Source organism: Eriocheir sinensis, chromosome 70 (assembly GCF_024679095.1).
Source record: "Eriocheir sinensis breed Jianghai 21 chromosome 70, ASM2467909v1, whole genome shotgun sequence".
Taxonomy (NCBI): Eukaryota; Metazoa; Arthropoda; class Malacostraca; order Decapoda; family Varunidae; genus Eriocheir; species Eriocheir sinensis.
This window is the reverse complement of record NC_066578.1, coordinates 5,546,594-5,618,682: the sequence shown is the minus strand read 5'-3', so window position 1 is coordinate 5,618,682 and position 72,089 is coordinate 5,546,594.

Below are 72,089 nucleotides of genomic sequence, written 5' to 3'. Positions count from 1 at the left end.
TAAAAACAATGCCGTTCACTGTCATAATACCAACATTAGTATAAAAAATTAGGTTGCCTCTTTCACCCCTAAAAAAAAATACACTGGTTGGTTATTACTATAAATCTCCTTCATCTGTATTTTCTTCCCATCAAATCAGATAATCGCGATATCAACATGTCTGAAAGTAGTTAACAATGATGAACCACGAGCAAGGAGCCAGAGTGCGGGTGATGGACGGCAGAGTAGGGACCGTAAACACTGGCTACCGTTCTGTTTGGTGGCTCCTCTTGTTATCCTTGTTGTTATCCTTGTTGTTATCCTTGTTGTTATCCTTCTTGTAATTATTTTTGTTATCCTTCTTGTTAAACACTGGCTACCGTTCTGTTTGGTGGCTCCTCTTGTTATCCTTGTTGTTATCCTTGTTGTTATCCTTCTTGTAATTATTTTTGTTATCCTTCGTTAAACACTGGATACCGTTCTGCTTGGTGGTTCCTCTTGTTATCCTTGTTGTTATCCTTTTGTTATACCTCTTGTTATCCTTCTTGTAATTCTTCTTTTTATCCTTCTTGTTAAACACGAGGACGGTTCCGTGTAACATTCACAAAGTAGAGTTTTAGAGGTTTTTCTTTTTTACAACAAAGGAAGCAGCTCAAGGGCAACAAAAAGAAAGAGTAAAAAAAAAAAGCCCACTACCCACTGATCCTATAAAAGACGAAGTAAAGAGTATCCAAAAGAGAGATCAATTTCGGGTGTGTTGCTCGTTCATATCGTACACTATCGCTTTAAGTGTAGGGGAGCCTTGGTGAAATACAATGCTTCGGAAAAAAAGGGGTTCGTTGTATGGGGCAAACGGTATCTTTACGTTTTAAAGACCTCACAGCGGCTTACTCTGTTCCATATATCCACAACCCTATTCCACTAAACCAGGTCTTGCCTATTTTTCTCTTGAACATGAATTCGTCCTACTTAAACCTATTACTGAGAAAATTGTATATATAAACACTGAAGATTATGAAGCAAAAATTGACGAAAAAGTAGAGTCTTCCTTGGTGCTTGATAGATTGATTAAATAGAACAAGAGTGTACATCGAAGAATGGATATACAGCTAGAGTTTTAAACGTCAGGCATATAGTTCTGCTTCATGTTAGAATGGCTGTGATATGCATTGCTTACTTCCCTGATGGTCTTTTTTTCTTGGGTGTTGTGTTCATTTGCTTTAATTAGATCAGTATTAATCGATGTTCTAAAATGTTACCAGTTTCATGTATTCACCAAAGCGTAATCTCATGTGCCTTTGTGTCTGTGTGTAAATTCGATGATTACATAGATTCGGAACGGATACACAAACAGACAGCGATAAGTAAACAAACACACAAACGAGAGATAAAAACACACACACATACAGAAATATAAAAAGACAAAATACAGAGACAGATAACACAAACAAACACACAGACAGAGAAAGAAGAAAACACACACACAAACAGACAGATGAAAAGACAAACACACAAACAGACAGATTAAAAAACAAACTCACAAACAGACAAAGCTAAGAAGACGAACACACACTCACACACACACACACACACACACACACACACACACACACACACACACACACACACACACACACAGATAAGAAAACAAACACACAAACAGACACATATATAAAAAGACGAAACCCTTGTCATCTTACTCAGAGGCAGAGGGCTAAAAAAGTGCATTAAGAGGGTGCCGATGTCCCGTTGCTCTATATATTTTGTTTCCAGGACGAGATAGGAAGAAAAAATCCACTCCATATTGTTTTAGCGCGGAGTAATTTTATTTGCTGTGTGATAGGTTTCGCGTTTTATTTTTTTTTTTTTTTTTATTGAGAGATGCATAAAAGATAGAGAGAGAGAGAGAGAGAGAGAGAGAGAGAGAGAGAGAGAGAGAGAGAGAGAGAGAGAGAGAGAGAGAGAGAGAGAGAGAGAGAGAGAGAGAGAGAGAGAGAGAGAGAGAGAGAGAGAGAGAGAGAGAGAGAGAATGAGTGAGTGAGTAAGTGACTGACTGACTGATAGATAGATAGATAGATAGATAGATAGATAGATACCAGAGAGCGAGAGACAGACATATATACATACATTCATACAGACAGACAGACAGACGGACAGACAGAGAGATAATAGAGGAGGAAGGATATGTCACACTTCTGGATGCGAGGGATGGGCGCCCGTGTACACCCATACAGCCATCCATCACACGCTTCCTGTTTGCTGAAATTGACACTCGTTCACGTGAGTCGTATTGCGCGGTGCCGATGTTATGTAAAATGTAGTGTGCGTGTCGCCATTCTTGTTATTCCTCTTGTTATCCTTGTTGTTATCCTTGTTGTTATCCCTCTTGTTATCTTTGTTATCCTTCTTTTAGTCCTTTTTGTTATCCTTCTTATCCCTCTTGTTATCCTTGTTGTTATCCTTGTTGTTATCCTTGTTGTTATCCCTCTTGTTATCCTTGTTATCCTTCTTTTAGTTCTTCTTGTTATCCTTCCTATCCCTCTTGTTATCCTTGTTGTTATCCTTGTTGTTATCCCTCTTGTTATCTTTGTTATCCTTCTTGTTATCCTTCTTATCCCTCTTGTTATCCTTGTTGTTATCCCTTTTGTTATCTTTGTTATCCTTCTTTTTTGTTATCACTCTTGGCATCCCTTTTGTTATCCTTATTATCCTTCTTGTTATCAATTTAGTTATTCCTCTTATTATCCTTCTTGTTATGCCTCTATTTCCTCTTGTTATCCTTCTCGCTGTCTCTCCCGTTATCCCTCTTGTTATCCTTGTGATCTCTTGTTATTCCTCTCGTTATCCGTTTTGTTATCCTTCTTGGTATTCCTTTGAATGGTTGAAATAGCGACCAATCCAAATGTTAGCCTTAAAATTTGTCATCGAAGAAAAGACTTATATTAATACGAGTTCGATTTAAAAACCGAATCGAGAAAGGTATAATCTTTCAAGAGGAGAGTATCAAGACGCCTCTCCACCCGGAATTAACCTCTCTTTTGTCCTTTCATTCTCTTTTTCTTTTTGCTATTATTATTGTGTTTTGAATTGCCTTCTTTGCCGTAAAAAATAAAAATCTAGTTATCTTAGCAATCCGAGTAGACGGTTCAGAAACTATATTATCGATTTTCTTCTATTCCTTACTTGCGGCAGTGCTTAGAAAGTGCTCACAGTGTTACGTTACTGTACGAAGAGTTCAGTTAATGGTGTGTCGAGGTGTTTGAACTCCTCGCGACCAAGAACGTACGGTGATCAATACATCAGACGGTTACGAGGGACGTCGGTGCGTGGTCACGTTCGGAGGTTCTTCCTTTATTTGATATTCTGGAAGTGTGTTTGTCCATGCCCTTGTCTCCACCCACTTCCTTCTCTTGTCTCCTAATGTATACGATATTCAAGTGAGAGATATATATAGAAAACATCGAACGAGATAGGTGTTTTTCCGCGTCTGTCTGTTGGGTATGTTATGTTCCTTCCAAACGAAAAAGAAAAAGAGAAGTAGTAGAAAGTTTCACAAAACCTAAATTGCATCATACTGAGAGGTACATAGGTAGATAGATAGATAGACAGACAGATAGATAGATACACAGATAGATAGATAGATAGATAGGGATATACAGATAGATAGATAGATAAAAAGAAAGAGATGAATTAATATATATCATTTTTACTGCCCTTTACCTTTATCGTAAATGTCAGATGCAATTTATAAGGAATCTAACAGCCTGAATGCGATGAATCAGCCTTACGTATTTTGACATTTCACAGGAACTTACATACATAATATAAGCAACACTGACAGAAAGTGAGACTCCCGCGGCGCCTGCACTACCCTGATGAAGGATGTCTGCCTCGCCGCCAAGCCCTCCAAGGAAAGACCGTGACGTGGACGAAGCGAGGCTATCCGTCACCTCCGCCGCTTCACTACTCGGCGGCCCTCACCTGCCACTCGCCGATACGTCATCTCACAGTTCAAGTGACAGACCAAGATACTAAATAAATGATAACACCCTGCTTCCTATAAAAGAAGACTGAGTAAGATCCCGAAAAATATGATCAATCTTTGTTCGACTGGCTCATGTATATATTAGATGCATGTATATTTAACCTGGTAGCAGAAACGGGCCAAATTTGTGGCTTTAACGTGAACCAGCGACGGGCCAAATTTTGCCATGATATAAACCCCCAAAAATAGATGATGCATAAACTGATCACAAATGCGTTGATATATATTATGAAATGGTCTGCGTGAGTGATGATTTTTTTCTCATTTTTCTCCCTTAGAGGGGCCTTTAAGAAACATGATCCCCGCAGCTACCGGGTTAACAAGATCATTTCGGGGGTATAGCGAGAACTGAATTTTGCGAAGCTGAAACTACATACAACGTTTGGTGCTCCTTTGTAATGGACTCAATCCTAGGTCTGGGTAGCTTCTTGTAATTTATATTAAGCACATAGCCACAGTAGTAAGCAAGTGGTTAGTGTTCCTTCGAATTCCGAACGTCCTCGTCAATGGTCGTTTCAAAGAGAAATTGAGCCAACGTTCCCAGATTGTCTTACTCAGCCTCTTATATTTACCGACTTCCGACCCAAAAACTGTCTCGTGGACCCCAATAAGGAGATTCACTTATAATTATCGTTAAAATAGTTAATTCCTGATGTTTCTTGGCAATAGTTAGGCGTTAGAAACCGGTAAATACTATACTCTGAGTACGACAATCTGGCAACGGTGAATTGAGCAATGCCCCCCAAAACATTACTAGGGTCTCTTTTGTTATGTGCTGTCCATAGCGCCGGTAAGCCCTCTTGATTGGCTTCGTGGACGGCCCCAGCCCGTAGTAGCGCAGGCGAATTTGATTTATAGTGGCTGTCGAGATATATGACTCTTGATTGGTCCATGCTGCCCCCAGGTGCTCCACTTGGACGAAGTTGCTGAAGTTAAGATTGTTTGAAGATCTGGGCAGCATGCGAGTGATCTTCAGCCACTCGACGATGGTTTGAGTACTCAGCGTGTTTCGGTGGGACTGGAACCTAGCTCTACGGGCTCACCACGCCGGCACGGTGACCACTCAGAGACAATGGTCCAGTTTGGGGTGGTTCAGCTGTCCACGCAAGAATTTTATCCAAGGTGCAGGATTAGTAGGATTGTGAGCCTTGACACAGGGTAGGCGGTGGCTGAGTGGTAGCGTGCGGGCTCCACATTCACCGCGTGATGGACGACGCGGGTTCGAATCCCCACGCTACCACCTGGGATTTTTCAGCACCGCCGAGTGGCCTAAGACTACCCACATGCTGTCTTGAGAACCACCCATCAACCCGGACTCTAGAGGAAACCGTCCAAGTGAATCAAGGAGTTCCGGGGGGCAGCATGAGCCAAGAAAAGATGGCGCCACTATAAAAACACTTGCCTGCGCCATGATGGGCTGGGGCCGACTACCATCCAGGACCCTCAAGAAAGCCTACCGGCGCTAAAGGCTGAAACGTAAAAATAAAATAAATAAATAAATAAATAAATAAAATAAAATCAACCAAATCGAGAAGCGACATATCACTTCAACATCGCGTCCTTTTTTAGCTAATCAATAAACAAAACTTCAATAGTGTTAACCTTTAATCTGTTACCAGGGAGCCGGGGAAGAGGCAGGCGCGAACCCCACACCACAAACCTTGGGGAAAGTTAGAATTCCTCCCCGTAAGACGGACCGTAACAGTCTCCGTCTCCAACTTTGATAGTTAGAGGAGCGGTGTGGCAGTGTTGCTGAGCCGTCACTCCCGCCCTGGACGCCTGTGCCTTTCCGGAATGTCAGGGGAATCATGTTATTGTTGGCGGGGAAAGTCGTGAATGTTGTACGCGGTTATTCTTCTTGTTGATTGGCGAGAAAGTATGTCTATGTGCCTATCTATTTATGTATCTATGTACTATCTATCTATCTACGTATCTATCTATCTATCAATCTGTCTCTCTATCTCAACTATCTATCTATCTCACTGTCTACATAAATACTAACATTGGGGTGGAAATCTTGTATGTTGAATGTGTTTTTTGTTGTTGTTGATTGGCGAGTGTCTGTCTATCTATCTATCTACCTATCTATATATCTATTTATCTATCTGTATCTATGTTTACACCTATCTATTTCTCATTACCTGCAAAACTACTTACATATATACTAACTTAACCTAACTTACTTAACTAATCTACCTAATTATCTACTATCTATCTGCCATCTATCTATAAAATTCTAAACAATGTTATCTATTTATCTATTCAACAATTTTTCTATATATACTTTTCTATCTTTTCATCACTGTCTATTTTAACCTCCCTCTCTTCTACGCACACACACACACACACACACACACACACACACACACACACACACACACACACACACACACCAAACCCAACCCTTCCTCTTTTTCTTCATCTTTTCTTCTTCATTATATCCTCCTCCTTTTCTATCCCCTCTACTTGTCTCCTTTTCCACCTCCTCTTCCTCTTTCTCTTCCTCTTCATCAAAAAATTTCCTTCACACTCATCCCCGTCCATCTCTTCCTCACCCCACACACAAGTCAAGATTAGCCAGCATCGTCCATCCGCTCTCTCCCCCGCCGCTGTTCCGTCCCTTTGGTTCCCGAGGGCCCCGACGGGAGGGAAGAGTCACTTTAGAGGTCTCGAGAAACTTCAGCGGAACGAGGAGGGGAGGGAGGAAGGAAGTGAGGGAGGAGAAAGAAAAGTGGCCTCCTCCATCTCTACCTACTTCGAGTTTCTCCATTGCATCTTTTTTTCTCTCCTTCTCTGTCTCTGTCTCTCTGTCTCTTCACTTCCTCTCTCTTTCTCTTCCTCCCCTTCCCTCCCTTTCCCTCCTTATCTCTCTTTCCTTTCCTTTTCCTTCCCTTTCCTTTCCTTTTTCCTCCCCTTTCTTCCCTTTCCCTCCTTATCTCCTTTTCGTTTCCTTTTTCTCCCTTTCTCTCCCTTTTCCCTTCCTTTCCTTTCCTTTTCCCTCATTCTGTCTTTCCCTTTCCCTTCCCTTTCCCTCTACTTTTTCCTCCCTCTCCCTCTCCCTCTCTCTCTCTCTCTCTCTCTCTCTCTCTCTCTCTCTCTCTCAGCCCACGTCCACAGCAGCTGCAAACAGAGAGAAAGAGAGAGAGAAAGTTCCTCCTTCCTACTTCTCTCCTCAGCACCGTGACGTTGAAATCGGTCGACGGGGAAATTTCTTCGCGTCAGACAAACCCAATACTTTAAGAGCGACTCGACTTCCCGCTCAGGCCCAGAAGAATGGCGGGTCCGTGACTGGTGTGGGTGTGTTGGTAACGGTGTGTGGGAAGGTGTGTGTTGGAGGGGGGAGAGAAGGTGTGCGTGGGGGTGAGGGAAGGTTTTTTTTTTTTTATATCAAAGGAAACAACACAAGGGCACACACACAAAAAAAAGGAAACAGTTAAAAAAAGCTCGCTACTCACTGTGGAAGGGGAAAGGGTGGGGGAAAGGGGGATTGGAAGGAGAAAGAGAAGGGGGAAGGGAGATGTATGCGAGGGGGGGGAGAGAAGGTGTGTGTGTGTGGGGGGGGAGGTTGTTTCATGATGTGGGTTCCAATGTCACATATATTCAAGAAGAGGATGGATAAAGTCATGGATAGTGAGATTAGGTGGAGTTAGGATTACAGGAGTTCCCTTGTATACGCCAATCGGCCTCTTGCAGACTCCTTACGTTCTTATGTTCTGATGTGTGTGTGTGTGTGTGGCGGGGGGTGGGGGGGTAGATATGAGTGTGTGTCTATATATGTGAGTCTACCGTCATTATTTCTGTTTTTTATCAATTTTAGAGTATCCGTTTTTCTATAATTTGTTTTTCTACGTATTTCTTGGTGTTCTACTTATGTTAATCAAGTTTTTATACCGTTTTCAGCTATTTAAGTCTTCCTGTTGGCGTTATAATCACTGTAGCTTAAACTCTTGATCCAAAACAAAAATAACATGGGTCATATTCTGAAAATTTCCGGCGCACAATTCACATATTTGCCAAGGCTTTCGTGCGAGTTTTGAGGATCTCCACAGGTAGTTTTCTGAGCCTGGTGGTGGTAGTCTGACCCATCCTCTGTACCATGAACCTAAAAACACATTACAATCCGACTAATCTCCTTTTTAGCCTTTGGAAATGGTTGATGTGAGAGGCGAGAGAGTCTGAGAAAACCAACCAAGCAAAAATCGTGTTTGTCTGTATGTATGTCTCCCTGTCTGCCTGTCTGTCTGTCTGTCTATCTGTGTCTCTCTGTCTGTATGTCCGGCTATTTCCACGACACAGGGAGCGGTACGAAGAGAAAGGAATAAAAAAACGCCAGTATAAATGTGACAGGAGTGAAAAGCAAGTACCGGGAGCCTGGTATTGCTTACTTCACTGAATTCATTTAAAAAGGGACGCCATTCAGGACCGATTGATTCCGAGTATAGAGTTGTTGGTATTAATTGCTGTTGTTGTTGTTGTTGTTGTTGTTGTTGTTGTTGTTGTTGTTGTTCTTTTTCTTCTTCTTGTTCTTCTTCTTGTTCTTGTTCTTCTTGTTCCTGTTCTTGGTCTTCTTGTTCTTTTTTTTTTTTCTTCTTCTTCTTCTTCTTCTTCTTTTGCTTCCCTAAATTCGTTATCTCCCTTCTCTTATTCCTCATCATTCTCTCTTCTCTTTTCCTTCTTTTCCTCCTCCTCCTCCTCCTCTTCCTCCTTGTCTCTCCCCTTCTCCTTCTCTTCATTCTCCTCCACAATTTCTTCCTCTCCACCTCCTCCTCCTCCTCCTCCTCCTCTTCTCCCTCCTCTTCTTCCTTCACTTCCTCTTTCATTTCTTCTTATTTTTCTTTCATCCCGTCCTCCTCCTCTTCCTTGTCTACCTTCTTCTCCTCTACTTTTGTTTTCTTGTTGTAGATGTGTGTGAGTATTGCTGTTAGTGTTTTTTGTTGTTGTTGTTGTTCTTCTTCTTCTTTTTCTTCTTCTTTCCCTTCTTCTTTTCCTTCTTCTTCTTCTCTTTTTCTTCTTCTTTATCTTTTGCTTTTTTTCTTCTTCTTTTCCTTCTTCTTCTTCTCTTTTTCTTCTTCTTCTACTCCTTCTTCTTCTTCTTCTTCTTCTTCTTCGTCTTCTTCTTCTGTTGTTATTGTTGTTGTTGTTGTTGTTGCTGCTGCTTTTGTTGTTTTCGATTCTCAGTGTTTTTGTTTGTGTTTTTCGTTGTCCTTTTGGCATCGCATACGTAGGTTGAAATTTGTTTGTTTTTGTTATTTGTTTTGATGCTGTTGTCTTTTTCGATGGTGATATATTTGTTGTTGATTGTCTTGTTTTTCTTCATTCATTCTTTTTCCCCGTCAACGTTTTCATTTCGTACTACATTTTCATTTTCTTCTCTCTCTCTCTCTCTCTCTCTCTCTCTCTCTCTCTCTCTCTCTTCTTTTTTCTTTTTTTTCTAGTTTTCATTTTTCTTTCTCTTTCATTTTTCTTTTCTTTCTTTTTCTCTTTTTTTCTCTTTCATTTTCTACTCTCTCTCTTCTTTTTCTCTCTTCTTTTTCTCTTTATCCTCTCTCTCTCTTCGTTTTCAATCTCTATTTAATTTCCTTCTTTCTCTTCTCTTCTATTCTGCTTCTTTCTCCTCTTCCTTCCTTTCTATTCATTCCACCCTTGTTTAAAATTAGTGTGACCCAAACCTTACATAAGAAGTCGAGATCGATAGATATATAGGTAGAGAGAGAGAGAGAGAGAGAGAGAGAGAGAGAGAGAGAGAGAGAGAGAGAGAGAGAGAGAGAGAGAGAGAGAGAGAGAACATAAAGAAATGAATGAAAAATACATCACCATCCTCCTTGATCTTTCCTCCTCCTCCTCCTCCTCCTCCTCCTCCTCCTCCTCCTCCTCCTCCTCCTCCTCCTCCTCCTCCACCTCCTCCTCCTCTCATGTAACAGGTGGAAATGATATTATCTTGATCCTTCTCCTTTTGATCCTCCTCCTCCTCCTCCTCCTCCTCCTCCTCCTTGTTTACCCATCCGTCTTCTGCTTTTTCTCTTCCAATTCTTTTTCTTCAACATTTTCTCGTTCTCCGTTTTGTGATTTGTCTTCGATTTTTCCTTTTTACTTTATACTATTTCGTTCTCTTCTCTTTCTTCTTTTTTTTCTCCTTTTTTCTTTTGTTTCTCGTTCGTGTTTTCTTTTCTTCTTCTTTTTTTTCTTCTTCTTCTTCTATTTCTTTTTCTTCTTCTTCTTCTTCTTCTTTTTCTTCTTCTTCTTCTTCTTCTTCTTCTTCTTCTTCTTTTTTTTCTTCTTCTTCTTCTTCTTCTTCTTCTTCTCTAAATTCGTTATCTCCCTCCTCTTATTCCTCATCGTTTTCTCCCCTCCTCCTTATTATCCTCCTCCTCCTCCTCCTCCTCCTCCTCCTCCTCCTCCTCCTCCTCCTCCTCCTCCTCCTCCTCCTCCTCCAACTTGTCTTTCCCCTTCTCCTTCTCTTCGTCCTCCTCTTCAATTTCCTACTCCCTTTCAGTCTCGTCTTTTTCCTCCTCCTCTTCGTCCTCCTCTTCCTCCTACACTTACTCATTCTCTTCATCTCCTTTTTCCTTCATGCCATCCTCCTCCTCTCTCTTTTCTGTATCTCCTCTTCCACCGCCTCCTCCTCTTCTTCGTCCTCCTTTTCCTTCTTCTCTTCCTCTCTTCTTTATATTCTGCTTCCTTCTTTCTTTAATGTATCTCTTCTTCCTCATCATCATCATCATCCTCATCCTCATCTTTCTCCGTCTCCACCTCCGACTTTTTCCCTTCCTCCGCGTTCTCCTCCTCCTCCTCGTGGGCCCATCTGCAAGGTCCCACAACGGTGTCTGGCTAAGCATATGAACATTGCCGGTGCCCGGATGACAAACCCTTATTGCTGGCGTCGAGAAGGGATCAGGGAACACTTTTTCCTCTCTCTGTTCATCTGTGTGTGTGTGGGTGTGAGTGTTGGTGTGTGGGGGGATGTGATTCTCCATGGTCTGATTACTCTCTACACTCGCAATCGGAGGAGGGTATATGTGTGTGCGTGTGTGTGTGTGTTTAATCAGTCCTGATGCTGCTACAGACTAAGTAATTGGGAGATCAAGCTGGAATCCCCTTCAGATATATCCCGTCAAGAAAAATAATAATCGAGGTCTTGTGTGATTACGGGGATCTATTGATGTTTAGGTACACCTGGTACGCGAACACAGGGAACGGCTTACCAAATGTACCCAGCGTGAAAACAGTGATTAAGGAGCGGGATGGGATAGGAGTCGTGTGTTTCGGGGTGTGAGGTTGAAGTGTTTGTGTTATAGTTAATTTCCGTGGTCTATAAGGTTTGGTGAGGTGAAGGGAGTTAGGGAGCTAGTGACGGGGTAGGATGGAGAGAGTTCGAGTCTTTGTCTGTATGGAAGGGAAGGCTGTTGTATGTCTTTGGTGAGTCTGAGGAGAGAAATGCGTGCCAGAGCTGGGGTAGGATGGAGAGTGTTCGAGTCTTTGTCTGTATGGAAGGGAAGGCTGTTGTATGTCTTTGGTGAGTCTGAGGAGAGAAATGCGTGCCAGAGCTGGGGTAGGATGGAGAGTGTTTTGTTCTTAGTCTATATGTTTTAATCATGATTCCTCTAGATTGAAGGGAGGATACTGTGTCTTATGGGAGTGTGAGGAGAGGTGGAGGTGTTAGTTCGCTAGAGTTCTGAGTGATGGCCAGTGTTCAAACTCCTCTTCCTCTATATTGAAGGGAAGGGATGGCCACTGTGTGTGTCTTGGGCGGTGAGCAGTGAAGGGAGTGCCAGTACTGTTGAGGGATGGAGTGTTCTAGCTATTCTTCCTCTATATTGAAGGGAAGGGAAGCTACTGTGTGTCTTGGGCGTGCTGGTGGGTGTTTAAACTCCTCTTCCTCTATATTGAAGGCAAGGGCAGGCCACTGTGTGTGTCTTGGGAGAGGGGAGCAGTGAAGGGAATGTTAGTGTTGGTGAAAGATGGAGTGTTCTACCTATCCTTACTCTTTAGTGAAGGCAAGGGAAGGCCACTGTGTGTGTCTTGGGAGAGGGGAGCAGTGAAGGGAATGTTAGTGTTGGTGAAAGATGGAGTGTTCTACCTATCCTTACTCTTTAGTGAAGGCAAGGGAAGGCCACTATATGTCTTGTGCGAGGGGAGCAGCGTCGCGGAGGCCAATCGATGGTCGTCTCTGGGCGGCCGCGACTCGCAGGAAATATAATCCCGTGAAATTGCGCCTCCAGTCGTGTATTGAATTTAAATTGCAGAGTTATATTTCCATAAATGTGAAGTCTGCCTCCTCTCTTTCTCCCCAGCGGCTTGTGCCTGTGTGTCTGTTAGCCCGGCCTTTGTCTGTGTGTGTGTGTGTGTGTGTGTGTGTGTGCGTGTCTGTTTGTGTCTCAGGGTTAAGCGAGGTCTAACTTTCTGTCCGTCTGTGTTTCTTTATCATGTTGTTACACTCGTTTGTCTGTCTGTCTGAGATGCATTGTCTGCTGGCTTTGTTTGTTTGTCCAGAGCAATAAGTGTTGTTGCTGTTTTGTAGAGACACCAATCAGCTGATGTTAACGATTCCCACGAACCCGGTGACGCAGACGATGCCATAATTACTGGACGACATGACAAAATAAAACTATCGAAAATAACCATCCTTCGCCTTCACTCTAACGCGACAACAAGCGTCCAACACAGTCGTGCCTCGCCACCGGTCCAGCCACGACCCGCCCTAATAATGACGCACCTGGAGACCAAATGATTATTCAACGTGATGAAAAAATGGATAAAAAAATTGAGATAAAAGGCTGGCATGAGTTCAAGGTTCTTAAACACAAGTAGAGTTCTTAAAAAAAAAGATCCAACCTGCTGAGGAAATATGTGCTCGATCACCAACTTAAAAGACATTCATGACAGCGATTCACCTTGCGAAAATATCTTTTTTTTTTTAATCTGGGAAAGGGGACTGAGACTAGACAAGCTTCCTCAGCAGGACAAAAATGAGCCCAGTGAAATGCACAGAACAGCGACAATTTGATGGCAGTCACATGTAAAATTTTCCCAAGATTCCAGAATGTGTCTACGATAGGATCTTATATTGAAATTGAAAAATTCTGCAAAATAATTTGGAATGCAATATTTAACTGAAAATTGGACCCTTTCAGCAGCTCCCATGGCCGGAGTCTCAATAAGGAAAACGGAAAACAATACCAGTTTCGTTTCCGAGCAATAAAATGTTATCCACACAAAATAGAGCCCACAAAAGTAAACAATGTGTCTCAAAACGCTGTAAAACGAACACTCACCAGGACAGCCTCTCCGGTGACAGGAACGCTTTGGGCCAGTCGGGAGAACGCTGAGGACCCCGCCTGTTGGACCAGAGATAGAGTTATGATATATGATACACACACACACACACACACACACACACATACACATACACACACACACACACACACACACGAATAACACGCACAGACAGACAGAGAAAGACACACATACTCACGTAACCACACACACACACACACACACACACACACACACACACACGAATAACACACACAGACAGACAGAGAAAGACACACATAATCACATAACCACACACACACACACACACACACACACACACACACACACACACACACACACACACACACACACACACACACACACACACACACACACACACACACACACACAGTTGGACAAATACAGATACGGAGACGGGACCACACAAGCGTAAGCCCAGGCCCTATAAGGCTACAACTAGGTAAATACAACTAGGTAAATACACACACACACACACACACACACACACACACACACACACACACACACACACACACACACACACAAGCACAAGTCCCACCACCCCCCACCAACACAACGCCCATCACTTTTAAAGCAGCATTCAGACGCCAGTGTAAATTCTCAAATATACAAAATATACAAAATAAACACTCAGACGCACAAAGCACACGAAGCGTCAATAATATCCGCAGCTGCTATACGCGAAGCTTTGTGGGAGGCGAGGCGTGAACGGCGTCACTTGATTGTGTAAACAGTGTGACGGACGGTGATCTGGCGGGGTGGACAGAGGAATGGGAAGGAGGAAAAGGAGATGGGAGTAAATTGTCAGTGTGGGTTGATTGGTGGCGTGGAGAGAGGATGGAGAGAGGATAGAGAGAGGGCTGAGAGGGGAAAAGGAGACGGTAGAGAAGTGTCAATGACCTAAATTATCATAACATAACAGCATGACTCAACATAGCATAACTTAACCTTACCTAACCTTACCTAATCTAACCTAGCTGAACTTAACTTACCCTAACCTAACCTAACCTTACCTAACCTAGCCTATCCTAGCCTAACCTAACCTAGCCTCACCTAACCTAGCCTAACCTAATCTAGCCCAATCTAACCTTACCTAACCTTACCTAACCTAACCTAATCTAACCTGACCTAACGTAACTTAACCTAACAATGTAACGACCTGTTGTTTACCTAATCTAACCTAGCTGAACATAACCTACCCTAACCTAACCTTACTTAACCTAGCCTAACCTAACCTAGCCTAACCTAACCTAGCCTTCCCTAACCTAGTCTAGCCTAGCATAACCTAACCTTACCTAGCCTAACCTAACCTAGCCTAGCCTAATCTAACCTTACCTAACCTTACCTAACCTAATTTAACCCGACCTAACGTAACCTAACTTAACCTAACCTAATGGAACCTGACCTGTTGGCCGCCACATACCAGTAGAGAGGTCGAGAATATGCGGCCGAGCAGGGTTGGAGCAGCTGCCGGCCCAGTGATGTACGCGTGAGCACCCCCTCGACACGGCCCGGCCATGGAGGAAGTGCTTGGCCCGGCAACAGGACGCCAAACGCATCGAGATAAGCGGGAATGACAAGATGAGAGACAGACATGGCGAACGGGAGGGAGGAGGGAGGGGGGTGGGCAATGGAGGGGAGGGAAGGGAGGGAGGGGCAGGGAATGGAGGGGATGTGAAGGGTAGAGAGAAAGGGAAGGGGAAGGGAGAGAAAGGGATGAAGGGAGGGAAGGGAAGGGACGAGACGGGAAGAGAAGAGAAGGGAAGGGAAGGGCAGAGAGAAAGGGAAGGTAAAGGGAGGGGAAGGAATGGAGGGAGGAAAGGGAAGGGAAGGGAAGGGAAGGGAAGAGAAGGGAATGGAAGGGAGGGAAAGATAGGGAAAGAGATGAAGATAAAGGGAAAGGACTGAAGGGAGGGAAGGGAGAGGAAGGGAGAGAGGGGAAAGGAGAGAGGGGAAGGGAGTGAGGGAGAGTGGAAGGGAGGGGAAGGAAGGGAGGGAAGGGGAAGGAAGGGGAAGGAAGGGAGGGAAGAGGAAGGAAGGGGAAGGAAGGGAGGGAAGGGGAAGGAAGGGGAAGGAAGGGAGGGAAGGGGGAGGAAGGGGAAGGAAGGGAGGGAAGGGGAAGGAAGGGGAAGGAAGGGGAAGGAAGGGAGGGAAGGGGAAGGAAGGGGAAGGAAGGGAGGGAAAGGGAATGCAGGGGAAGGAAGGGAGGGAAGGGGAAGGAAGGGATGGAGGGAAAGGGAAGGAAGGGTAAGGAAGGGGAAGGAAGGGAGCGAGGGGATGGGAGGGGAAGGGATGGAGGGAAAAGGGAGGAAGGGGAAGGAAGGGAGCGAGGGGAAGGGAGTGAGAGAGAGAGTGGGAAGGAAGGGAAAAGAGGGGAAGGAAGGGAAAAGAGGGGAAGGAAGGGGAAGGAAGGGAGCAAGGGCAAGGGAGTGAGAGAGAGAGTGGGAAGGAAGGGAAAAGAGGAGAAGGAATGGAGGGAAGGGGAAGGAAGGGAGCGAGGGGAAGGAGGCGGCATTGATGAGTCTGTACCTATGATGAGACCAAACAGGCGGTTCACACACACTCACAAAAAGATCTTGAACACTGAACTTGGAACTGCTTTTATTTTTCTTTCAAAGTAATAAACGGAAAGACAATGGCGACTATAGTCTGATATTGCTTTTACCGTGAAGGAAAAATAGGAGTTATTAAATGTTAAAAAAAAAAAGTCTATGTCGTTTTTAGTGGATTGGGGTGAATGAGAGTGTTTATTTAGTGTGTGTGTGTGTGTGTGTGTGTGTGTGTGTGTGTGTGTGTGTGTGACATTAGGGGAGGTGGTGGTGGTAGAAGTAGTAGTAGTAGTAGTAGTAGTAGTAGTAGTAGTAGTAGTAGTAGTAGTAGTAGTAGTAGTAGTAGTAGTAGTAGTAGTAGAAGTAGTAGTAGTAGTAGAAGCATTAGTTCAAGTCGTAGTAGTAGCTGTTGTTGTTGTTGTTGTTGTTGTTGTGGTTGTTGTTGCTGTTGTTGTTGTTGTTGTTGTTGTTGGTGTTGTAATAGTACTTTTTGTTATCATCACTGGCACTGTATCGGTAACACGAGGAGCAGTAACGTGTACACGCCAGGCTGTTCGTTACCGCGTGTTGATTGCACGGACAGTTTTAAAAATGTATTTTTTTCCAAAGTCACATGATGGTCTAAAAAACACTCCGTAAATAACAACAGTATATGTATTTTCAGACACACACAAACACACAAAAATACACACACACACACACACACACACACACACACACACACACACACACACGCACAGACACAAACCTTATACCCCCCCCCCCCTCACACACACACACGATTCCTCCCTCCACACACACAAACACAAACGCTTAACTCCCCCCCCCCCCACACACACACACACAAGCCCTATACTCCTCCCCACACACACACCTCTACTCCATGGCAGAAATGTAAACACACAATCTATAATTAACAAACGCAAACATCACACCACCGCTACGATTATAAAACGAAATAAAAAAAACACTCCACCATGCCGTCTCCTCCTATCCCTCGCCTGAGCGCTGGGCCACGACGCAGCGACCCACTAAACATTATCCTTCCTCTACAACTTGCGCGAAGACCCTCCGGCTTGGGTCCTTAAGAACGCTGAGCCTCCGGCGAATGCCATCGACATTCTGTAAAGCTATTCTAAGGGCCGCACAAAAACTCCTGAGCCGAGACGGGGTTCCTGGGACACTCTAGACACTATGGCCGCCTCTGGGTGCCCGAAATAAAGGGGAAGGGGATGGTCACGTTACTGAGAGGAGAGAGGTGACGCAAGGGTTGTTACCTCGAGCGTTGAAGCTACATGAGGGAAAGAATTAACGATCAAGTATTCAATGGCAGAGAGAGAGACTGACACGGGGTTCCTGATGCCCAAAATAAAGGTAAAGGGGAGGGTCACGTTGCTAAGAGGAGAGAGGTGACGCAAGTGTTGTCGCCGAGAGTGTTAAGTGTTTAGAGGGAAAGAAATAAGTCAGTATTCAATGGTACAGAGAAAGACTGACACGGGGTTCCTGATGCCCAAAGTAAAGATAAAGGGGAGTCACGTTGCTAAAAGGAGAAAGGTGACGAAACGGTTGTTGCTGCGAGTGTTCAGTGTTTATATGGAAAGGATTTACGATAATCTATTCAGTGTCAAAGAGAGAGACTGTGACGGGGTTCCTGATGCCCAAAGTAAAGGTAAAAGGGAGGGTCACGTTACTAAGAGGATAAAGGTGACTCAAGAGATGGCGCCGGGGGTGTTAAGTTTAAAGGATATGAATTTACGATCAAGTATTCAATATCAGAGAAAGGACTGAGACGGGGTTCCTTTCTAAACACTACGGCCGCTTCAGGGCCTCCAAGGTAAAGGTTAAGGGGAGGGTTACGGTGTTAGGAGAAAGTAACGCAAGAGATGTCGCCGGGAGGGTTGAACTGTTTAGAGGGAAAGAAATATCCATCAAGTATACAATGGCAGTTTATATAAAGAGCCTGAACGTCCTCTGCGCCCCCCCAAGGGTGTTTTATGAAGGCATTAAGGTGGCGGCGTGCTGAGTCCTAAGGTTCGTAAAGGCGTTTCCTTCTGGCTGGTGTCGGTGCCGCTGTATGACGCGTGAAAGTAGACAGCAAACTAAACTTACTTCCTTTACGCTTGTTCCTAAGGTCGAAATTATGAAGGAAGGTGAAATGAAATCAAAGGAGTGAGGAAAGGGTAGAGGTAAAGGAGTAGGAGGGAATGATGGCAGTTAATGGAAGTAGACAGCAAACTAAATTGACTCCCTAGGGTCGAAACTATGAAGGAGGGTGCGTTGACGAGTGTGTTGCTTATGGAGAACTGAAATCAAGGGGGTAAGGAAAGAGTGGAGGTAAAGGAGTAGGAGGGAATGATGGAAGTTAATGGAAGTAGACAGCAAACTAAACTGACTCCCTTAAGCTTGTTCCTAGGTCGAACTTATGAAGGAAGGTGCGTTGTCGAGTGTGTTGCTTATGATGAACTGAAATCGAAGGAGTAAGGAAAGAGTAGAGGTAAAGGAGTAGGAGGGAAGGATGGCAGTCAGTGGGGAATGAAAGTACACAGCAAACTAAATTGACTCCCTTAATGCTTGTTCCTAAGGTCGAACTTATGAAGGAAGGTGCGTTGACGAGTGTGCTGCTTATGATGAACTGAAATCAAATGGGTAAGGAAAGAGTTAAAGTAAAGGAGTAGGAGGGAAGGATGACTGTCAATGGAACATGAAAGTAGACAGCAAACTAAACTGACTTCCTATACGCTTGTTCTTTAGGTGAACTTTAACTGTATAAGAATAATGAACTTCAGCATTTCAGAAGACCTTTTATTACGCTTTGTTGTTTTGGGAGTAAATGTAAATCAATAGTGAAAGACAGTAACCGATCGCCCATGAGGAAAGGCAAACTTTTTTCTTCACGAGCCAGCACGAAGTTTTAAGTCACCTAAAACAACAACACAGTGAAAATTAATACAAATCAACAAGAGAACAGAAAAAAAATAAGTAAATAAGTGAAAGAGAGTATCCGAGTATCCATGAAGAGAGGCAAACTTTTTCCTTCACGAGCCAGCACGAAGTTTTAAGTCACCTAAAACAACAACATAGTGAAAATTAATACAAATCAATAAGAGAATAGAAAAATATAAGTAAATAAGTGAAAGAGAGTAACCGATCGCCCATGAAGAGAGGCAAACTTTTTTCTTCACGAGCCAGCACGAAGTTTTAAGTCACCTAAAACAACAACATAGTGAAAATTAATACAAATCAATACGAGAATAGAAAAAATAAGTAAATAAGTGAAAGAGAGTATCCGAGCATCCATGAAGAGAGGCAAACTTTTTTCTTCACGAGCCGACACGAAATTTCAAGCAGCGTTACCAAACTATCGTACAAACCGTATTCCCTTTTCGTAGTTTCTGAGTGATATCTAAAGCAAAAACAAACAAGACAAACATCCATAACAGTTTTAACGCTAACTTTAATATTCTTTCGTTATTTGTGTAGGTACGAGAGTTTGAGGCTCAAAACTGATAAATACAATGTGGTGAGTACGATAATCTGGCAATGCTGGTTTCAAGTCACCTTAAAACAGCAAAGTGAAAATTAATACAAATCAAAACGAGAATAGAAAATCTTGTGAAGACCAAAATAAACAATTGCCCAGCACTCGTACACACCAATATGAAGCAAAATCAACAACTCAGCCTTTTAAACATTCCACTTCTTTAATGTTGCCTGACTATTCCATGATAAAGAATCCAACGGAGGAGAGTAGTGCGTCTCTGCCATCACTCAGCGAGACGCGGCCCGTGACAGCTTCATCTCCGCGGGTGTCGAGTGGGGGGAAGGTGAAGGGCGGGAAGGGGGAGCGGCAGCAAGAAGTCAAGAGTCCACGTCGCTCGTCGGTGAAACACACTGAATGATTTACGGCGACGAGGCACGGGGAGGCGATGGAGTACACAGACTGAACGACCGCCACGCACAGCCAACCATTACACAGTCCAGCTTCTACGACTGAGTGTTTAATTACATACACAAGCATATATGTTTACGTTATGCCTATAGGTCCAGTAGGCTTTCTTGATGGGGCCTTCACTCAGTCCCACCCCGTTATGGAGCAGGCAGGTATTTGTGATTTTTTGCTTGGCTCATGTTGCCCCACGAAGCTTAATCTTTATCCTCTTTAATATACAGTCCCGGTCGCTAGGGTTTTCAGGACAGCATATGGGTAGTCTTAGGCCACTCGGCGATGACTGAAAAGTGTCAGCTCATACCGGCGGGCGATCTTTACCACCAAGACACCTCTCCTTCCGAAACTGACCTCTCTTTTGGACACTGTTAATAACTCAAATTTTCAAGACGGGTACAGAAACATGAAGAAAGAAACAAAAAACAAACACACATGAAAAAAAAACACTGGTAAACCTACAGAAGATTTTTTATTTATCTTTTTTTACTTTGTTTTTATTTTCATTTTTTTTGTCTGTTTTTATTTCTACAGAACGATGAAGAAAGAAACAAAAAAACAAACACACATGAAAAAAAAAACATTGATAAGCCTACAGCCGATTTTTTATTTATCTTCTTTACTTTGTTTTTATTTTCATCTTTTTTTGTCTGTTTTTGTGTCTGGCCTTGAGGTACTTCCCTTGGCATAAAAAAAACATCATTATCGTCAGTCTGTATCGTTGCCGGACTCAAGCATGTATTGTTAAACGAATCGTCGGCTCAGTTTTCCAATTTGTAAAGCTTCTTGTAGTTACAGGGATTGCCATAGCCCGTTTTATGATCCTGGTTATAGCTTGACACGACCTCTGCACCTTGAGCGGAAAATATATCACCCAGGAAATGCCGGTTAATTTTCGCTGTGGCCTTGGGAAGCAGCCGTAATGAGAGCCAGAAACGTTTAAGAATATGGACTACAGACTTGGAAACGTTTGAATTCGAATACGGACTACAGACTAGGAAACGTTTATATTCGAAATGGACTACAGACTTGGAAACGTTTGAATTCGAATACGGACTACAGACTAGGAAACGTTTATATTCGAAATGGACTACAGACTTGGAAACGTTTATATTCGAATATGGACTACAGACTTGGAAACGTTTATATTCGAAATGGACTACAGACTTGGAAACGTTTATATTCGAATATGGACTACAGACTTGGAAACGTTTATATTCGAAATGGACTACAGACTTGGAAACGTTTATATTCGAAATGGACTACAGACTTGGAAACGTTTATATTCGAATATGGACTACAGACTTGGAAACGTTTATATTCGAATATGGACTACAGACTTGGAAACGTTTATATTCGAATATGGACTACAGACAAGGAAACGTTTAAGAATATGGACTACAGACTTGGAAACGTTTATATTCGAAATGGACTACAGACTTGGAAACGTTTATATTCGAATATGGACTACAGACAAGGAAACGTTCAAGAATATGGACTACAGACTTGGAAACGTTTATATTCGAAATGGACTACAGACTTGGAAACGTTTAAATTCGAGTATGGACTACAGACTTGGAAACGTTTATATTCGAGTATGGACTACAGACTTGAAAACGTTTAAAAATATGGAATACAGACTTGAAAACGTTTAAAAATATGGACTACAGACTTGAAAACGTTTAAAAATATGGACTACAGACTTGAAAACGTTTAAAAATATGGACTACAGACTTGAAAACGTTTAAAAATATGGACTACAGACTTGAAAACGTTTAAAAATATGGACTACAGACTTGAAAACGTTTAAAAATATGGACTACAGACTTGAAAACGTTTAAAAATATGGACTACAGACTTGAAAACGTTTAAAAATATGGACTACAGACTTGAAAACGTTTAAGAATATGGACTACAGACTTGAAAACGTTTAAAAATATGGACTACAGACTTGAAAACGTTTAAAAATATGGACTACAGACTTGAAAACGTTTAAGAATATGGAATACAGACTTGAAAACGTTTAAAAATATGGACTACAGACTTGAAAACGTTTAAGAATATGGACTACAGACAAGGAAACGTTTAAGAATATGGACTACAGACTTGGAAACGTTTAAGAATATGGACTACAGACTTGGAAACGTTTAAGAATATGGACTACAGACTTGGAAACGTTTAAGAATATGGAATACAGACTTGGAAACGTTTAAGAATATGGAATACAGACTTGGAAACGTTTAAGAATATGGAATACAGACTTGGAAACGTTTGAGAATATGGAATACAGACTTGGAAACGATTAAGAATATGGACTACAGACTTGGAAACGTTTAAGAATATGGACTACAGACAAGGAAACGTTTGAGAATATGGACTACAGACTTGGAAACGTTTAAGAATATGGACTACAGACAAGGAAACGTTTGAGAATATGGACTACAGACTTGGAAACGTTTAAGAATATGGACTACAGACAAGGAAACGTTTAAGAATATGGAATACAGACTTGAAAACGTTTAAGAATATGGAATACAGACTTGGAAACGTTTAAAAATATGGACTACAGACTTGGAAACGTTTAAGAATATGGACTACAGACAAGGAAACGTTTAAGAATATGGACTACAGACTTGGAAACGTTTAAGAATATGGACTACAGACTTGGAAACGTTTAAGAATATGGAATACAGACTTGGAAACGTTTAAGAATATGGACTACAGACAAGGAAACGTTTAAGAATATGGACTACAGACAAGGAAACGTTTAAGAATATGGACTACAGACAAGGAAACGTTTAAGAATATGGAATACAGACTTGGAAACGTTTAAGAATATGGACTACAGACTTGGAAACGTTTGAGAATATGGAATACAGACTTGAAAACGTTTAAGAATATGGAATACAGACTTGGAAACGTTTGAGAATATGGAATACAGACTTGAAAACGTTTAAGAATATGGACTACAGACAAGGAAACGTTTGAGAATATGGAATACAGACTTGAAAACGTTTAAGAATATGGAATACAGACTTGGAAACGTTTGAGAATATGGACTACAGACTTGGAAACGTTTAAGAATATGGACTACAGACAAGGAAACGTTTGAGAATATGGAATACAGACTTGGAAACGTTTAAGAATATGGACTACAGACTTGAAAACGTTTAAGAATATGGAATACAGACTTGGAAACGTTTGAGAATATGGACTACAGACTTGGAAACGTTTAAGAATATGGACTACAGACAAGGAAACGTTTGAGAATATGGAATACAGACTTGGAAACGTTTAAGAATATGGAATACAGACTTGGAAACGTTTAAGAATATGGACTACAGACTTGGAAACGTTTAAGAATATGGACTACAGACTTGGAAACGTTTAAGAATATGGAATACAGACTTGGAAACGTTTGAGAATATGGACGACAGACTTGGAAACGTTTGAGAATATGGACGACAGACTTGGAAACGTTTGAGAATATGGACTACAGACAAGGAAACGTTTAAGAATATGGAATACAGACTTGGAAACGTTTAAGAATATGGAATACAGACTTGGAAACGTTTATATTCGAATATGGACTACAGACTTGGAAACGTTTGAGAATATGGACTACAGACAAGGAAACGTTTAAGAATATGGAATACAGACTTGGAAACGTTTAAGAATATGGACTACAGACTTGGAAACGTTTAAAAATATGGAATACAGACTTGGAAACGTTTATATTCGAATATGGACTACAGACTTGGAAACGTTTGAGAATATGGACTACAGACTTGGAAACGTTTAAGAATATGGACTACAGACTTGGAAACGTTTAAGAATATGGACTACAGACTTGGAAACGTTTAAGAATATGGAATACAGACTTGAAAACGTTTAAGAATATGGAATACAGACTTGGAAACGTTTAAGAATATGGACCACAGACTTGGAAACGTTTAAGAATATGGAATACAGACTTGAAAACGTTTAAGAATATGGAATACAGACTTGGAAACGTTTAAAAATATGGACTACAGACAAGGAAACGTTTAAGAATATGGAATACAGACTTGGAAACGTTTATATACGTCTCTGTGTTCCGCCCCTTATTTCCCGTTTCGAAGTTAGCGTGGCACATACATCATAGTTTCATCACACCATCCAGCGAACGGCCTCCCCTCGCGTCTATTTGTATTAGTTATTTCCTCGGCTGTAACTCTTTCAGTCCATTTGTTGCCCATTTCACAAGATGTATGTACCGCCCATTGCTATTTCTTAAACTTAATGCCTTATATAATGTCTTCGAGTTTTCTTTGTTTTCGTGGTCATTCGTATTTTTTTACACATTGTCGTTCCTAGTATATGTATCTTTTCATTCATTTTTTTTTTTCGTCTTTTCACAACTTCCTTTCCAGACACTCGGCCAGCGTACACGTCTGTGGTCCTTTTTTTTACAACAAAGGAGACAGCTCAAGGGCACACAAAAGAGGAAACAATAATAAAAAAAAGCCCGCTACTCGCTGCTCCTAAGAAGAATCCAAAGAGGTGGTCGAAAGAGAGGTCAATTTCGGGAGGAGAGGTGTCCAGATACCCTCCTCTTGAAAGAGTTCAAGTCGTAGGCAGGAGGAAATACAGATGAAGGAAGATTTATATTATATCTAGATTTATATTATATTTACCTTTATTTTCACAGCAGAGAGAAGGAAGAAGAGGAAAAGAACAAGAAAAGAAAAAAAAGAAAAGAAAAAGGAGAAAGCGAAGGGTAGAAGAGCAGAAAAACGTATAGTATGAAACAGAAGGAAGGAAACAAGAAAAAGAAAGACTGATAAAGAAGGTGAAGGAAAAGAAAAAAAGCATACAAAATAAAAGAAAGCCAGCTGTGTGTACCCTGACCCACCAAGGATGACTGGAGGAGATTCCGAGAGGGGGATCGAATTTGATTGGATAGCTCTCTCGATGCTTCCCTATCTCAAATCTATCTATGTTTCTGCCCTTGAGCTGCTTCCTTTACCGTAAAAAAGGCATCGTTATCCTTAGCCTGTATCGTTGCAGGACTCAAGTTCGTATTGTTAAAGGTATCGTCGCTTAAGTTCTCCATACATACAATACGAGCTTATATATCTACCCTGAAGTAGAGCGATATCCGGAACGATGAAGAAAGTAAGCAAGAAACAAGAATCAAATACACAAGAATAGACACTGATAAACCTACAACCGATTCTTTATTTATCTCTATTGCGGAATGTATTGTTTTGAGCTGTGTAAATTTTGTTTTGTTTTGTCCGTAACGCGATAACTTCTGAACCATTACAGCTAGGATGTTGATACTTCATAGGTGGACTACTAAGGACCCCACACAGGTCAATGTTGATTTTCAAGGTCAAAGGTCAAAGGGCAAGGTCACCGAGGTCAAAAATACAGTAATCCTTCCACTATATCAGTATCAGGACACCTCTCCTCCCGAAATTGACCTCTCTTTCGGCCACCTCTTTTGATGTTTTTTTTAGGAGCAACGAGTAGCGGGCTTTTTTTATTATTGTTTCCTTTTTTTGTGTGCCTTTGAGCTGTCTCCTTTGCTGTAAAAAAAAAAAAAAATGGCACGAGTTTTGAGAGGTGAAGCGGGGCAGGACCTCACCCAAGACTTAATTGCATATTTTCACATTTTGAGCACTCCGACCAGAGGGAGGTTTGCACTCGTTAGACGGTTAGTGTGTCCAATGTCTATTTTTTTTTTGTATGTATGTGTGTGTGTGTGTGTGTGTGTGTGTGTGTGTGTGTGTGTGTGTGTGTGTGTGTGTATGTGAAAACCGTGACAGATAATTCCCGACCACCAGACTGGCTCACGTCACATATAGCAACACAAGTAATAGCATGGAGTTCCTTGTATATGATCATTCTCCTCTTACTATATTGGGCGAGAGCAATAACAACGTACAGCAGCCCACGGCACAGCACTACAATAGCAACATACGTCCTTGACAATGCTAAAGAGGATGGGAAAATACTCGGTGATATTACAAGACTCCTGTATTCCGCCCTTTCCCCAGGAGGTTGGAGCGCAGCGGGGGACGAATGAGCATCTATACAATACGCTCGGAACAAACAGCGACCATCAAACAAACGAAAAGATGAGCTCATGTCTCTGTCCTGCCGGGGAGAAGACTCTGACAAAAAAATAGCTGGATGGGAAGCTGGAGTTTTAGGGGGAACAGTGATGTTTTTTTAGGTGTTTGATAACTTGCTGAAGAGAGTTAAACAAAAGAACGGCCTCCCTTTCTTGGCCTGAGAGGTAGATATCGCTGACTAAAAATAGCTGGATGAGAAGGTGGAGTTTTAGGGGGAACAGTGATGTTTTTTTAGGGGTTTGATTACATGCTGAAGAGAGTTAAACAAGCGAGCTAAATTAACAAAAGAACGGCCTCCCTTTCCTGGCCTGAGAGGTAGATATCGCTTACCACAAATAACTGGATGAGAAGGTGGAGTTTTAGGGGGAACAGTGATTTTTTTTTTGGTGCTTGATAACTTGCTGAAGAGAGGTAAACAAAGGAGCTAAATAAACAGAGGAGCTAAACAAACAGAAGACCTAAACAAAGAACGCAGGCCACAAAGAATTGGATTAGAGGGTAGAGTTTTAGGGGGAACAGTGATGTTTTTTTAGGTGTTTGATAACTTGCTGAAGAGAGGTTAACAAAGGAGCTAAATAAACAGAAGACCTAAACAAAGAACGCAGACAACAAGAATTGGATTAGAAAGTATAGTTTTAGGGGGGACAATGATGTGTTTTTTAGGTGCTTAATAACTTGCTAAAGAGAGTTAAACGAACGAGCTAAACAAACAGAGGAGCTAAACAAACAGAAGACCTAAACAAAGAACGCGATCAACAAATAACTGGAGGAGAAGGAAAAGTTTTAGGGGGAGCAATGATGTTTTTTTAGGTGCTTAATAACTTGCTAAAGAAAGTTAAACGAACGAGCTAAACAAACTAAAACGCTAAGCAAACAAAAGGAAGTCCTCCCTTCCCTGGCCAGACAACTAGGGACATAAAAAAACGGGAAGAGAAGGTAAATTTTAAGGGGAACATAGAAGCTTTTTTATTAGGCATTTCATAACTACTCTAATCCCACCCACCCTCCCTCTCTCTCTCTCTCTCCTCTCTTTCCCCACATCTCTATCTCACTTCCCTTACCCACCCACCCCCTTCTCTCATTTGATAGTCCCAGAGCACACAGCCATCTCTTCGTCCTTTATTTGCTTACCAGTTTTCCTTCCTCTCCCTCGCTCACATGGAGACATTTCACACGTCAGCGGGCGCGCCTCAAGTGTGGCAGCGAGGACTATTTCCGCGGCAATATCCGAGATGCGAGGCGCTGAGAGGAACGGAAGGAAAAGAAAGTGTTCCCCCGCGCTGCCGCTGCTGGCGCTCCTCTTGACGTCAGCGGTTGGTACTTTAAACACCTTCACCTTTATGCTTATTTTAAAGAGGTCGGGCGGTCGTTCTTCGCTCGAAATGGCAAGACGCTCGCACCCCTTCCTCACGTCAACTAATTTCAAAGGCCGAAAAGGAGGTCAATCGGGTTCTAAAGAGTGTTTCCTTAGGTTCCCGATGCAGAAGAAGGGTCAGACTACCACCAGGGTCATGAAACTACCCTTAGAAATGCCCACACCTCCTATGAAAGCCTTGTCAAATATGCGTGTTCGGGCCCAGAAATCTTTAATAATATAACCCTTCGTGTCTTGTGTATAGCCGATGGGATACTAAAAGAGAGATAATGTATGTTTGTGAGTGTGTAAGAGTGTTTATGTATGTGCGTGTGTGTGAGATGATTCGTGTTTGTATTGATATCTGACATTCTACACCCATTTTTATTATTCTTATCATCCTTATTATTAGTTTAAGCATTAAGTGTGGTATTAAAAGTATTCATTGTTGTTGTAATGGTAGTGGTAATGGGGGTAGAGATAGTAAACAGACGCAGCCATGGTTTAACAGACAAGGGTAATATCCATCTCCTGTTATCTGTCAATTCGGGCCATCCCTTGAGACAAACCTTGCTATACCGACAGGCTGGCATTTCGATACTGATCTCTTTATGCCTCCTCCCCTTTCCCTCCCCCACCCACACAGCCAAAAGGTCACGGATTCAATTTCTTGGCGGGGAGAAGGATGGGCAATCACCTTCCCTCAGTGTCCCTGTCTACCGAGCAGTGAATGGGTACCAGGCGTCAGTTGGGTGTTGTGTCCCGCCTATAGGGGGTGTCTGGGTGTGATGTGAGGTTCCGGCCGTGCCCAAAGATCCATTACTAGATACAATTAGAGGTTTATAAGGAAGGGTAATGGTTGGTGATTGCAAGTTTAGCACGTGATGATGCCTTGGTGAATGAAAAACAGACACACACACACACACACACACACACACACACACACACCTTTTTGTCGAGTCTTTTGATCTTTTGAATCCATTTAGGGGATTAATTAGCCATCGGGAGGCGGGGAGGTAATGATGTCAGCAAATTTCAATATCTCTGGCGGGGCGTAACGTGAGTGACGACCCGGCGCCGACAAGACCGTTTAATTAAGTCTGTGTTTGCCTGATCCTCTGAGTTCTCTTATGCTTTTTGCTCGCCGGGTTTTCGTGTTTATCGAGGTGCTTCTCGGAACGGCAAACACGTGGGCCCTTGATGTCCCTACCGGCGTTAAAAGATCAGATAGGCGGCGACTCACTGCTTTCTTGGTATTAGGCAAATCATCATGTGTTCGTATCTGTAAATAAACAAACACCGGATGAAAGAGTAACGTGTATTATAAACTGATTCATACAGGTTTATTTATCTGTGTATGCGTGAATGAGTGTATGTATATTATAAATGAATCAAAGCACCAACACAGTCATTATCGGGTTATATAGCTTCGCTGCTGTAGGACGGCACTCTATAGATGCATATTATCATTATTAATATGTTAGAAAATGAAAAATAACACAGCCAGTATATAGTCAAAGATTATCATGGCGTTTATTACTGCTGAATAACTTGCAATATCGTTAATCATTGTTATTTTGAGGGAATAAATCGGGCATCAACGAGAGTGATCGACCGCGGTATTGATCTACGTATCAGCTAAAAAAAATATATGTTCCAATGATTTCAAATTTGAGGTTAACCCGTCCGCTGCGATTGGCACGGATTTGGCCTTCATTGGTAGCCTGGTCACATGTACTCCCAGGTGTTTCTCTGCGTCGGTGGTGGATAGTGGAGTGTTTCCCATGTGGTATTGGTGTGCTGGATACCCCCCTGCCAAGATGCATGAGTTTACATTTTCCTTCACTGAATTGTAGCAGCCACTTTTTGTTTCATTCCTGTAGATTGGTGATGTCTTCTTGTAGGAAATCCGCAGTCATGAAGTCAAAAAACGTAAAGAAACATTCCGTATACGATCGATGCAACAAAGAAATCTACTAAACTTACGATAACGTTAAAACAAAATGTAGTCTTTCCAGCTTATTTATCATAGCTTCACAGAACGTTAGTCAGCCTCGAGGAGAGTTATCCCTTTACTGCAACGTGTCTGTACATCTGCCAGTGTGCCGCCGACGAGGGGCCGAGGCGCTGGGAAACCGATGCAGACCCAGCTTGATATTAATTTATGTTTCTGGCTGAATGACGGGATTTTTTTTCTACGCGTTTGCAATTCTGTCAAAGCGAGGGTTGGTGTCCAGTCCCCATCGTGTACATTTCAATCTCCCTTCTTTTTCCTCGCTCCCCCAAGAGTGGCGCCAGACCTGAAGACTCCGCTCACTCCTGCCTGGCTTCATTGCACCGGCTTGAGGCGTGTTGGTGGCGTGTTTGTGGCTTACAGCGCCGCCCACAGCTGATTCTTGTCGCTGCTGTACTATGCTGATCGTGGTTAGGGGAGACGTGTTTCCTGATACGGTTGGTAAATGTGTGTTTGTAGACTTCAAACAGACACGTGTAACAATATTTCATTTCTAAAACATTACAAAGTTAACTGATTAATCATTTTATATATTAATAACGAAAGATAAACGAAGGAGAGACGTGTTTCCAGATACGGTTGGTAAATGTGTGCTTGGATAACTTAACACAGACACATCTAATTGTATTTCATTTCTAAAACATTACAAAGTTAACTGATTAATCATTTTATATATTAATAACGAAAGAAAAACGAAGGAGAGACGTGTTTCCAGATACGGTTGGTAAATGGACACATCTAATTGTATTTCATTTCTAAAACATTACAAAGTTAACTGATTAATCATTTTATATATTAATAACGAAAGAAAAACGAAGGAGAGACGTGTTTCCAGATACGGTTGGTAAATGTGTGCTTCGATAACTTAACACAGACACATTTAACTGTATTTCATTTCTAAAACACTATAAAGTAAACTGCGTAATCATCTTATATATTAATAACGAAAGATAAACGAAGGAGAGACGTGTTTCCAGATACGGTTGGTAAATGTGTGTTTGGATAACTTAACACAGACACATCTAATTGTATTTCATTTCTAAAACATTACAAAGTTAACTGATTAATCATTTTATATATTAATAACGAAAAATAAAAGAAGGGGTCATGTGTTTCCAGATACGGTTGGTAAATGTATGTTTGTATGACTTCAAACAGACAGAATTAACAATATTTAACGTCTAAACCACTCTAAAGGCAGCTGAGTAATCACTGTGTACCTAGATAACGAAAAAGATAAGAGTACTGAGCTGTATCTGCTTACTAAGAGATAGATACTTTTTGTCTCTATTTTTATCATGGACCGAATGCCGATTGACTTTCCTGATACTGTATTTTTTCAGTCGACTATAAGGACGGTAGCACAAAATGTTGATACCTCTTAGCAACGAAAGATATGAGAATGCTATGCTTTATCTGCTTTCCACGAGCTGTATTCTTCTTGATATAGTGATTTTACGTATTATGAGTCGTAATGTGGACTGATTTCACTGATACTGTTTTATGTTCAAGCTGTTACAAGGAAGCCATCACATAATTAAATCCAAATGCAAGCTTATATATAGAGAAAGGAAATAAGAAATAGATAGATAGATAGATAGATAGATAAATATCACTGATACTGTGTTTTGTTCAAGCTGTTACAAGGAAGCCATCACACAATAAAATCCAAATGCAAGCTTATATAGAGAGAGAGGAAATAAGAATTAGATAGATAGATAGATAGATAGATAAATATCACTGATACTGTGTTTTGTTCAAGCTGTTACAAGGAAGCCATCACATAATTGAATACAAGACCAAGCTTATATAGAGAGAAAGGAAATAAGAAATAGATAGATAGATAGATAGATAGATAAATATCACTGATACTGTGTTTTGTTCAAGCTGTTACAAGGAAGCCATCACACAATAAAATCCAAGTACAAGCTCATATATAGAGAAAGGAAATAAGAAATAGATAGATAGATAGATAGATAGATAAATATCACTGATACTGTGTTTTGTTCAAGCTGTTACAAGGAAGCCATCACATAATTAAATCCAAGTACAAGTTTATATATAGAGAAAGGAAATAAGAAATAGATAGATAGATAGATAGATAGATAAATATCACTGATACTGTGTTTTGTTCAAGCTGTTACAAGGAAGCCATCACATAATTAAATCCAAATGCAAGCTTATATATAGAGAAAGGAAATAAGAAATAGATAGATAGATAGATAGATAAATATCACTGATACTGTGTTTTGTTCAAGCTGTTACAAGGAAGCCATCACACAATAAAATCCAAGTACAAGCTCATATATAGAGAAAGGAAAAAAGAAATAGATAGATAGCTATGCAAGTTGTTTTGATGATTATTACGAGATCCAGTCATCCCTTCATAACTCCCACGTTCCCCTGCTAAATTAGAGGGAATCCGAGGCTGCTTCCTCGTCAAGGCTTCTCCCGCCATCCGCGCTGAGTAAATTATCCGCAAACTTTTAACCATGATGTCACGGACGCTAACGTAACCTTGGCAGGAGTGCATCCGATCTCTGGCGCTCGCTATATCATTAACTGTTCTCGACGTTTTCAGATTTCATAAACATCATTTCCTTTCCGTTCTGCTTCACTTGGCTTTAATAATTTTTGGCGGTATTTTACGACACACCAGCTGGACTAGAATTTAACTAATGCACCGTCTGGAAACTCGTCTATGTTTATCTGTCTTGAATGGTCTGCTTGGCTTTTCTTGATGCATTTTCAGACAGACTTAATAAACATCGATTCATCTTCGTTCTACTTCACTTTCCGTCAGTCACTTTGTTTATGATATTAACGACATATCAGTAAGTGTGGGTCAGATTGGACAACCACACCGCTGCGGTATTAACACGAATCCTTCCTTTAAAACTTACTGATTTCACTTCTATTATTAAAAGTTTCAACCTCCGACAGAAACACTCACTACACCTTTCTATACAACAGCTAAAAGTAAGTGTAGGTCAGATACAACACCCAGACCCGCTGCCGTATTGATCCAAATCCTTCCTTTCAAACTTACTGATTTCACTTCCATTTTTTTCCTCGGAAGCGAAATATACGTATGCCAGCCGCGCCCCTAACACACGGACATGGCCCTAGCAAACGCCAGAAGTTCTCTCATTCGTTCTCCTTCCTGCCTCCTGCCGCCCACACTCAAGGCCTCGCCCGCGGCAAGTCGACGGAGAGGCTGAGCTTGAGGTGGTTCGGCGCAGGCGGGGAGAGAAATATGCCGCGGGAGGAGGCCGAGAGGGGTAGGTAAAGAAGACGGGAGAAACGATTATGGCGGTGATGAAGACGACGATGATGATGATAACCTGATGATAATCGTTAGCAGGACCGACCGGGGCGTAAAAAGCACTAGAGAAATGGTTTTAGTGGAACAGCTGATTATAAGAGAATTCTCCCTTCCTAAAGTCTTACCACAGAGGCCTCTTGCTGATATATTTTACCAAGATCTTATATGTATTGTAGATGGGAACTGATGAAGGAACTTTTTGATTGTGAATAATGCAGAAAAGAATCATATGCACGACGACGAAGACTTACGATGACGATGACGATAATGAATAACAGCTAAACGATAATTGTGAATAACGATGACAATAATGATATGTTTGTACGATATGATGCAGGATAACGACAACAACGATGAAAAAATACATATAAAAACAAGTTTCATAATCAAGAAATTACAAACAAGACATTTCGCCACCCAAGAACACCTATTTGACAAGGCTTTCGTAAAAGTTGTGGGTATTTACAAGAGTAGTTTTATGACCCTGGTTGTAGTTTGACCCCTCTTCTGTACCATGAACTTGAAGAAACACACATTAGCACCTGACTGACCCCCTCTTTGACCTTTAAAAATAGCTGATGTGAGAAGCGAAAGTGTCTTCTTATACCAACCTAGAAGTTAACACAGTTCCCTGATATCGCCTGTAATGGGAGGAGATGCAGGCGCGAGTCTCTGGTATCCCTTAACCAAATAATTTACACTATTAGTTCCGATGCCTGAGCGCCAAGCGAGTGTGAGGCAGTTTCAGCACACACTAATTGTAGTCCCAACCAGCTCAGATAACCCAAGACCCTTTACTTTTACTGCTGCAGCCCCAGGGTTACTTTACGTTGGTACATTTTATATTTTTCATCTTTCTGTATAGTTCGAATGGGGTTCTGAATTGAGTGGGATCCTCTCAGTGCTGAAAATGCTTGAAAGCGTGAGGAGCTTTTGATATGAACGGAATCTTGTGAGACTTTTGGGAGGAAGGGACGCGGAGGGGTGTAATCAGCTGATGTTAAGATTAAAAAAAGGGTAACTGTATAAACGTTGGTCGCTTATTTTGAAAAGCTGGTAATATAGCTTAAAAATTCTTGCTGGCTTTGAATATTTACGAGAACTTTACGTTGGTCGCTTATTTTGAAAAGCTGGTAATATAGCTTAAACATTCTTGCTGGCTTTGAATATTTACGAGAACTTTACGTTGGTCGCTTATTTTGAAAAGCTGGTAATATAGCTTAAAAATTCTTGCTGGCTTTGAATATTTACGAGAACTTTACGTTGGTTAATACTTAATAGTTAATAGTAAAACAGCAATGTTCATGGCTATTTACATGGATTTAGAGACCTTCCCTATGAGACCTAATTAACAAACACACAAATAAACACAAACAAACAAACAAACAAACACTTAGGGAGTATTGATAAGCATTTCGTCGTCCAAGTTCACCTATTTGACAAGTCTTTCGTAGGAGTTTTGGGCATTTCCAGTAGTAGTGTTATGGCCCTGGTGGTAGTCTGACCCTTCCTCTGTACCGTGAACCGAAAGAAACACTCATTAGAAACCGATTGATCCCCTCTTTGACCTTTTGAAATAGTTGATGTGAGAAGCGAAAGTGTCCATAATAGCGACCTGAAACACCTGAAAATAAATTGTTCACCTATTTGACAAGGCTTTCGTAAGAGTTTTGGGCATTTCCAGGAGTAGTTTTATGACCCTGGTGGTAGTGTGACCCTTCCTCTGTACCGTGAACCGAAAGAAACACTCATTAGAAACCGATTGATCCCCTCTTTGACCTTTAGAAATAGCTGATTTGAGAAGCGAAGGTGTCTTATAATACCGACCTTAAAGACCAGAAAACAAACTGTCCTTCACCAGTAAAAAAGAAAAGAAACAATGCCGTCTTCTCTATCCACAGCGCCTTCATACATACTTCTATTCCTACCCATTCCCATCATTCCTATTGTCCCACGGTCCCAAATATTAATGACACACTAAGTACCGTCGCCTCTTGTCGCCTCCCCGTGAAGTGTCCCCTTCATCGAGACATCAACAAAGCAAATTCAAACCATAGCACAGACATCACTATCCCTACAGGCACCCATCAGAATCCACAATAACAGAAAACAATATAAAACAGTTCCCTTATGTGTGTGTCCTGTGTCCGCCAACAAGACCCATCAACGCAACCTTCCCTGCAATGCACACACACACACACACACACACACATCACGTCCCAGCCCAAGCAAGGCCCACCACATACTACAGCCTCGTTGAGATCTCGGCCTCGACACAGCTGAGCCTCTAATTGCAAAACGCCTCTACACACACCAGCGGCGGCCAGCATTCCTTCCCCGTTACCGTTCTCTCTGATCCTTGAAGCCTCAGTGTCCGGTGGTTAAGCTTGGCGTTTCAGGGAGAAGTTAAAGGCGCAGTAGTATGAAGGATGAACCAGAACAAGGACAAAAGGACCAGGGATGAAATATGACAAAAAGAAAGCCAGCATATCTCCACTCCAATAAAAGAAAGGTCTAATGGTAAGGGAATCTCAGTGTTTGGTGGTACAATTGGGCGTTTCCTATACAAGTTAATGGCACTGTACTATAATGGACATAACAGACTAGAGGTGAAATAAAATGATAAAATGAAAGTCGGTAACATACTGCTCCTATAAAGTAAAGAAATAAAGATAAAGACGCATAGATGTTCCGTGGTATAGTTGGGCATTTCAGGATCAAGATAGAGGCGTAATACTAAGGTAGACTGAATTACCAAGGGCGAAATATACCTGCTTCGACAACACTGATAATAAAAACATATACAACGTCGTGAGCATCTCCAAAATCCATCAAACTGAGTCTATTTCCATCAACACATCCTTCCGCCTAAGGAGCTTGAAATTGAATATGACGGAAAATTGACGGACCTGTCTTGTTATGTGGTCTTCAAAGGAGCTAACTTACAATGTGTCACTAAATGTATACCTCCTACAACATCATGCCACAAAAATATATACACCAGCATCTACTAATAGAAACCAAAACCCATCACGTTGAGTCTATTTCCATCAACACAAAACAAGGCATGACTTCTCTCTTGTTATCTGGTCTTCAAAATGGTTACCTCCCACGATCCTGCAAAAAAAAAACATATTCAACAACGCAAAGAATTCCCAAATCCATCAAACTGAGTCTATCTCCAGGAACACAAAACAAGCCATAACTTCTGTCTTGTTGCCTGGTTTTCAAAATGGTTACCTTATGTGTCAGCTCCCACGACCCTGCTAAAAAAACATATTCAACATCGCAACGAACTCCCAATTCCATCAAACTGAGTCTATTGCCAACAACACAAAACAAGCCATAACTTCTGTCTTGTTGCCTGGTTTTCAAAATGGTTACCTTATGTATCAGCTCCCACGACCCTGCTAAAAAAACATATTCAACATCGCAACGAACTCCCAAATCCGTCAAACTGAGTCTATTTCCGGCAACACTAAACAACACATCTTTCCCCCCAGGAGTTTGAAATGGAATATGACGACAGGCAAGGTGGTATCTGGCCCGCTCGTCTCCCGCCAAGATTCTGCTAACAAATACACATATACAACATCCTGAAGATCTCATAAATCCATCAAACCGAGTCTATTTCCAGCAACACTAAACAAGACATCTTTACCTTCAGGAGTTTGAAATAAAATATGACAAGCAAGGTGGTGTCGCTCGTCTCTCGGCATGATCCTGCTAGAAAAAAATATATATACAAAATCCTGAAAATCTCATAAATCCATCAAACTGAGTCTATTTCCGGCAACACTAAACAAAACATCTTCCCCCCCCCCTGGAGTTTGACGATAGGCAAGGTGGTGTCTGGCCCGCACGTTTGCCGCCGGAGCGAGGAATAGAAAAAGACCTTTGCCTCCTCGCCTCCAAGTCCCAGGCGGGGTGTCGGGGCGCACGTACCATTATTCTTTGCAAAGGGAGCCATTTCTCATATTTCCAGGTTGGGAGAGAGAGAGAGAGAGAGAGAGAGAGAGAGAGAGAGAGAGAGAGAGAGAGAGAGAGAAAGATACAAAGAGAGTGTTTGTATATCCGTTCATCCAAATCTAAATATGCATTCCCAGTATTTCTATTTGGAACAGTTTACCCTACGGCGTTTGATAGTGCATAGTTTTAGAATGGAAATTAATCTGGGCACAAAAACTGTTTACGGCGTGCTTAGAAAAAAATCCAAAACCTTTCTGGATGGCTAGAAGAGGAAATGAACGAACGAATCTTTTTTTTTTTTACAACAAAGGAGACAGCTCAAGGGCACAAAAAAGGAAACAATAATAAAGAAAAGCCCGCTACTCGCCGCTCCTAAAAAGAATCCAAAGAGGTGGCCGAAAGAGGGGTCAATTTCGGGAGGAGAGGTGTCCTGATACCCTCCTCTTGAAAGAGTTCAAGTCGTAGGCATGTTCTATTTGCAGATAATAGTGTTCGATCTAGCGAGACTTGTGGCGAACTACAGCATAAGGAAGACGAGCTAAGCAGGGAAAGTATACAAGTCGTGGAAAAGATTAATAACAATAAGACTAAAGTTATGTTCGACTAATATCCTGAAACTGGACAAACAGACATCCGAAAGAAATCTCTACAAAACAGAAAAATTCGAATCTGGAACAACTGATGCAACAACCGCTCGCCAGAACCGGGAAAAAATATCTAACTTCGCAAAGAGAATTTCAGGAAAAACTAACATGTTGCAAGGCTCACGCGGTGTTTGAAGCGGAGCGTTTTCAATCTGTATTTTCGTCCAGTCCCGACACACCGACACACAGGACAAAGACACGACCATTGACCGAGTCCCTGAAGAGGATATTGAGAAGCGCCAAAAAAAAGGAATGGAGAGAAGGATAAAAGAATAGCCAAATGGATAACAGAATAGACAGAAAAGTAGATGACGATTAAAACAAATGAAATCAAGAAAAGGCAATGACCAGGATGTATATTAACCCGGTAGCTGCAGGGATCATGTTTCTTAAAGGCCCTTCCCTCTAAGCGAGAATAATGAGAAAAAATCATCACTCACGCAAGCCATTTCATAATATATATCAACGCATTTGGGATCAGTTTATACATCACCTATTTTGGGGGGTTTATATCATGGCAGAAATTTGGCCCGTCGCTGGTACACGGTAAAGCCACAAATTTGGCCGGTCGCTGGTACCAGGTTTTAAAAGAGAGGACGGCGGTTTGTGTTTGTACAGAAAAGGAGGCAGCACAGAGCGACAAAAAAAGAGAACGCAAAATAGTTCATTGGCGCTGTTCCTGGATCGACTGAAAGAGTAACATAGCGGGCAATGACTGATAAGATAAGGTTCAAGCAACGGTGCCAGCTTATCGTACTCAAGAGCCTCGTATTTATCGGTTTCTGGCCATAACTGTTGCCAAAGAGCACCAATAATTAACCATTTAAACGCTTTCCATATATGAAGGCAGTTATTTGGGTGATGAAACCAGTTTATTGGGTCGGATATCGGCAGACATAAGAGGAAGAGTACGACAATTTAGCAACGTTGGGCTCAAGGGGAGACCGTCCGTGCCCTCGGTGGTGTGTGGAAACAAAAGAAGCTTACAGAACGTTTACACCGGAATTGGAAACTAGCGAACAAAAACTAGCGAACAAAAACTAGCGAGCAAAAACTAGCGAACAAAAACTAGCGAACAAAAACTAGCGAACAAAAACTAGCGAACAAAAACTAGCGAACAAAAACTAGCGTACAAAAACTAGCGAACAAAAACTAGCGAACAAAAACTAGCGAACAAAAAGACAAGACCGGCGGAGGTCATATCAGCACAAGGTAACGCCTCGCCCCGTTTTTGGACTGCCAAATATTGCATCTATATTATCTCCCTGGCAACGAAAAGCAAACACACGCACGTACAGTCGAGCAAAACAAATAAAAAAAGGGAAAAAACACGAAGCCTTTGCCCGGTTATTAACAAACACTGCATACATTATCGTCGCTCGGAAAGGCTGGTCACACAAAAGAGAGCGCAGATGAAACGCATAAATCAATAGAGTTTATCATGACGCCAGCGTTCATTCAGCAGAGGAGGAGGAGGAACACAAAGTAATACAAAGGAAGAACAAACAACAGCAGACCTGATTGTCCTTACGAGGCTGTTTGTGACAAGCTACACTAACTATCTAATCAAAGGTGGAAGATGAAGGAGAGCAAAGGCGAAGGAAGGAGGAGGAGGAGGAGGAAGGGAGGGAAATAGAAGTAGCAAGTCCCGGAAGAGCTAAGAAGGACGAAGGAGACGAAAGAAAAGAAGAAAAAAAAGAAAAAAAGGAAAGAAAACAACAGCTGAGAGAGAGAGAGAGAGAGAGAGAGAGATGGGGGGAGAGGAGGAACATAGCAGAGCAGGGCAAGGCATAGGACACAGACCAGGTTACCAATGAGGAAGGGAAAAAGAGGGGCACAGAAGGGAAGGAGTTTGCGGGAGCCTGAAGATGTAGCAGGTGGGGCTGGGCGGAGAAGGAGGATATTAGGGCAACAGGACACCTCTCCTCCCGAAATTGACCTCTCTTTCGGACACCTCTTTTGATTCTTTTTTGTAGGAGCAGCGAGTAGCGGGCTTTTTTATTATCGTGTCCTTTTTTTGTGCCCTTGAGCTGTCTCCTTTGTTGTAAAAAAAATGAATGAGGGGGGAAGAGAAATTAAGGAAAATGAGAGTAAAAGCAGAAACTGGCCTGAAAAACGGAGAGGAGGAGAACGGTGAAGAAAAACGGTGGATAGGAGAGAGATGCAGAGACAGAAAGACAGATAGAAAGAGATTGTGAAGGAATGAGGTAGAAGGTGGAAAGTGTTTCAATAGTACAGATATTCCCTTACTATTTCCTCAATGTTTCAAGGTGTATACAGCCTCGTTAAAGCACATGGGTAGCCTATCGTAAACCAAGAAAATTGGGTACACACAAACACATACAAGCTAAATACAAGAATGACAAAGGTTGGAAATCGCGAGTCGAGAACGTGATCAGAGTAAGAGTGAACGAAAAACACGATCACACTGAGTAAAACAAGAGGATATAGTACAAGATAAACACACAAAAAACACACACAAACTTAAAACGATGAAGGTCTTGGCTGGGGCTCACAAGTACATCACGAGAACAAGCCATGAATGAAAACACACACACACACACACACACACACACACACACACACACACACACACACACACACACACACGAAACCATCAAGCAAAAACTCACCCCAGAGCTCCATGCCATCTAGGTCCCTCCCACGTGGCCTAAGAGTGTCTTCGTCGTGGGTACAATCTTTCCGGAGTGGCGGCTGGAGGGGGCAGTGAGGAGGGCAGCTGCCGGTGATGTCTACAGGAGGATGACTCTTACGACGCGGGGGGAGGCAGGCAGGCAGGCTGAGTAAGGAAGGAGACGGGACAATGAGGGAAGTTCGCGCCCAGAGTGACATCCAGCTTGTGTTGTGTACCTCTGAGGCTTTTGTTGTTATTAGTATTATAAGAGAGGAGTGAGATAGACAGGGAGGGATTATGTTACTATAAGCCTTCAAACACATGAGAAGCAGGCTGGTGATAGTATAAAGCTTTCTGTCTATCTGTGTCCGTCTGTATATGCCTGTCAGTCTGTCTATATGTTTTCTCAGTCTGTCAGCATGTGTTTGTCTGTCTGTCTGCATATATTTGTCTGTCTTTCTATCAATTTATCTCTGTCTATCTGTCTGCTATCTGTCAGTCTGTCTATCTGTGTCTGTCAGCCTGTCTGCATATGTGTTAGTCTCTCTCTCTCTCTCTCTCTCTCTCTCTCTCTCTCTCTCTCTCTCTCTCTCTCTCTCTCTCTCTCTCTCTCTCTCTCTCTCTCTCACTTTCATTTCTAGTCCAGTGCGTCGCGAATTATATTTATAAAACGTGCGATAAAAAGTTTTAGCGTGTGCACTGAATGAATTTAAAGGCTGTACACAGAAGAGTACTCCCAATGACATTTAAAACTCATCTTTTCCGAGTGTGTCTATGTGTATATGTGTACGTGTGGGTGGGTGGGTGGCGGGGGAGAGGCATAAGCGTGCGTGTGTAGAGGGGGGGGGGGGCGTGTCTGTGTATGTGTTGTGTGGGGGGGGGGAGTTCTTTCCTTTCCATTTATATGCACGTGCGCGCAATCATACATACATACATACATACATACATACGCATACACCCCCTTCGACCCCTCCACCCACATACACAACATACAATACATATATAAAGCTTTAAAACTGTAATGTCTGCTTGGCCACGTTTCCATGAGTCTCCCCTGGCGTTCCCTTTGGGTCAGAAATACCTTCCCTTCCCTCTTTAATTAGTGCAAAGAATAGGTAACCGAGGCAGGTAAATTTAATGAGTGGGGAGTAGGCCTTTCCGTTTACCGTTTGTTTATTGTGTAAACGTTGGGTAAACGTTAGTATATGTTCCCCTATTAATTACTATAGTGGAAAACGTCATTTGCTTCCTCCAACCTTACTACTACTACTACTACTACTACTACTACTACTACTACTACTACTACTACTACTACTATTACTACTACTACTACTACTACTACTACTGATCTTACTACTGCTCTTACTACCACTACTACTACTACTACTACTACTACTACTACTAATAATAATAATAATAATAATAATAATAATAATAATAATAATAATAATACCACCACCACCACCACCACTGTTAATACTAATACAGATACCAATGACATGACCGCAAAATTATCATGCCTCGGAAACTGCAAAATATCTTATCTCGGTCACCAATTCAACTACCAACATAAGTTATTCATTCCAGGTAAACAGTATAAACAGGTATCCATAATTCATAGATTCAGTTTAATTATTTTTTTTGTCCGGAAGCCATTTTTTCCAGGTAGACGTAATGCCCTTGACACAGAGCAGCCTTCAGGGAGACAATATTGGAACTCTACTTTTACAGATGAGCGAACTCTTTGACCGATGTTTGAGCGCCCCGACGCCAGGCTTTGATGTGACTCGCGGCGCAGCACAAAGCAACAACTCATCTCCGCGCCGATACAGAATAGTGTGCCTCGTTATTGTGTTATTGAGAGAGAGAGAGAGAGAGAGAGAGAGAGAGAGAGAGAGAGAGAGAGAGAGAGAGAGAGAGAGAGAGAGAGAGAGAGAGAGAGAGAGAGAGAGAGAGAGAGAGAGAGAGAGAGAGAGAGAGAGAGAGAGAGAGAGAGAGAGAGAGAGAGAGAGAGAGAGAGAGAGAGAGAGAGAGAGAGAGAGAGAGAGAGAGAGAGAGAGAGAAAGTTAACGGTCTCGGTAGAATCATATGCTATTTCTTTCATTTCTTTATTCATCGTGAGCGCTATTACGGTCTCGGTCCTCGCCTCGTCCAGGATAAACTGACCTTCACTCCACGCGCTGCAATACGACGCCGAACAGCAAATAACACTCACGCCGCGACCCTGAACCAGCAAAACCCTTTATTAATATTCGTTTTCTCTGTTTCCTATTCTCTGAAGGATAAATAAAATTAAAAAAAACGAGCATGATAATGATTGTGAAAAGGAAAAACACTTCTGATGGGCTGTCCTATTGGCGGTGTTTTCTTTACCGATGTGTGAGCCAGATGCGTCCGTTGTCAAAAGCTGACGTATTAAATCTCCCTTGTACTTGGGATCCATCTATACTTCGAAGAGTGTGAAGATAACTCAACAATAATGAAAATTTATATAAAAAACCTGCCAATCAAAACAGTTCTTCATCACCAAACGCCTGCAATAAATGTGAGCTCGGAACAGACACGGAAGTCGTTGAACGTCACGAAGCAGTCAACAAAAAAATCATAGCGTTAATTAAACAAGGTGAGGAGGACGGGACGGAAAGGTTGAGTGAGCAATGTTTGTATAAGAGAAAGCTTTTTGAGAGGCATAACAGAGGACAGGAGATGACAAATGGAAGACCTACCAAAAGACATCAAAGGAACAAGGGAGTGTGCGGAAGAAATTACACATGAAAAAGAAGAAGAAAATAAACATACTCAGTTCATGAAGCAAGTTAAGTTAAATATGGAGTGAGGCTTTGTTTCTCCCTCGCTACATTATGACATAAGAAAGACATACGAAAAGACATCAAAGAAACGACCTATGACGAAAGAAAGAAAACAAACATACTCAAATAAACTCGAAAATCAGATTAGGTTAAACACGTAGTAAGGCCTAGATTCTCCTTTGCTATAGGCCTAGGATAACATAAATAAGACATATTATAAGACATTAAAGAAACAACGTATGGTGAAGAATTTGCGTATGAAAAATGAAAACAAACATATTCAAATAAACTCGAAAATCAGATTAGCTTATACATGGAATTATACCTCGATTCTCCTTTGCTATAGGCCTAGGATAACATAAATAAGACATATTATAAGACATCAAAGAAACAACGTATGGTGAAGAGTTTGCGTATGAAAAATGAAGAAAACAAACATATTCAAATAAACTCGAAAATCAGATTAGCTTATACATGGAATTAGACCTCGATTCTTCTTTGCTATAGGCCTAGGATAACGTAAGTAAGACATATTATAAGACATCAAAGAAACAACGTATGGTGAAGAATTTGCGTATGAAAAATGAAGAAAACAAACATATTCAAATAAACTCGAAAATCAGATTAGCTTATACATGGAATTAGACCTCGATTCTCCTTTGCTATAGGCCTAGGATAACATAAATAAGACATATTATAAGACATCAAAGAAACAACGTATGGTGAAGAGTTTGCGTATGAAAAATGAAGAAAACAAACATATTCAAATAAACTCGAAAATCAGATTAGCTTATACATGGAATTAGACCTCGATTCTCCTTTGCTATAGGCCTAGGATAACATAAGAAAGACAAATTAAAAAAAGGATCAAAGAAACAGAGTAGGATGACTTGCGTATGAAAAGAGAAAACAAGCACAGCGTACCAAATGAACTCGTGAATGATGTTCTTACTTAAATATATCCTTCAAAACAATTTTCTTTTTTCTATTATTTTGTTCTATTTGGCTTCGTTTTCCTCCTGTTCTGCCTGTTTTGTTGATGTCCCTGTTCTTCCTCTTTATCCTCGTCCTTCTCCTCCTCCTTCTCCTACGCCGCCGCCTCCTCCTTCCCCGACCTCGTCCTCCTCAACTCCCTTCTTATCTCGCACCACCACAAGCTCCTCCTCCTCCTCCTCCTCCTCCTCCTCCTCCTCCTCCTCCTCCTCCTCCTCCTCCTCCTCCTCAACTCTTCTTATTTTACGCCACCACCTCCTCCTTCTCCTTCTCCTTTTTTCCATCTCCCTCCCCCAGTGATTCTCCTCCTCTTCCTTTTGCTATCCCGACGTCTTCTTCTCCTGCTCTTCCTCCTCCTCCTCTTCTTCTTTATCAGCCTCTTCCTCCTCTTTTTCTCTCTCTCTTACTCTTCTCTTTGCTTCTCCCCTTCTTCTATTTCTTATTTTTCTTCTTCTTCTTCTTCTTCTTCTTTTTCTTCTTCTTCCTTCTCCTCCTCACCATCACCATCACCATCACCACCACCATAACCTTACCCTTCTACACTCTAATTATCCTCCTCTTCTTCCTCCTCCTTCCTCGTCCTGCTCCGCCGAGGGAAGGATGGAAGGGCTGTCTTGGCCCCTATAAAAACCAGACCACGGAGAGCAGTTCACATTAGCCGCGAAGAGCCTGCGAGGTCACGGCCGCGCGGAGTGACTCAACGCCTGATGAAACTAAATTAAGCTGCCCAGGGTCGTGTGTGTGTGGGTGTTGGGTTATACTGTTGGGGCTTGTTTTGCGAAATGGTCCACCTTCTTCTGCTGCTAATCGCTTGTCTTTCTTCTCTTCTTCTTCTTTGTGTTTTTTCTTCATCGTTTTGTTTTTTTGTTCACGTTCTTGTTCTTCGTTTTCTTCTTCTTCTTCCTTTTCTTCTTCTTTATGGTCATTCTTTATTGTGTTGTTGTTGTTGTTTTTTGTTATTTTTGTTCTTAGTCATTTTCTTCGTTTTCTTCTGCTTCTTTTTCTTCTTCTTCCTCTTCTTCTTCCTTATGGTTTTTCCTTATCTTCTTGTTATTCTTGTTATTGGTCTTTTTCTTCTTCATTTTCTTCTTCTTTTTCCTCTTCTTCTTCTTCTTCTTCCTCTTCTTCTTCTTCTTCTGTCTTCTTTTTTAGGCAGAATATTCCGACCTCAGTTGCGTCCTCTGTGCGTCCTTGGCTCACCTGAACCATGCTAGACACGTGTCACAGCGAGCTTATTACGTTATACTGTAGGTGGCTTTGTGCTCGAGTGCTATAACTGATTACACTCTAAGGACAAAGTCAGCCGTGTTTAAATTCGCAAGTAGAAGTTGTTTTAGGATTTCATTACCTTATATTACTGCAAAAGTCAGCGTTTTCTAATGTTAAACTAGCTGACTGCACGTGTAACTGACGTATCTACTACTACTACTACTACTACTACTACTACTACTACGGTCTCCTCTTCTTCCTCCTCTTTCTCCTCCTCCTCCTCCTTCTCTTCTTCCATCTGATCATTATATTCCTATTACTTCTCCTCCTTCTTCCTCTTTGCAGTAGTAATAGTAGTAGTAGTAGTAGTAGTAGTGACAGTCGTAGTATCTTCACTACAACTAATACAAAAAAAAATACAACAAAATCACAAACATATTTTATCGCCCAAGCAAACCAAAGTGTCCAAGAAAACAATCTCTTCTTAAACGCAAATACACTTTTTCTCCTTCTCCTGTAACATAAATCAGCCACATAAACCTCGCGCGGCGCCACAACCCCGCCACCATCACAGCCTAAAACCTCCCTTGACCGCGCACCACCGCTGAACGACCCTTCCCTGGGCGGCGGCGGCGGCGGGGACAGCGGGGAGCATGTCAGACCCGCGGCCGCAGTTAATTAATTTTCTCCACGCCTATGAATATACCACTGGCGATGAGCGGCGACGCGTGCTCCCCCGACGGTCCTGTCCCGGCCATTCGTTTCCATTTCATTTCCAGGGCTTACGGCGGCGGCTGTTGTTAGAGGTGTTGCATTCCTCGGACGAGTATGGGATGCATCGCCCGCTGGTTGATGGAGTTAATTGGTTTGGCGCGTTAGGGAATGTGTAGGTGTATCTTACTTTATGTTACTGGAAATAAATCGTCACACACATTACTAAAATTCAAGGTTTCTGTCTATCCTCTTGCGTACTTCGTCTTCTTCCTTCTCTTCTTCCAACTCCTTCTTCTTCTCCTCCTCATCATCATCATCATTACCATCGACATAACACTTTCCTTCTACACTCTCATTATCCTCCTCTTGCCTTTATTTTTTTTTTTTTTTGCTAACTCTCCTATGTTTTCTTCCTTCTTTTCTTCCTACTCCTCCTCCTCCTCATCATCATCATCACCATCATCACTACCATCATCATAACCCTTTCCTTCGACATTCTCATTATCCTGCTCTCCTTCCTCTCCTCTCTTCTTCCTCTCCTCTCCTCTCCTACGACTGAAACGCCTTGAGGAAACTGCTTTGAGCGTATAGAAGCGTGTGTGACCATCTTATTTTTATGTCATTGTTAAGAAATCATCATACGCATTACTTTGAACCTTGCTATCAAATATTTCCTCCTGTCTACGATTTGAAAGCTTTATTAGGTTGGTTTAGCGCGTCAGAGAACGGGTTTGTATATCTTATTTCAATTATCATGTTATTGATGTTTTATGTTATTGGTAGGAAGTCATCACACGCATTACTTTGAATCTTGCCATCAAATATTAGGGCAGGAAAACACTCATATCCCATTCCATCCTACTGACGAGAGGAGAGCGCGCCTTGTAAGCCCACGCGTGCATTCTTCGCATTACAAAAGGGAACACAAAGGAGAACTGGAAGACGAAGGACCATTAGTGCCGCCTGGCTTCCCCGCAATACCCGAACAGATCCGACCGAGGGAAATGAAAGCGAGAGGCCGCCACGTCAGTCATTGTCCGTCCCCTTAGCTAGCGAGAATATGTTGTTTGCGCCGCCTAGAGCTCCTGGAAGTGGTGTAAGGTCCTTCGAACAATGATGAGGAAGGAGAAGGTAGAGGAAAAGTAGAAGAAAAAGAAGAGGCCGAACAAATGGTGAGAAATATAATAGTAGAGAAGAGGAGGAAGAAGATAAGAAGAAAAGGAAAACATAGAAGAAATATATGATGTGGGTGAGATATTTTGAACAATGATGTGTACACTAGTAAAGGATAAAGATAAGCAAGTAGAGAAGCAGAAAACAATAGCAACAACAGCAAAAAAGAGCCCGCCAGACACTGTACATACACAAGTAGAAAGAAACAGCCAGAAGAGAGGTCAATTTCGGGTGGAGAGGTGTCTTAATACTCTCCTCTTGAATGAGTTTAAGTCGTAGGCAGGGAAAAACACAGACGCAGGAAAGCTAGTCTAGAGCTAACCAACGGAAGGGATGAAAGAATGAAGATGCTAGTTAACTCTTGCATAAGGAATCGGGATAGAGAATAGAATAGAATATGTTTGTTTCTTTCACACGTATGGGTCGGTTCTAACACAAGCTCAACACGTTAAACTCCCTTATTTTGTTTCTTTTAGGCTAAGAGGTCGGATCTAACACCCACACAGGACGCGAACGACCCATGGAAGGCGAGCTTAGTCCCTTCATGGCCGAGGCTCAAGGCAAGAAGGAAGGGAACGAGCTCTTTCTGGGTAGGACGGTGAAGAGAGCCAATGTTGGGTGGGGTCATGTATCTCGTTAGCTGGAGAGGCGAGGGACGTTCCTGATTCCACCGCCCTTACAAAAATAGCCTTCCTGGAGCTTTCTTTTGCGAAGTTTGGTGTATATACGAAAGAGGAAAAAAGGAAATGCTAGATACAGATAGACAGACAGACAGAGTGAGTGAGTGAGTGAGTGAGTGAGTGACTGACTGACTGACTGACTGACCGACTGACAGAATGAATGACTGACTGACTGACTGACTGACTGACTGACTGACCGACTGACAGAATGAATGAATGACTGACTGAATGAATGAATGAAACAGAAAAAGAAAAATACGTAGTTTTGTATATATCGAAGAGGGAGGGTGATACATAAATAGAAAAATAGATAAACAGATAATGAGAGAGAGAGAGAGAGAGAGAGAGAGAGAGAGAGAGAGAGAGAGAGAGAGAGAGAGAGAGAGAGAGAGAGAGAGAGAGAGAGAGAGAGAGAGAGAGAGAGAGAGAGAGAGAGAGAGAGAGAGAGAGAGAGAGAGAAGAAAAACAAGACTAGTACAGCATTAGGAGGGAATGAAGCCGCGTCTCTTTGGCAGCGGAAAAAAGTGAAGGAATGAAGGCTTGATTTACCGGGGCGTAGCTGCAGGCATTTCGTTCACCGTGAAAACAACTACCAATACCTTTTTTTTCCCCTTAATTAAAGAATTCTATAGGATCCACCCTCAAAGACCTTTCTCCGTATACCCCATTTAGATTTCCAGTAGGAGAATATAAAAGGAAAATAAGACCAAAACAAAAATAATAGAAAAATAAAATTGTTTTGAAGGATATCTTTAAGTGAGAAATCAATACATTGGTCACCTCAGGATTACCTTCACCAACAACTATGTCCACGGTGAAGGGAATCGTTACGCAGTAGTTTACGAGGGAGCTGCGTTCGTGGGTAAATCTATCACAGTGCAAATTCAAGTCACCGTCTGACTGTGATCTTACTTGTTTGACTCCTTGGTGGAAACGTTATTGCGATGTAAGGAGTAGATATTCTCTCTCTGTCTGTCTGTCTTTGGTTTGATGTAAAAAGTCAGTGCTCTCTCTGTCTCTCTCTCTATCGCTCTCTTTCTCTCTCTCTCTGTTCAATGGTGTAAGATGCCAGTACCCTCTCTCTGTCTCTGTTTTTCTCTCTGTTTATTGATGTAAGAAGTCGTACTCTCTCTCTCTCTCTCTCTCTCTCTCTCTCTCTCTCTCTCTCTCTCTCTCTCTCTCTCTCTCTCTCTCTCTCTCTCTCTCTCTCTCTCTCTCTCTCTCTCTCTCTCTCTCTCTCTCTCAATCTCTCTCTCTATCCATCAATCCATCTCTCCATCTCCCTCTCTCCCTCTCCTCCCCGCATCCCTTATGGCGACACAGGGACAAGAATCACAAAGCTTCACCTCCGTTGTTTTAACTAGGCGTAAAATCCCTCTGTCGTAATTTATTCAGTTTTCTCCCTTTGAGCGCCAATCAGTCTTTCATTATCCATTCATCTGACTCATGGCCGCCGCGGTTATCCACTGACACAAGCCTTTCCCCTCTTCCCTTCCCCTCTCCCCCTTTCATCCCCTCTTCCCCTTCTTCCTCTCTCCCTTCTTCCTTTCTACCCCTTTTTCCAATCTTCCCCTCTCCCTATCATCCCTTCTCTCTTCCCCTTTCTCCTTGCTTCCTCTTTCCTCCTCCCATTTCTTCCCCTCTACCCGTTCCTCCTATCTTCCCCTCCCCCTCTTCCTTTCTACCCCTTTTTCCAATCTTCCTCTCTCCCTCTCATTCCTTCTCTCTTCCCCTTTTCTCCTTGCTTCCTCTTTCCTCCTCCCATTTCTTCCCCTCTACCCGTTCCTCCTATCTTCCCCTCTCCCCTTTCTTCCCCTCTCCCCTTTTTCCTCTCTCACTCTCTCCCCCTCTTCCCCTTTCCCTTCCCCTACGACGCCACAGGACCGGGTTTTTGTATCTTAATTTTGCTTCATTTTAGGAGTTTTCAGACTTTTTTCATCTGTTTTTCTCCCTCCCTCTCTCTCGGTCCTGGTCTTATTCTTGGATACCACCCCCAACCCCCTCCCTCTCCTTCACTCCAACAGGCCCTTCACGGTGAGTCAGAGCGATTTCTCAGTACCCGTAAAGCGAAAGATTTGTTGATTAAAATTGCAAGTTCCTTCCACATGACGCAGGAATATTGGCGGACCATTTTGACTTGACGGAGTAAAACTTTCCTCTCTTTTTCCCTTCAATTTTCCTCTATTCTCCTCTTTTCTGTCCTAATTTTTCTTTATTTTCCTGTTCAGTATTCTCTTTATCCTCGTCAATTCCCCTTTTTCCTTCTCTTCTTCTTCTTTTCGTCATCCTCCTTCTTGTCAATTTCCTTTTATCCTTCTCTTCCCTTCCAATTCTTCTTTATTCTCCTCTTCCCATTCTCTTAATCCTCCTCCTCCTTCTTGTGAATTTCCTTTTATCCTTCTCATCCTCGTCAATTCCCTTTATCCTTCTCTTCCCCACCAATTCTTCTCTATTCCCTCTTCCCCAATTTCTTTTCATCCTCCACTTCCGCATTTCTCTTTATCCTCTTCTGCCTCAGTTCCCCTTTTATTTAGCCTCTTCCTCCGTTCTCCATAATTCTCCTCGTCCCCTCAAGTTCCCCTTCACCCTGCTCACGTTTTCTTTATTTATTCCTACTTCTCTCTTCCTTCCCATTCTCCTCCCTCCTTGATTGATGAATACACTCCAGGCTTCTCGGAAAAGTAATATTGGTGAGCATATACTGGAAAGACTGATTTTTACCTGTATGCTTTAATTAGTAGGTTACGAGTGTTTGCCGACAGGTGTACGCCCCGCTGCCCTCCACTCGTCAACAACCTTTTTTTTGTGTGTGTACGTGTGTGTGTGTGTTTGTGCGAGCGTGCAAACACAACAATAAGTAGTACCTTGCCATTTCCAGAAGCACTGAGCTGCAGGCCGAACTTTACTGAGATAGACTGATAGATTGCAAAAAAAATGGTCAATGTCTGGGTAGCCTGAGTGATCTCTTCCTGGGAGACTGGCTGTTTGTTGCTGGCTAAAAGTTCACATACTCATGATTTTCCTGAACAAAAAAACAGGTTCTATATCGCTATGCAAATTCATCACAGAACCACAACAAAGCCATTTCCAGGATAATAATATAAGGGAAAGTAAGAGTTCATATGTTCCTGTTACTCAGATCTCGGTACGGGGTGTCTCGATAATCTGAGAATCGTCACCTCAATGTTGTGTAACCCGCGCGGTACTGTGGGTGTCAAGCAACGTTGCCACACTGTCGTACTCACCCTTCCGACCCAAAAACTGCATCCCTGACCACAATAACTGCCTTTATATATAATTCTCGTTAAAATGGTTAATTATCGGTGTTTTTTGGCTATAGCTATGGCTCAGAAACCGGTAAAGACGAGGCTCTGAGTACGATAATCTGGCAACGGTGGTGTCCGGACGAATGGCAAACACTGGGGCGTACACTGTTCTTTCGTCCCATCCTCGGGAAAGAGCGTCTCTGCCTCAGATTCTAATTATAAAGAGAACCTCATTTCAACCTAACGCATAGCAATCTAGTGATCATATTCTATTAGTGCTAAAATAGTAGCCGGACACTGGGACGTACACTGTTCTTTCGCCCCCACCTCGGGATAGGGCGTCTCTACCTCAGATTCCATTTATAAAAGTAAGAGAACCTCATTTTAACCCAACGCACAGCAATCTAATGATCATATTCTATTAGTGCTAAAATAGTAGCCGGACACTGGGACGTACACTGTTCTTTCGCCCCCACCTCGGGATAGGGCGTCTCTACCTCAGATTCCATTTATAAAAGTAAGAGAACCTCATTTCAACCTAACGTATAGCAATCTAATGATCATATTCTATTAGTGCTAAAATAGTAGCCGGACACTGGGACGTACACTGTTCTTTCGCCCCCACCTCGGGATAGGGCGTCTCTGCCTCAGATTCTAATTATAAAGAGAACCTCATTTCAACCTAACGCATAGTAATCTAATGATCATACTCTATTAGTGCTAAAATAGTAGCCGGACACCTGGACCAGCTGCGCGGCTCCCACACAATTAATGGGAAAAATTCGCTCTGTTTCTTTCCGTGTGTGTTTCCCGGTGAACACAACATCGCCACACGAAAGAGCATCATATTTTACCCGCAAATGAGTAGTCATTGTCTCTGAAATAGATCGTTCTGGTTAGGCAAACAATAACTGGGAAAAGGTAATAGTAATTCAAACATTCCGGAAATGAATGGCTCACAACATTACGTTCCCTCGGGCGGGCGCAGCGGCACACCCCGGACCGCTGTGCTCCTGGAACGCTTGGCTCAGCGAGGCTTGCCGTTTTCATAAGTGAGGCACCTCTTTTCTTGTCTCGTTTTCTTCTATTGTTTTCCTCTTTTTTTTCAGTCTTGAAACTTTTGTACATTTAATCCAAGCAATACTGATCTTGAAATTTTAGCCAAATGTTTCTAAATCTAGACATTATTGCTCAGTTATTTTCTGCAGTAGTTCAAGCTGATGAGCCAAAATAACATATCCATTGAAGATAGGGATCAGGACACCTCACGTAACTGACTGCTCTTTCGGCCACCTCTTCGGATTCTTTACAGGAGCAGCGAGTAGCGGGCTTTTCTTTTATTGTTTCCTTTTTTTGTGTGCCCTTGTGCTGTCTCCTTTGCTGTACAATAAAAATAAAAAAAAAGTCTCCGTGGTGCAGCGGTTAGCATGCCTAGCTATGAATCAGCGGGCCCGGGTTCGATTCTACCCCGGGGCAATCGAATCCCAGCTCTACCCGCTGTTCATCCTCACTTTCGAGCTAATAGATAAATTGGTACCTCGGTAAACATGGATTAGGAAATGGATTACGAAACTGTGAAAACCCAGACGTCACACGTGGCCATAGTCCCAAAGCAATGGTACAGACTCAAGATCCAGTGAGACCAAAATGAGCACCGAGGCCACGCGCGTTAGAGCAGTAAACCTTAATCAATTACAGCGGATAGAACCAACAACACATTTGTCCCGCCAACGCTCCAAAGGTACGCGATAAATCCCACAGTGGACCCAATCGGCACCGACAGCGGCCAGCTTTCTGCAGTCCCGGAGGAGCCTGATAAGAACACGGGCCAAAAACACGGCAATTTATCACCCCGAGGACGAGGCGAGGATTTACGGCCGAGGGGAAGGTGTGAGCCGGAGCTACTCTTTGAGGCGGCCGAGGCGACGTGAGTGGTGACTTGTGAGTGTGTGTGTGTGTGTGTGTGTGTGTGGAAAGAGAGAGAGAGAGAGAGAGAGAGAGAGAGAGAGAGAGAATTAGAATAAGAAAGCTAATACCTCTCTTCTCTTCCTTTCTCTTCTCTTCTCTTCGCTTCGCTTCTCTCTCTCTCTCTCTCTCTCTCTCTCTCTCTCTCTTCCTCTTCTTCCTCTTCCTCTTCCTCTTCCTCTTCCTCTTCCTCTCCCTCTTCTCCCTCTTCTCCCTCTTCTTCCTCGTCTACCCCTTCTTCCTCTCCCTCTCTCCCACTCCCACTAATGTCTAGAATCATGAGGTCTGGCGCGGCTTTTCCTGTTCCCTCGCTCCCTCACACACAGACAGACTCCGTTCCCGCTTCTTCAAACTTGTTAACGAGGCATGACACGCGTGAGAACTGGCGGGGAAAGGAGTGGCGCATGAGAGGGCTTCGCGCCACGACTCACGCAGGAGTTAACGCTCTCAGCGGCTTTACGTGGGTCTTATCCCGCGGGAGAGGGATTAGGGGGAGACGAGAGAGTGTTGGCTGCAGCTCACGAGAAAAAACGCCTTCAAGTTTGTGTTCATGGGTCGTGGGTTGGTCATGTGTTGAGCTATTAAAACAATTGTGCTCCTGCCGCAAAGTGACCTCAGCGTCAGGTTAATTAGGCACCTCCAAGCATTCAGTCTCATCAGCAGTACGGGTCAAACTGGAGTCATGCAACACGGCAGCCACTGTAAACGAAATTCGCCTGCGGCAGTAACGGGCTGGGGTCGTCTTAATACCAAGCAGTAATCACATACCACCAGTCTGTTCATTAACCTGACAACGTAAAGCACAAGTCAAGCGAAAGAACACGAACCGTCAACTACCGCTTGTATAACCCACGCTTCATAATTACCGCTCGACGACCATCACAAGTTCAGCGGAAAAGAAAAACCTTCCTTTGATAGAGTTAGGGCAGTTTAGGGACGACGATGCCCAGAGAGTTATTCTGGAAACAAGGCCTCTGTCCACCTGAAACACCCGACCTGGAGAGAGAAAAAGCCTGGAAAGCACAAAGTGGCTTAAACGGTGGACAGCAGAGTGAAGTGGGACACGGAAGAGGGAACCAGACGAGAGTGTTACATAGGAAAGGAGACAAGACTGAAAAGGAACAGGAAAGAGAGAACGAGAGGGGATTGGGACATGGAACAGAGAACCAGACGAAAGTGTTACATAGGAAAGGAGACAAGATTGAAAAGGAACAGGAAAGAGAGAACGAGAGGGGATTGGGACATGGAACAGAGAACCAGACGAAAGTGTTACATAGGAAAGGAGACAAGATTGAAAAGGAACAGGAAAGAGAGAACGAGAGGGGATTGGGACATGGAACAGAGAACCAGACGAAAGTGTTACATAGGAAAGGAGACAAGACTGAAAAGGAACAGGAAAGAGAGAACGAGAGGGGATTGGGCCATGGAACAGAGAACCAGACGAAAGTGTTACATAGGAAAGGAGACAAGATTGAAAAGGAACAGGAAAGAGAGAACGAGAGGGGATTGGGACATGGAACAGAGAACCAGACGAAAGTGTTACATAGGAAAGGAGACAAGATTGAAAAGGAACAGGAAAGAGAGAACCAGAGGGGATTGGGCCATGGAACAGAGAACCAGACGAAAGTGTTACATGGGAAAGGAGACAAGATTGAAAAGGAACAGGAAAGAGAGAACCAGAGGGGATTGGGCCATGGAACAGAGAACCAGACGAAAGTGTTACATGGGAAAGGAGACAGGAGTGGAAAGTAACATGAAAGAGAGAACCAAGTACAGACACTGGAAAAGGGAACCAGACAGCGGGGGACAAGATACTGTGTTACTGTCAATCATAATAGTTACCCACACGAAAACTTGCAAGAGATATGAAAGTATAAAAAGGGGAATAACCAATAGGCCGCTGCAAGCATGTTGGTACTGTTAGTGTCAGTTATAGTATTTACCCACAGAAGAGAACACACGAGAGAGAGAAATGAAAGTACAAAAAGGGAATTAAGAAACGCTGTACATAGGTTAGGTTGTGTTAGTGTCAGTTATAACATTTGCCCAGAGACCGCGAGAAAAATACATGTACAAAAAACGGGAAAAAAAAGACACTGCAGGTTGTCGGCTGTGTTAGAGGCAATTATTATGTTTAACCAGACGAGAAAACGCGCGAGAGACATGGGAGTATAAAAAGGAAAGAAAAAAAATGACCTAGATAATTATGTTAGTTGTGTTAGAGGTCAATTATAATGTTTACCCAGACGAGAAAACGCGCGAGACAGAAATGGGAGTATAAAAAGGAAAGGAAAAAAATGATGTAGACGATTATGTTAGTTGTGTTAAAGTCAGTTATAATGTTTACCCAGACGAGAAACGCAAGAGAGACATGGGAGTGTAAAAAGGAAAAAAAAAATAATGTAGACGATTATGTTAGTTGTGTTAGTCAATTATAACGTTTACCCAGACGTGAACACGCAAAAGAGAAATGAAATGATAAAAAGGAAAGTAAAAAATTGTTGTAGATTTGTTGGTTGTGTTGCAGTCAATTAAAACGTTTACCTAGACGAGAAAACACAGAGAGAAATGAAAGTATAAAAAAGGAAAGTAAAAACCGCTGTAAATATATTGGTTGGGATATTATGCAAGCTCTTAATCCATCAGTCTGCTTTATATAGGACCTTGATAAACCTTGATAGATATACAGATAGATAAGGGTACAAAAAGCGTAATATTTCTGAACATAACAATAATAGAAATGAAATAAGATAAATAACACAATTCCTTATTTAGATCATCACAGTTTAAATAAGTTAAAATAAGCAGCATAGTTGAAAATCAGTTAAAATCAACGTCAGAATTATATTAAGCATCATAGTTAAAATAAGTAGCATAGTTAGAATCAGTTAAAATCATAGTTATCATAGTTAAAATAAGCATCATAGTTAAAAATCACTTAAAATAAACGTCATAATTATAATAAGCATCATACTCAAAATAAGTTAAAACGACACTCCAACTCCTTATTTCAGAGCATTCATAGTTTAGGAAAGTCTCTCAACCGCACATGTTTACGCCGCGACACACTTAAATCCAGCGAGCGCGAAGTGGAAAATGAAAACGACGAAAAATGCCTGTCTCTGTGTGCTTGGGGGTAACACGGTCGCGCGCGGGGCTGCATGGTAATGAAGAGACGATGCGGAATAGGCGAACAGTCTGGCAAGTCAGCACATATCAGGTTAATGTAGAGAAGTTTATGTGTAAGAGAAACTACTGTAAAGAGATTAATGTATATGAGATGTTGCTGTATAAGAGAAGATAGTGTGTGGGAAAAGTTAATCTATAGGAGAAGTTATGTGCAAGTGAAGTTTGTGTGTAAAAGAAGTTACTGTATAAGAGAGACTAACGTATGAGTTGTATAAGAGAAGATGAATGTGTGAGAAAACTTAATCTATAGAAGTTACTGCATGATAGACCTAATGTATAAGAGAAACTACTGTATAAGACAAGATAATGTATGGAGAAACTAATGTATAAGAGAAATTAATGTATAGAGAATAAATCAATTAATGTATAAGAGAAATTAATATATAGAGAATAAATCAATTAATGTATAAGAGAAATTAATGTATAAAGAATAAATTAATCAATGTATAAGAGAAATTAATGTATAGAGAATGTATTATGTATAGAGAAGCTAATGTATGTTTGTTCTTTACTTAAGTTCTTTATCATGAATTGAGAGATCATCGCAAGCTTCAAACACAAACACAAAAAAAACATAAATAAAAGAAAATGTATGGATATAATCGACACGCACGCACATCTAAAATATAACCTAATAATTTGAAAGCTCTATTTTTTTTACGTTCGGCCTAAAGCGACGATAAACTTTCTCATGAGGCCTACTGGTCTGCTCTTGCCCTTTAGTGGTGCAGGCTAGTGTTTTATAGTGGCGCCATCTTGCTAGGATCAGTCTGCCCCCGGAGCTCCACTTTATCCTCTTTAGAAAGTTTATCTAGAGTAGGGGTCATCAGTACAGCATGTGGGTCGTCTTAGGCCACTCGGTGATAACTAAAATTTGTCAGCTTGGAGCGGCGGGCGGGACCTGAACGCCTCCAGAACATTGCACCCGCACGCTAAGCACTCAGCCACCGCTTCCCCTAGTTCCATAATGCTTTCCGATGATTAAAAACGCACGCACATCTATATAAAAAACACACCAATTCTAGGGAGTCTATAGCTCTTCAATGCCTTCCGATAATTAGAAACACACACGCCCACACATACGCGAAAAAGCTCACCATTTTCCAAGTTCTCATAGCTCCTCAATGCATAAGAACAACTAAAAACGTACTGAGAGAAAATGGAGTTGTATGTGTCATGTTTTAAAGGTGTCTATTGTAATTTGCACAAAAATACACCATTTTCAAAGCATTTATAGTTATTTAATGCCTTCAGATAATTAACAACACCCGCACATAATTATAAACAACGCCATTTTTAAAGCTCCACGGTTCTTCAATACTTTCCGATTACGATATCTTTTTTTTTTATTTCAAAGCGCCTATAGTTCCTCAGTGCCTTCCGATAATTACAAACGCGTGCACATAAATGAAGAAAAAAACACCTATATCAACGCTCTTATAATTCTTCAGTACCTCCAATGCTTTCCAAATCCGATGCCTTTCTATTCAGCGTTCATGGCTTTTCCGTCCCTTCCGATAAGAGGCGCACCTTATGGCCCTAAACCTTCAACTTCTCCGCGTTGGTCACCAAACTTTACGCGCTGACTCATGGACGCCGGCGCACTTATCGAGTCACGGGCGATACGATCAGGCGGTCTGCGCTGGCCGAGACGAAGAACCGGCGGCTTGATACGGATAAGTTAAATTGTCCACGGTAGTAATTTCCTGCAAGACTTGTGACACACTCCAGGAGACGGCGAGCACTGAGCCAAGGCAAGATCAATTTCACGTCCTCTTGAACTTATATCCTGACGCGGGATGAGGAACATAGTATCTCTCAGGAGGTTGTAGTAGTTGTTTGTTTTTTTCAGTCTCATAGCGACGTTCTCATTCTGTTACCCATTAGACGTCTCGCGCAAGATCCCTCTCACGTCATCTGGCTTCATATCCTGACGTGGCAAGAGGTGTCACTCTGGCTGGTGTGTTTCAATAAGGCTTTAATTGATCAGTGAAGTCCTTGTGTCCATTATCCATTAGGCGGTTCAAACTCAACAGGCACCTCCGCAAAGAGCCGAAGCAAGATCTAATTCACGTCCCCTTGACCTCATAGCCTGACGCGGCATGAGGAATGTATCACTCTGGGGTTGGTATTAAAAGACACTTTCGCTTCTAACATCAGCTATTTCTAAAGGTCAAAGAGGGAGGCAATTAAGTTCTTATGAGTGTTTCTTTAGGTTCATGGTACAGAAGAAGGGACAAACTACCATCAGGTCAAAAAAATACTCCGGGAAATGCGCAAAAGTCCTAGGAAAGCCTTGTCAAATAGGTGAACTTAAGCGAGAAAATGTTTAGTAAAACGGCCCTGGATGTCATCTACTGCTTTCTTTCAATTCCGTCATATCATCTGCGACGTCTAGTCCATAGCAAAGGATAGGTATATCGGCCTATCTATTCAGGAAAGGCGATGTAACATAGACACTGGCAGGAGCATCTCTTCAAACCGAGTCAGCCCCCAGTGGAACAACCCTCCGGCAGAAGTAGTAAGCGCAGAAACAATTAGTTCCTTTAAAGATCGCATAGACCGCCACTTCCTTGCAATTTTAGGAGCAGTAAGTAGCGGGCTTTTTTTTCATATTATTTTCTTTTTCTTTTTTACGCCCTTGCACTGTCTCTGCAGTAAAAAAAATAAAAATAAATAAATAAAAGATAACCAAACGAATTAAGTGCTTTCATTTCCCCTACAACATGATGTGCCTGTCGAAATTAAATCACAAGAGCGGGTAACCTCGACAAGGCCAAATTACTTTCTGTTGCCTGGTTGTCCATGTGTCCACGTTTCCTCCTCCTTATCCACTTCTTCCTTTTGCCTCTTCTTCTAAATTACTATCCGCTTTCTCATTCCCATCTCACCACCACCACCACCACCACCATCACCGCCTCTTGAATCTCATACCCTGCGTCTCCTCCTTGCTTCCTCTTGTCCCTCTTGCACTCCTCCTCCTCCTCCTCCTCCTCCTCCATATTCCCGCCGGCCAGCACCACCACCTTCGGGCCCCGGCTGTCCCTCACCGATGTCAGCTGAGACAGGCCGAGGGAGGCTGGTTCGTTTCAGGCCCGTGCTACAAGACTCCTAGCCGTGTGTGGGAAATGGAAGTGGAAATGGAGTGGACGCAGAAGGAGGAAGGACAGGCGCAGAATCGGGAGGGAGAAGACAGGGAGAAACTGGAGGAGGAGGAGGAGGAAAAGGAGGAGGCACAAAAGGAGGAGAAGGAGGAGCCGGGATATGAAGAAGTCAGGCGATACGGAAATAGGAAATGAAATACAGTTGCTACTTTTCACGAACTAACGAGAGAGGATGAAACGAATGAGAGGATGCAAATACAGAAGCGACTAGGTAACACCATAAGCAAAAACTAGAGAGAGATATATAGCGCAACAGGAACTGATATATAGCGGCAGTAGGAGGGCTGACTGATGAAGACCCGAGGACGAATTGATAAGAGCAAGAAAAGTAAACGAAGGGGAGATGAAAATTGAAGTGTAAATAATGGAAGGGTGCGGGATAGAAGAAAGACGGAACGAATGAAAGACTAAAGGACCTCTCTCTCTCTCTCTCTCTCTCTCTCTCTCTCTCTCTCTCTCTCACACACACACACACACACCATAAAACACATAATACTAAGATAAATATGAATATGTAGATAGAAAAATACAAAAAATTACTCAAATTCAGTAAAATGCAACTAAATATACACACACACACAAACACACACACACACACACACACAAACATAATACTAAGATAAATATGAATATGCAGATAAAAAAATACAAAAATTACTCAAATTCAGTAAAATGCAACTAAATATATATACACACACACACACACACACACACACACACACACACACCTCAACACTCCCAGACGCCACAAAAATCCCACGATGAGGAAGAATCTTATCGCCCACACATATCATACGTCATACAACTTCGTTCCCCCCAAAACATGCTCCAGAAATGAATACGCCACACTAGAAAACCCTCGCCCCTCGAACCAACAAAAACACCACCTTTTTCAACGTTATACTCCCCTTCCCTCGATCCTCCATCCTCGACCCTCCCACCTTCCCACCTCCCTCCACCTTCCCTTCATTTCTCCACGCCATCAAAAAAAAACAAGCATCCATAAGCGTGCGCATATTTCCACACATTTCTGGCTATTCATTGCAAAAGTGCGTGAGCTGTTTGCATTTGCGTCGCTTCTGCAGCACTGTTGGAAATTATATGAGGGGCAGCAGCGTCCATTACCTCGTGTGCAGCGGCAATGAGAGTTAAAGTGTCGTTGATGATGGTGATGGTGACGGCGGTGATGTTGTTAGGAATGATGTTGTTATTATTGTTGGTGGTGGTGGAGGGTGACGGTAACTCAGGTGGTGGTGGCAGCAATGACGGAGCTTATTCTTACCAACTGTCTTGCTGCTATTCCTTACGGAGAAGTGTTTGTGTTTTTCTTTTTATGTTTCGCCCATGGCCCGTTGTGGCGCAGGCAAGCGTTTATAGAAGCGCCATCTTGCTTGGCTCATGCTGCCCCCGGAACTGATTCTTTAACCTCTTTTCTTTAACGAGAATCTAGAGTTCGGGTTAATAGGTGGTCTTCAGGACAGCACGTGGGTAGTCTTAGGCCACTCGGCGGTGACTGAAAAATTGCTATAGCTTGTATACAGCGGCGGGAGGGACTCGAATCTGCATCCTCCCTCACCAACCATCTCCTAGTTGAGCTTGTGGTGCGGTAGTGATGATAATGACGGAGGGACACGTATCAATGTAACTCAAATGTTAAGATGTAAGACTCAGACAAACACAGACAGACAAAATTAAAAAGATGTAGACACAAAACGAGACACAAGAGGAAGGAGGTCATGCAATGTGAGGGATAATGATGGCCAGATTGCAACGAGAAGAGGAGTTTTTTTTTGTGTGTGTGTGGGGGGAGAGAGAGGGGTTGGGAAGATTGGTAGGCCTGTTAGGGGGAAGGGTTAGGGGGTTGGTAGGCTTGTTAGGGGGATGGGTTAGGGGGTTGGTAGGCCTGTGAGGGGGAAGGGCAGCACATTACCCTAATGGAATGGCTGGCTTGATGCAGGTGATGACACATTAATGACAGCGGCGTCCTAACTTTGTGGCTTACTGTGAAATTTGGTCTCTCTCTCTCTCTCTCTCTCTCTCTCTCTCTCTCTCTCTCTCTCTCTCTCTCTCTCTCTCTCTCTCTCTCTCTCTCTCTCTCTCTCTCTCTCTCTCTCTCTCTCTCTCTCTCTCTCTCTCTCTCTCTCTCTCTCTCTCTCTCTCTCTCTCTGCTTGTGTGTGTGTGTGTGTGTGTGTGTGTGTGTGTGTGTGTGTGTGTGTGTGTGTGTGTGTGTGTGTACCTTTACTCAGGCTTACACGCAACAGTGAGTGCGAAACGAAATCGAGGAAACGCCGAGGATAACGTTTGCTGGACGGGATACGAACGTGACAATAGACCCCTCATTGAGCCAGGGAATAAGACTAATACTGTCCGCTGCTCTAAAGCCTCCAGTCAGTCGCACGAGCGGACGGGTGACCTCAGCCTTGCGCTTCCTATCTCGCATTCGCTGATGAAATTTCTCGGATCTTCAGGATTGCGCTGTGACGGGACGCCGGATTGGAGGGAAGGAAGAGAGAAAGGGTGAAGGGAGAAACGCAAGGGGAAGGAAAGAGGGAAGCTGAAAAATGCGAGAAAAAAAATATAGGCGAGGGAAACCTGAAGGGAAATGGCGAGATGAGGAGATTGAGGGAGAGATAGGACCAGGCCGGGCATGTGCGTCGGAAAAGTTGGAGCATAGCATCACCAGCGACGCCAAAACAGGATGAGATGACAGCAGCGGAAACACTGACTACAGACTACATCAGCCAGGGACGAGGCGAGTGTGCCATAGAGAAGCAAACAATAACACTCTCCAGTTGCTGATGCTGTAAAGCTTATATAAATCAAGGAATAGAGAGCAGAATAGAGTACAGAAAACCGCTACGAGAACGCCGTTGACTCGTGGAAACTGCAGAAGTCCTGACTGCGATTGGACAACAGGGCATCGTGGAAATCAATTAACGACTCAAATAAAGACAGAACACCGACTATTAAACTTCATACGAATACCGGGAAGTCTTCATATAAGAGAGTTAGGCAGAGAGATACCGTATCCCCTAAACTGCTTGCTTTGAGGATATTTTCAAAAAGTTCCACTAGGCATATATAGGAATAAAAACAAGAATCCCATACCTTCGTTGTGCTTGAAGGGAAGGCTTGTTTACAATCAGTGCGTCCTCCTCGTCATGGCATCTGGATCGGACACGAGAACACTGACCGAGTCTCTGGAAAGGAAATTGACAAATGAGCAAATATATCAAAGCTGGAAATCACAATAATGGCCCCAAAAATGAGAATGAAAATAGAACAGACAGAAGTAAAATAATAAATCCAATTAAGATCACCAAATGTCAGTGCTCAGGACATATATGTAGGAGACACGACAATGGACAGAAAGAGTGACAGGCTGGGAAATAACTGTCATAAAAAGCCGCAAGGGAAGACAGATTCAGCAGACGGTGTGACGAAATTAATATGTTTATGTAACGCTTGCTTCGAAAACGGACACTGGAGGCACAGAACAGGACCTAATTGAAACACCTGTGAGACCTGTCCTACCACTACTACTACTACTACTACTACTACTACTATCTCCACCACCACTACTACTTCTATTACTACCACTGATAATAATAATAAGACAAGCGAGGCCATCAGTTACGAGAGAGGGTGGGTAACCAAGGAGAAAAGGGAGAGAAGGGGGAAGTCTGTGGGAAGTTGAGGTGGTAGCAGGTGGGGCGAGGCGGAGAAGGAGGATATTAGGGTATGAGCAAAGGGGGGAGAAGGGAAATGAAGGAAAAGGAGAGTGAGACGGGGAGGCGCGTAATTGCGAGTAAGTGCAAGAACTGGCCTGGAAAACGGAGAGGAGGAGGACGGAGAAGAAAAATGGTGGACGGGAGATGTGGTGCCCCGCGAGCCGCGACACCACTCGTGTCATCATCATCTTCACCGGCAATATTTTCCGATGACAACAGCGGTATCGACCGCTAAAACACAACACGGACTCCAACACATGATTGTCCCCACTGTTCATTTACCAACCTATACACAATTGTAATTGCCCATTAACGCACCCGCTTATCTCTCTAAGCCAAAACACAATCACCGCGGCCAAAACACGATCAGCCGCGGAACAAAATGTTATGAAAACAAAGCTGCGTCACCGCGTGAATTAAGCATGTCGGTTAGGTAGATTATTGTATGAGCTCGGTGTGAGTTTGATGTATGACTCACACGCCTGACGTATTACCCTCGCGATGTCTGCCTATATAAGAAGCATTTCTCCAGGCTTGACCTCAGATCAACCAGCACTCTGTTCGTTGCTGGACACTCAGTTGTCCTTCCCTAGACAACATGGGTAGAACATTCATCGTTGCTACTGTGAGTATGGAGTAATGTGGTACCATAGAGGAAAGCGTATCTAACATATCTATTGTGTTCTATTATCTTAGTTTTACTTAGGATTATATTTCTATGATACTTTATTGTGTGAGTTTTTACTCAATATTATACCAGTGTTAACGTCAGTAACCAATAGTGAAAGAAAACCTGAAGACTCATTGAGTCTAGTAAGCCAGTCGCTGGTTTAAACAATAATTTTACCCTCTGTAATATTAAGTAGTATTAAGGTAGAATAAAATACATATAAGAAAGGCGACACCGTTTCATCACCCCATTTACGAACTCCTTTAAATACTCCTAAAGTACTAGAATTTTAAGTCAAGTGTCACTAATACAAACAGTGTGTCGTCGCCCCTGTGTGACCCGGGATTGCGGGTTACAACATTGGTGTCAGGTGTGGGGTGGTGAAACATGTGGTGAAACATGTGGTGAAACATGTGGTGAAACATGTGGTGAAACATGTGGTGAAACTTGTGGTGAAACTTGCAATTTATATTGGTTTATATTGGTATTGTACTGGTGTATGTCCACATCCGAAAGCGAGGGAGAAGACAGTTATTCTTGGAATTACGGGAATAAGACTTTAGAGTTAAAAATGCCAGACGAAGGCAAGAACCCTCCCCCCAAAAAAGAAGATGGAAAATCGATCACCCTTGCCCATGATGATCTTGTCACGCTACTTAGCCGTCATACCTTGAATGATTTTAGTAGAGTGCAGGGACTCTTATATTTTGTGGTGGAGAAGAAAAAGTAGCAAAGCACCAAACCTCCCATGCCATAAGCTAGCAAAGAAATGGATAGAGGATATTGAAAGCCGGACACAGGCAAATTGGGACACTACCGGAAAGATTGAGTTAGCCAAACAATATGCCCTGGGAGCAGCGCGCGATCATCTCCTCGGTTGTATCACTAGATGTGGACAGGATTGGGAAAAAGTAAAGGAAGACTTCCTACGTGTGTTTCCCACAGTAAGGACCTTTTCGGTCCTCCAGAAAGAATTGGGAGAGGCAAAACGGCGGACAGGAGAAAACATCCGCACTTTCCTCATCCGCCTGGAGACATTGAGAGACGAGTTGATCGCTCTCAAGCCTGACAATGCCAGTTTGCTAACTGAGATAACCGCTTTACGGCTCAGAGGCTTTCCCTCCGGCCCTCTTACTCATCCTAACGGAGGAAGAAAAGGGGGACCCACAGAAGGTATTAAAGAAAGGGTATGAGTATATTAAAGCTTATCCAGAGTCGAAGCTATCCGATGCCGATATCGCCAAAGAAATAAAAGTGCTGAACGTCTGTTCCACCCAGGCATCCGGACCCAAACATGTCTCACAAGCCCGTCCTCCACGCCCTCCAGGCCAGTCACGTTACCCGATACCCCAAAGGGGAGGACGGCACGCCACGCCACCTACATGTTATGCTTGTGGGTATGTAGGACACATGGCTCGCGATTGCACATATGGAAGGCAGTATAGGGGTGCCTACCACCCACCAACGGGCTCTCGGTACCCTCAGTACCAGCCCACTCGAAACAGGCGTCAGCCTGTCTCGCCTGCGCTGCCTGGCGCCCGGAGTACACGGCCGGTCCCACCCCCCGTAGCTCCTGGGACAACCCTGACCACGAGAAGAACAAAAAAAAAACGACCCCAGAGTAGCTGCGGCAGTCCACGGCCCTACCAACGCCCTCACGTTGAGATTGTGCGTAGGCGCTAATGCACAAAAGGAGATGGTTTACGCAATGCTAGACACAGGAGCAGGAGCGTCCCTAATAGAAGAAGATTTATTTAGGAAGGTAGGCGGGAAGATGATAGTTACAGAACCTCTCTCCATACAAGGGGTAGATCGGACTCCAATCCCTAATAAAGGAATAGCCGAAGTAGTAGTAGACTTTGGGCACGGAGAAATTATAGAAAAATTTGTAGTAATATCACAAGGTATAGTGTTACCAACAGCAGTTTTGTTGGGCCTAGAATTTATGTGGAGACAAAATGTGGTAGCTGCACCGCTGGACACACCTGGGCAGTTTAGTGTAATGGTGGGCGCCTACCCAGTGGAAGTACATTCCTGGCTGCGGACGATATGAGCCCGTACCCAGAAGATCATAAACCTACTTTAGACGAGATGGAGGAAGTACCAGTGAAAGCATACGCTATTAACGTGGCGTCCTTGCTCCCAGGCACGGCAGGGTATGTCACTCTGGAGGCAGAGATTGGCAGAGCCCAGCAAGCCTTATTTCTCCCAAGGTCCAATGATATCCCTTCTTCATTTTTATTTCCCGGTTTAGTAACCTTAACTCCTAACGTCAAACAAACCAAAGGTAAATTCATCATTCCCTATGCTAACCCAACTGAAGAAACTATTGAGATGCCAACAGGTGAAGTGATGGGACACATTTATTCTTGTCACTCAGAATACTATCAATCATCGACTAATGAATGTGTAGCGGCTGTCACAAAAACAGCTACAAAGCCGCCTGTCACCCAGTCAAGTAAGCAGATGGTACTCGATAAGCTGATAGACGAGCTATTGTTACCCTCACAACGGGCAACTTGCTGTGTGAAGGGGCTAACCCGCAAGTATCCTGATGTGTTTGCTCTAAAAACGAGCCACTCACTATTACCCCTATTATGTTCACACTTTAAGGCTAAAAATGACAAGCCTATATATAAAAAGCCATACCCAATACCAGTAAAATATCATAAAGAAATAGAGATTCAGCTCAAGGACCTTGAGGCCCAGGGTATTATACGCCCTAGTGCGTCACCCTACAGCGCACCTCTAGTCCCTGTTGCTAAAAAGGATGGTGGAGTCAGACTTTGTCTCGACTTCCGCGCTCTGAACGATGAATTGATTGATGACAAACATCCACTCCCTAACATTAACCTCATTTTGCAACAGTTAGGGGAAAGTAAAGTATTCACCTCCTTGATTTGCGCCAGGGCTACCACCAAGTCCCATTGGCAGAGGAATCTAAACACTTGACAGCCTTCACGACACCTTATGGCCTCTATGAATTCACTACAGTCCCTTTGGATTAAAAACAGCACCTGCAGCCTATCAACGGATCATGAATCAAGTTCTCATAGGTCTGACAGGAAGAATTGTACATGTATACCTTGATGATTTGATAGTACAAGGGAAAGACATGGACCATCACCTAAAGAACCTCCATGCCGTCTTGGACAGACTGCAGAAGGCTCACCTGTCCTTAAGACTAGATAAGTGTTCCTTTTTCAAAGAGCAAGTAGATTATCTGGGTCACATTGTTAGTGCTTCTGGCTTGAAGCCTCAGCCCTCAAAGATACAGGCGGTGCAACAACTCACTCCTCCGAAAACAGTCAAAGAACTTCAAGGTTTCCTGGGATTGGTTAACTGTGATAGGAAATTCATTAAAGACTTTGCCAAGATAGCATCCCCACTTAATAATTTACTCAAAGGGAGGAAAGTAACCAAGAATGATAAGACACATCTGGAGTGGAATGAAGAGGCATTGCATGCATTTAGCACACTAAAGAACAGTCTAACGACTGACATTGTTTTAGCCTTTCCGGATTTCCGGAAGCCCTTCAATCTCACCACAGATGCGTCAGATAAGGCAATAGGTGGTGTGTTGCAACAAAAGGATGAAAATGGTAGTTTACGTCCCATAGCATATTTTAGTAGAACCCTGAATGGAGCAGAACGTAACTACTCAGCGGTAGAGAGAAGCTTTAGCAGTCATCTATGGCCTCAGTACTAATCGACCCCTTATCTTGGGTTATAGGATACACATCCTGTCGGACCATAGACCACTGACTTGGCTGTTAAAAAGCACAGTACCTAGCAGCAGGATTGCACGCTGGCAGACACTTCTAGGAGAATTTGACTTTAGTATTGATTATCTCCCAGGCTCCAGCAACATGGTAGCAGATTTTTGTCAAGGATTAGGAATCAGGAGAGTGACGTGATAGAAGGCGAATTGGATGCTCGAATTATGTCTGTCACCCTTACGGGTGGACAGGACACGTCTGTCGCCTCTCCGGAGGGACATGACAAACAGGATAAGTTTCTCCATTGTAGGCTTGCTGGACTCATGGAGCACCAGGATCGCGATCCTGAACTGAGAGAATTGAAGCATGCTTTTGAACAAACCACCGGTGGTAACGTACATGAGAAAGATGAGACAAAGGTTGCAGAGAGGAGCAATGTAACGTTAAATGCAGCTAAGAGGCACTTCAAAAAACTGCCTCTTAGTGAAGTGTGTGTAGAGAACGGCATTCTCTACCGCGATGTTTGCGATGAATACAACAAGCAGAAAAGACTGGTTATCGTTCCACCAAGCTACATTCCTAACGCGTTAGCTTTGGCACATTCCATGCTACCTGCAGGGCATGGAGGCACTAAGGTTACGTTGGCACGCTGTCGCAAGTTTGCGTACTGGCCGGGAATGAAGGCGGACGTGGAGCAATATGTCAGATCTTGTCCTGTCTGTTGTCGGTTTAAGAAGAGGGGATCCCCGCCAGCTCCACTTATGAGGTATCCAGAGGTTGGCCAACCGTTTGACAGAGTCCATATGGATATTGTCGGACCTTTGTTTGTTTCAGACGAAGGCTATAGGTATGTACTGACAGTGATAGACGTCCTGTCACGCTTCTTGGTAGCAACCCCCCTTCGTACGAAGGCAGCCAAGGAAGTGGCAGCTGCGTTCTACAAGAACGTAGTCTGTGTACACAGCATCCCGCCGATTCTAGTCACGGATCAAGGAAAGGAGTTCGTCAACACTCTCTTACGAGAGTTGACTCAGTTGTTACAGATTGATCATCTAAGGACAACTCCTTATCACCCGTCTGCAAACGGGGTGATAGAAAGGCCTAATGGCACCTTAATAAATATCTTGAGAACTTTGTGCGAGGACAATCGCGGTATCTGGGACCAAATGCTTCCGGTTGCAACACACGCCTACAACACTGCCTACCACCGTGTTCTGAAAGATTCACCATTGTTCTTGCTTTTCTCTCGGGACCCACATGTTCCTTTTGAAGTGCTTGAGAATAGACTCCAACCTTGTTATGATGTTGACAGCTATAAAGCATTTACTTCTAGTGTCGCGCAGCGACCTATAAACTATGTCAGACCAATATAGATATAGGATGGCAGGAGTCAGAAAGAATGTTTAGGAAATCCAAACCCAAACAGGTGGTAGTAGGAGATCGGGTCTACTTAAGGCATGTATGTACAAAGGGCGAACCAAAGAAGCTCCAGCCCTTGTTCAATGGACCTTTTAGGGTGCTAGAAAAATAAGCCCTGTAGTCTTACGACTGCGTCATGTTAGAGGTGGTAAGATCAAGACAGTTCACACAAATAATGTTCAGGTCGTTCACGAGGACTCTCTTGGCTTCCATGACTCTCCTAATGTCAGGCGTGCATACCCTCTCCCTGATCACGTAGTAGAAGTGGACCCACTCCCCATGACTTATTCCCCTGGAGCCGCTGCCATTGTCCTTTCCAGCTCCTTCCGAGCTCTCCTCACCGGCTCCTGTCTCCTCAGATGCTTCAGAGGTCCCCTCATTGGTTCCCTCAGCTCCTTCAGAGCCCTGTGTCAGTCGCTCATTACGCTCCAATACGGTACCCCCTTCTCTCCCCAATGTGATGGAACGCCCTCTTGAGTATCGCCAACGACCAACGAACTGATGCCACCTATAATTACAGATCCTGGGTGTTGCCCTCTCCTTGTCTTCCTTGATCCCTCCAGGAGCAACCCATTCGTCCCTCGTCTTCTCCCCAGTCTTTAAGATGCTGTTGACAGGACGGTACTATGTTGTCCCTGTCGTCATCAAGACGGACGACATCCAACGTCCTCTCATCAACGTGGCAAATCTAACAGCGGAAGTTTCATGGTCGATTGAACATATGAATCAATCGTTCCCTACTGTTGGTCTACTCAGGCGCACTCTAGACTCTTTTCACATTGAGTTTGAGAAGTTATTCAAAGATCTTAACAGCTTTCTGTCGGCTATGAGTGGTAGAGATGGAAGCCCGTTTCGGACTCGCCAGAAGCGAGGGCCGTGGATTTCCTTGGCTCGGTAGCAAACCTCCTTTTCGGTCCGGCCACTCAGGACCAAATAGATGTGATACACGGTAAGCTCTCACAGCTCTCCACTCTGTCCACAGAAGAGAGACGTCAACTTAACCTACATCAGGAAGTCCTCAACGCCACAGTTCGGGACCTCCGTCATATTCATTCTGCCATCTCCGTCTAGAGTCCGCCTCGGCTTTGGCCTCAGCTATTATCCGTCAGTTCTCACTAAAAACCTTGCAAATTGAAGGGAAATGCGTATTTTGGAGACTATCCTTCTCATTCAGTTGGCACTTAGTGACCTAAATCATGATACTCTGAATCTCAAGCTTGGCCTTCAGCAGCTGTCCCAAACGCAGGTTTCCCCTCTCCTCCTTCCGAATGATGTACTATTTCGTGTGCTCAGCAATGCGTCACTCCATTACCCAGGCTTACTTTTCCCTGCAGCACAGGAATATTTAGCATTGTATAGAGATGTCTCTAGGGTTATTTCTAAAGGTACGCTTTCCTCAGGAACCCTTCACTTCTACTTACAAATCCCCATGAAAGGGATCCCTCTGACGTGTTCGATGTGTTTAAAATGGACGCGTTGCCTTTTCATCTTGATGGCACGCCATATTTTCTGCACACCGACACGCTTTCCACTTACCTTGCGGTTTCTGAAGACCGCACTCACTATATGCTCTTAGACTCCTTGGACCGCTGTACTAAACACCACCTGCTCTATGTATGTCCCCCTGTCGCCCCTGTCTACTCGACTTCTGTCCAGCGCTGCGAGATCGCTCTCTTTCTCGATCGCCCAGACGCCCTCTCGCTGTGTTCTAAGTCTCTCCTCAGAGTCTTCCCCCCGGTCTTCATCCCGTCTCCTGCGGGCTGGGTCTTCGCTACCGATACTCCCCAGGTGGTCACCATGGTCTGCCCGGACAGCCCGGTCTCCAAATACAGGCAGACCATCAACGGGACGGGTCTCCTCCGCCTCGGTATGGGCTGTAGTGCCCACTCCGACGCCTTCAGCCTCCCTGCCTCTGCTACTATGGACGGTGACGCCCCGCTGACGGTTCATCGCGCCCCCTTCCACATCGGACGTGACGTGGTCTCATCGCTCCTGGCCAAGACTCCCCTTGGACCCTTCCCCTCCCCGCCGCCGTCGCCCGGGTCGTCTCTGGCCCCCCCGCTGGACCTCCCTCCAGCACTTCACGCGCTCCAGGAATCCGTCTCTCCGGTCCCCGCCTTCGACCCCTTCCTCCCTTGGTGGGGGTGGCTGCTCCTCCTCGGCGTCGTCTTCGTCGCCGGTGGGGTGGCCTTCTTCTGTCTCTTCAGGTCCCGTCTCTCGCAGGACTCCTCCCCCACGATCCCGCCATCCCCGTCTGGGCCCTCCATGGTCGTCCGCCGGGCGGAACGCTTTGTGCCACGAGGACGTGGCGTGATTTTAACGGGGGGGGTATGTGGTGCCCCGCGAGCCGCGACACCACTCGTGTCATCATCATCTTCACCGGCAATATTTTCCGATGACAACAGCGGTATCGACCGCTAAAACACAACACGGACTCCAACACATGATTGTCCCCACTGTTCATTTACCAACCTATACACAATTGTAATTGCCCATTAACGCACCCGCTTATCTCTCTAAGCCAAAACACAATCACCGCGGCCAAAACACGATCAGCCGCGGAACAAAATGTTATGAAAACAAAGCTGCGTCACCGCGTGAATTAAGCATGTCGGTTAGGTAGATTATTGTATGAGCTCGGTGTGAGTTTGATGTATGACTCACACGCCTGACGTATTACCCTCGCGATGTCTGCCTATATAAGAAGCATTTCTCCAGGCTTGACCTCAGATCAACCAGCACTCTGTTCGTTGCTGGACACTCAGTTGTCCTTCCCTAGACAACATGGGTAGAACATTCATCGTTGCTACTGTGAGTATGGAGTAATGTGGTACCATAGAGGAAAGCGTATCTAACATATCTATTGTGTTCTATTATCTTAGTTTTACTTAGGATTATATTTCTATGATACTTTATTGTGTGAGTTTTTACTCAATATTATACCAGTGTTAACGTCAGTAACCAATAGTGAAAGAAAACCTGAAGACTCATTGAGTCTAGTAAGCCAGTCGCTGGTTTAAACAATATTTTTACCCTCTGTAATATTAAGTAGTATTAAGGTAGAATAAAATACATATAAGAAAGGCGACACCGTTTCATCACCCCATTTACGAACTCCTTTAAATACTCCTAAAGTACTAGAATTTTAAGTCAAGTGTCACTAATACAAACAGTGTGTCGTCGCCCCTGTGTGACCCGGGATTGCGGGTTACAACAGAGAGAGAGAGAGAGAGAGAGAGAGAGAGAGAGAGAGAGAGAGAGAGAGAGAGAGAGAGAGAGAGAGAGAGAGAGAGAGAGAGAGAGAGAGAAATACAGATAGAGAGATTGCAAGTGTGTGGGAAAACATTAGACAGGAGAGAAAGATGCAGACAAACAATAAGGGAGAGAGAAATACAGATAGGCGGTGGCTGAGTGGTTAGCGTGCTGGGCTCACATTCACCACGCCATGGACAACGTCGGTTCGAATCCCCACGCTACCACCTGGGATTTTTCAGTCACCACCGAGTGGCC